At 31.9% G+C, this 72,089-nt stretch overlaps 2 long non-coding RNA genes and 1 pseudogene across 5 annotated transcripts; 2 read left to right on the top strand and 1 right to left on the bottom strand.

The window, feature by feature from the left end:
* The first annotated feature begins 2,928 nt into the window (after positions 1-2,928).
* Positions 2,929-46,816, top strand: LOC101252069 (transcription factor TCP11-like; annotated as a pseudogene).
* Positions 46,817-47,074: 258 nt separating this feature from the next.
* LOC104645363 (uncharacterized) lies at positions 47,075-51,807 on the top strand. 4 transcript variants are annotated; one of them, XR_003244130.2, is made up of 5 exons: positions 47,075-47,890; positions 48,641-48,688; positions 50,841-50,949; positions 51,124-51,202; positions 51,467-51,807. It is a non-coding gene; the product is annotated as an uncharacterized lncRNA (long non-coding RNA). The 4 variants fall into 4 exon arrangements; XR_011212122.1 differs by lacking the exons at positions 47,075-47,890; positions 48,641-48,688 and adding an exon at positions 49,740-50,275; XR_003244131.2 differs by lacking the exons at positions 47,075-47,890; positions 48,641-48,688 and adding an exon at positions 50,338-50,627.
* A 315-nt stretch (positions 51,808-52,122) lies between these two features.
* On the bottom strand, positions 52,123-56,001 carry LOC138339082 (uncharacterized). The gene is made up of 2 exons (XR_011212123.1): positions 55,909-56,001; positions 52,123-52,444 (listed from the first exon to the last, which is right to left on the bottom strand). It is a non-coding gene; the product is annotated as an uncharacterized lncRNA (long non-coding RNA).
* Positions 56,002-72,089: the final 16,088 nt, after the last annotated feature.

The following is a 72,089-nucleotide window of genomic DNA, read 5'->3' on the forward strand; positions in this document are numbered from 1 at the left end:
CAAATTTCTTTTGTCTTTCTCTCTTTCTCGTTTTATACATACACAAATTACACAATTGATTTGTATACAATACTTTCTTTTGTACATGTATAGTGAATCAAACAATTGGTTTCTTTGTATATGTATAGCAAACTATACATATTTATGTTTGCTATGGAGTGCAATTGTGCAAACATTGATATAACATACAAATAGGAATTTTGTGTTTGCTATATATGAAAGTTGTTCTTAACTATAATGCTAATACCATAGGCAAAAATAGAAGTCTAAGGGGTCGTTTGGTAAAGTGCATAAGAATAATGCAAAATTATGGAAGCATTATTTCTTATACAATGTTTGGTTGATGCATTAGAAATAACAAATCTTGCATAATTTCTATTAGAAAATATGTGTTTACAAATATACCCTTCACACTTCCTTTGCAACAAAGTTCTTTGCTAAAACATCAAAAAAAAAATATGTGCTAAAACACCATTAACTCTTCTTCGTCTATTTTTCAAAATTAATATTAAGTAGATGTACTATTGCGTTAAAATATTTTTATGAAAAGTTGGCAATAATTTTTTAATCAAATATATCGTTACAATAGTAAAATTGTATTAAATTATATTGAAATTAGATACTTTTTTATAAGGAAAAGATACTTAATAGGTCATAAAGTCTATTAAGACACCAAAAAATAAAAGACACCGAAAAACAAATCAAAATAAAAGCAAAAACTTATGACAACAAAGAAAATGAAAAGACTTTTTATGGATAGTTTTGTTATTTAATCTAATGCAAGTATTAAATGTTGTGTATTACTAATACTTAGAATTTCTTGGTATTAATACACAACCTAATACACAATAGAGTGTATAACTGATGCTTGCAATAGTTATACATAGCATGAAAAGTGTACCAAACAAGGTACTACTAATACACATCTAATGCATGCATTATATTTTCTAATACACTCTACCAAACGACCCCTAAGTATGATCATGAAGTCTATTAAGCAGGAAAGCGAGAGAGAACACTCAATTACCACCTAAACTTTTATCTTTATCAACAACTTTCAAACCCTATTTTCTAAGGTAATGTTTTACAAGATACAACATGTCATATCTAATTACATGCCCTCAATACTTCTTTGTCTTATCTCTCTATTTTTCTTGATGCTCACCATTGGCTATCTCTGACACTTCTCTAGTGGAGCAACTACACTTCTCCTCTATACATGTATAAATTATTTCAGGCTCGCTTTTCTCATCTTGTCCACTACGGTAGTCACTCTTACCTTCTTTATGATATCTTCATTCCTAATATTATCTCTCTTAGTATGTCCACACATTCATCTTAACATCCTCATATTATAGGGCAATGGAAATATCATAATATAGTGACTTTGTCTTTAAAGTGTAGTTTCGCACCTTACTCATCATGTTATTGTCACGCCCCGAGCCTACACCCTGGACGTGGCTGACACCAATGACCATTGTTGGCATTGAGAGACCCCTTGGTCTGACTTACTTAACTCAACGAAAGACTTAACTCAGTAAATAGCAAGAATCATTCACACAAGAATATCTTAAAATAAACTGTCTTGGCCAAAGCGACACTCAAGTCTCAAAATAAAAATATCTGAAATAAAGAAGACTCAACTGAACAATCTGACTATCTGTCTATGAAACCTTTAAAAGTACTATGATGAATGTTGGGAAAAACCCACAACATTCTATTAATGAAAATACTGGAAAGCAATAACAAGGATCCTCCTGAATGAAAGGAGGCTCACCAATTGACTCTGAGCTGCTCACTGGATCAATGGTGCGCCTAATGCTGATCCTAATTACCTGCGTCTGCATCATAATACGATCCAGGACAACTGACATCAGTACATTGAATGTACGAGTATGCAAGTTGGAATGCTAACAACACTTAAGCTTGAAATAGAGTAAGAACAAACACGTACCTTGACTCTGCTCAACTCATGGATAACTACTCAATTCAATATAATGCAATTTAAAAGTAATGCGCAATATAAAGAGAACAGTCTGGAACATGCTGAAACTTCTGAATGTATGCAAGATACAATTAACTCTAACATTTATTAAAAATACAAGTAAATTGATATATATAAGAATACAATAACTTTTTTGGGAGTTTCTCTAACTAACAACCATCACTTAAGAGTTATAGTGATGATAAAACGATCTACCTCTCGCTGCCAGTGCATCCTATATCTGACTAATGGTATAAAACCTGAACTGCCTAATGGATCCACTAGTTTACTATGAAAAGGGTTCATCTAAAAAGTATGAACCTTTTCTACTCATAGTGGATACATGATTTATGGGGGGCTGTGAGTTGTATGAACTCCTCCCCATATCGGTGCTCAATACTACTTCCAAATTATGCTGACTCTTATATTTAATAAAAACATACCGATTCTGTGGTTTTGAGATTGGTGCTCAAGATACTTAGCTCAAACATATCTTGGAAATCATAGTTCCCCTGCTTGCTTCTTTTAGAAAGCTATAGTTCTTTTCTGAAACCTCCTTGGAAATCAAAGTTTCCTTTCTTGTTAAATGTTAAAACATTTTAAGTCTCTTTGGAAATACTTATTCCTCATATACATTACAACAAAAGAAGTTCAAATTACTTTTTACTTAGCTTGAAACTTGAGCCTTAAAACAAAGTTAAAATGTTTAAATAAGACTCATGAAAACCTTTAAAAACTTTACATTGCTTACTTCTTGAATTTAGACTTCACTCTTAACTTCCTTGACTTTGATCTTAACTTTTCTTGAATTGTATAATGAATTCAAGGATCATGATCTCAAGTTTATGGATGATTTCATGATGCTAAGATGTACTTTAGAGTGTTGAAATCAACTAGGAATAAAGGTACATCACTTAGGAACTTGTACAAAAAGATAGGGAAAAATGAGATCTCCGGGTGATGCTGGTTCTCTAAGAGGCACGGGGCCCCAGAGCCTGACAGATAGAGACTATCCTAAGGGGCTCTGGATAGCGTGTTGGCCAGGCTCTGTTAGACAGAGGCTTCGCAGAGGGACTCTGGCAAACACGGTATTCCAGGGCTTGTCAGACGGGATTTTTGATTTTTTATCTCCGATTTTCAATTCTAAACCTTCTAAACTCCCATGGATCTCACCCAAACACTTATGATCACTAAAATCCTCAATACCCAATAGTTAGACTCGTAAAACAGTCCGAAAACATGAAATCAAACAACCAAAGGTATACTACAACTCGATCAATAAGAATTCAATGATTTTTTCATCAAAACTTCAATAGTCATCATTCATCTACTCTAATTCGTTGAATTAAACATATTGTTGTGTGGGTGGAAGAACCCTTAACAGAATGATCCTACATACCTTAAAAGAATCACCCCCGATGAAACTCACTAAGCGATCTTGGCGAAATCTTGGTTTTTTTTTATCTTTTCTCCTTCTTCTCTTCTCTTTCTCCCAAGCACTAAGCGTATTCAATATTCTAAAAACTGACTTAAGGCTTAATTTTACCCCTATCAAACCCTAAAAACAAATTAGGATATAGTAGGATGAAAAGACCACTTTACCCTTACTAAAATCCGCATTGAATTTTCCTCAATCCAACAACCCAACTTCCGATAGGCATATCTCCCTCATACGATATCGAAAATGTGTAAACTTGGTTGGTTAGAAAGATCCCTTTAAGGGATTTCCAACAATATAAAAAACTGGACCCAACTCATCCTGAGCTACAAGTTATGGCCGTTTGAAATTGACCAAAAACTTACTTTTACACTTGGAAATTTTCCAGATTTCTCCTATTCTTACCAAAAATAACTATTCTTAGTTTTTTTGTTTAATCCTAGTTATTTCGGTTTGCGATATATTATTATTATGACAATGTGTCTTCACCTATAACTTTAATCTTTTGATAATGTGATTTCTTGACTAAACAACACTTCATCTCATACAATATATTCACTCTAACCATTACTTTGTAGAACTTACATAACATTTTTTGCGATACCTTTTTATCATAGAAGACTCTGGATTGAGCCTCCATTTTGCGATCATGCACCAACACAATAGGTGACATTATTGATATCCTCATTACCATAAATTAAATAACCCAAATATACTCGCAACATCCTCTCTTCAACGGATGACCTGAGCATTAAGGCTTATTTCCGCGCCAATTCAATGCATAAAATCACTAAACTTACACTTCAAGTATTCAATTTTGACTGTGAATAATATTGTAAAAGATTATGAAGATTAAAATTCTACAATCTATAAAACATATTGACATAAAAAATGTTCATCAAGTGAAAAGTGAAATGATGTATCTTGATAAGTGTAATTTTATTTGACTTGCAGTCTAGACACTAGAAGATGTCATAAATTGAATGTTGTCACCTGAAAAAACTGATTTAAAAGAAATTCAAATTTTTGAAAACTTGTTTATAATCCTCATGTGGATTAAATGAAGAATATTTTATACTATTATGAAAGTTGATAACTTGAATTGGAACTATTAGTTTCAAAATATAATGAATTATTTGCTTAAAGAAGTTGAAGTGGAAACTTTTTGGATATTTTTGATCCTAAATAGATGATTTATAAAAAGAGAAAGCATTGAAACATAATTCACCAAATCTTTTTACATACATAAGCTCTCAAGAATGGTGATATCAACGTGCAACAAATTTGCTCGAGTAATCATATGATTGATTTATTCATCAAGTTTGTACTAATTATAACTTTTCAGGTTATGTTGCACACGCTTGGAATATAAAGATTCAAGTCATTGGATTTATGATCTCATTCAGGGGAGTTAATACCTGAAGTACTTTTTTTCTCTCGCAAGGTTTTGTCCCGTTGGATTTTTCTTGTAAGGTTTCTCATGAAACATTAAAAATGTGTATTATTAGACATGTGTATTCTTTTTTCTATTCTAGAAGTTTTTTGTGTAGATTTTTATCTAATAAGATTTGAACACAACATACAATCTATCAAATAGACATTCAAGGGGAATATTATAAATATATTTGAATGTGAATGTCTATTTATAGAGATTCCTTTGAGAGAAGTTAGGAATCCTAGTTGGAAACTAAATCAATTTTCTCCAATAAATAAAGAACTTTTCCTACATTGAAATGATTTTGTAGGTATACCTCAATTTCTAAATATTATTCAAGATGAATAAGAAGTTCCTCTCTTCTGTACTACTTTATTTTTTTTCATTTTATGTAGTTTTATAACTAATTATAATCGCATGTCTAAAGTTTTGCACTGTTAAATTTTACGAGTGTTTTGAAACAAGATGCAAAATTTTTTCTTAATTGTTTCTATTTTAGTGAGCGTACACTCGATTTTTGATATTCACATTGAAGCCTTGAAAGACACATTACAGAATCCATTCTAAGAATTTTATAAATAACGCTTCCAATAAAATTTAATTAATTTAAGAGTAAAATAATTTATCATTACACCACAACTCATATTAATATCTCAAAAAGAATTATTTGGATTCTTCTTTGACTATAATCCAAAAGCCTCTTAATTCTCTAATTGACTAGACCTTAATTAGTCATTATATGATTCTTAATATTTATAAGGAAAACTTACGTAAATATACCATATTAAGAAAATATTTATTATTTATAACAATAATAATTTTTTCACTAAATCACTTTTAATACATTTATAATACAATTTTAATACATATTACAAAGAACAAATTATTATTCACCTATAATACATGTTTTATTGATAGATAATACATTAATCATACGTTTTAATACACTTATAATTCAATATGTCAATTTCTTATCAAACAAACATAATAAATTTTTAAAAGAAGTTATAATACATATATATTGCATACATAATTCACTGTTAATGCATATTACAGATTTAACATAATATTAGTGTAGTCACTTAACATTTATTAAATATAAATTTATAAAGTTGTTCGGATTATATTAAATTAATGAATATATAGTCCAAATAAATATTTTGGATTAATATAATTGATTTAATTATTTTAATTCAATAAATATAAATTTAATTAAAACCCGCTTCATAAAGCCCATATGATATTTCACTTAAATCTGATTGGCCAAAGGGAATCCTGTTTCAATAGCAACTCCTTTATTCTAAAACTATAAATAGGGGTCTCATAATTCATAAAAAGATAACCAAAAAAAATTCTATACAAGAAGCTAGAGAAAGCTTGTGGATCAAAAGCCATAAATTTCTCCACAAGTTCAAGAATTCAAGTGTTCAAGTTCAAGATATGACGAAGTGAAGATCAAGTTCAAGAACAATCAAGATCAAGACCACCGAATTCAAGATCAAGCTCCAAGCCGTTGAATTCAACTAGAAAGTCAAGATCAAGATAAAGTTCAATTCAACTAGAAAGTCATAAATTTTTGAACTTGATCTTGACTTCTTCAAATCATGAACTTGAACAGTTAAATTCTTGAATTCTTGAACTTGTACAGGAATTTATGACTTTTGATCCACGAGCTTTCTCTCGCTTCTTGTTTAGAATTCTTGGTCCTCTTTTTTGAATTATGAGACCCTTATTTATATTTTAGAATAGATGAGTTGCGATTACAACAGGACTCTATTCGGCCAATCAGATTTAAGTGAAACATCATATGGGCTTTATGAACTGGACTTTAATTAAATTTATATTTATTGAATTCAAATAATCAAATCAATTATATTAAAAAACTTCTTTGGATTAATATATTCATTAATTTAATATAATCCGAACAACTTTATAAATTTATTTTAAATAAAAATTTTAAGTGACTATAAATGCTCCCTTTTTCAAGTATTATCGAGATATTTTATCTTTCAAAGACTAGGCTTAAGAATTTGAAGACTTCAACTTGAACACCTGGAGATTCTTAAGACTTTATCTTGAATCAATTTATTCATAAGGGTATGCCCCATTGAGTCACTAATATTCGCTGCAAGTCTGAAGTTTTATGAATGATTACTCATAGTTTTAACTCATACAACAGATCAAGTGGGAACATTTATTTTCTTGACACTCATGCAATTGAACATAAAATATGGTTCTAAGTGGCTACGTACCTCAATGAAGAGGACCAAGCCACAACGTAATTCTGGAGGAGTGAGTGATTTTTTTTGTTGTGCCGTACACAATTTATACTCTTGTGGTTTAAGAGTAACATGCAGCTTAGGCTCTTACCTTAAGAAGCATTTTAAATCAAAAATTTAGCTCAAATTTAAAGAGCTTTATGATATACAGTTTAGACTCATGTCTCAAGGATCCTTTTAACTCGATAATTTAACTTAAATTTGAATATTTAAGGGACATACAGTTTAAGCTCGTGTTTCAAGGAGCATTTCAACTTGAAGATTTAACTCAAACTTGAAGATTTAAGTGACATACAATTTAAGCTCGTGTTTCAACGAGCATTTCAACTTGAAGATTTAATTCTAACTTGAAGATTTAAGTGACATATAGTTTAAGTTCATATTTCAAGGAGCATTTTAACTTGAAGATTTAACTCAAACTTGAAGATTTAAGTGACATACGTTTAAGCTCGTGTTTCAAGGAGCATTTCAACTTGAAGATTTAACTCTAACTTAAAGATTTATGTGACATATAGTTTAAGCTCGTATTTCAAGGATCATTTCAACTTGAAGATGTAAGTCAAACTTTAAGATTTAAGTGATATATAGTTAAGCTCGTGTTTCAAGCAACTTGAAGATTTAAGTGATGCACAATTTAAGCTTGTATTTCAAGGAGCCTTTCAAATTGATATTTAAGTCAAACTTTAAGATTTAATTGACATACAATTTAAGCTCATGTTTCAAGGAGCATTATAACTTTCAATTTAAGCTCATGCGTTAAGGAGCATCTAGATATACATTGACTCTTCAAAGTCATCTTCGAATGCAGACTTGCCCCCATTTCGGAGTTCTATATCTTCATCTTCATGAGGTCCATAAACAGGAGATTGTTGATATTCTCATAAAGTCATGCTCAATTCCATTTCATGTGCACGAGTTTCTAACTCTTCGAATGTATTGGGCTTTAATCCTTTCAAAATATAGTGAAGACCCCGATTCATACCTTTGATACACATTTCAATGCTACAAATTTCACTAAGGCAATCTTTGCAGTTGAGGTTCAGACTTCTCCGGCGATTAATAAAGTCAACAACTAACTCATCTTCACCTTGACGAACCTTCATAAATTTCATCATACTAATGACACGTTTTGTGCTATAGAAGCAATTAAGGAACTCTTGGTCTATACGCTCCCAACTATCTATAGAGTTAGGTTCAAGATCTGTGTACCAATCAAAGGCATTTTCTCTGAGACATCGAATAAACTCTTTAATAAGATAATCATCATACGTCCCAGTAGCATTGTAAGTATCGATAAAGTGCGGTATATGTTGTTTGGAATTTCCATTGCCATCAACTTGTTTAAGCTTAGGAGGTATATAACCCTAAAACGTTTTAAAGTTATCAATCCTTTGTATATATGGCTTTGCATATATGGTAGAATATTTGGATGAAGAGTCAGATTTGTCTTCGATAGCCTCTATGATAAAGTTCTTTAACTTATCAATTGGAATCAAACCTTTCTGAGATATGAATCTCTTTGATCTTTGTTTGTTTTACGCATGACACTTCTTTGTCTTGAATTTTAGAAAGCTTCAGAGGTGATTGACTTGATCTTCTTTCAATCATGTTACCCGTCTTATTTGTTAGCTTGGAAAGTTTAGCATTTTCTTCGTGTGCACACTTTGTCAGGCCTTCAATTGCTTTAGTTAATCTTGCTAGTTGTTCTTTTCTAGTGGAAGACATTTTGATGTTCTTGATACTTGAAAAGTTGAGATGAGAGGTAGAGATGGTCCCACTGGGCGTGCCAGAATTTGTTTGCAACAAATTTTAAACATATGGAAAACAAACAAACCATATAAATAAAATATGAAGAAAACATGATTTTCTTGATAAATATTGTGGGTACAATTTTGTTGATCCCTTGATTCTACTCTCCTAAGATTTATCCATGATTCGAGGGCCGTTGGTGACGTATTTCTCGAACTAGGATGATTTAGATTTGACCTCTCTATATGAATAATCCATCAATTAATTGCAGATTATTCGAGATCTTGATCTCTTTATAGAATTTCCGAGATGCCTTTTAAGGGAATTTAGTACCCTTTATATAGGCATAAACTAGGGTTTATGGTTAAGTATCTTCCAAGAATTCTTATTTGAGTTGAACACAATTTGTAGAGTCCCAACTAGAATTGAGAGCATCTTATAAAGTCCCACAAAATTTTAATGTCTACAAATTTCCCCTGCTTCAAGGCTTGACGAAGTGTAGATTTGATGAAAAGCAAAGACGAGGCTTGAAGTACTCATTCTTCCACCTTTGCAGCTTCAGAGTTTCAAGCATCCAAGAATATTAAAATGTCTTCCACCATAGAAGAACAACTATCAAGCTTAACCAAAGCAATTGAAGGCCCGACAAAGTGCGCACACAAACAAGATGCTAAACTTTCGAAGCTAACAACTAAGATGGATAACATGATTGAAAAAAAATCAAGTCAATCACCTTTAAAGCTATCTAAAATTAAATATGAAGGAGAGTCTTGCGTAAAGCAAAAAAAGATAAAAAAGATTCATATCTCAGCTGCAGGTTTGTTTCCAATCGGTCAATTAAAAAACTTTATCGTAGAGGCCATCGAAGATAAATCTGAGTCTTCATTCAAATTTTATCCAATATATACAAAGCCATATACACAAAAAAAATTGATAACTTGAAATTTTTTTAGGGTTATCAACCTCCTAATCTTCAACAATTTGATAGCAAAGGAAATCCCAAATAATATATAGCGCACTTTATTGAGATTTGCAATGCTGCTGGACGTATGGTGATTATCTTGTTAAAGAGTTCATTCAATCACTCAGAGAAAATACCTTTGATTGGTACACAGATCTATAAATAGTTAAGAGCGATTAGATCAAGAGTTCCTTAATCATTTCTATAGCACGAGATGTGTCGTTAGTATGATCAAACTTACAAAGGACCGTCAAGGTGAAGATGAGTCAGTTGTTGACTTTATCAATCGCTGGAAAAGTCTAAGCCTCAATTGCAAAGATCACCTTAGTGAAATTTCTAGCATTGAAATGTGCATCGAAGGTATGAATTAAGGTCTTCACTACATTTTGCAAGGCTTAAAGCCTAATACATTCGACGAACTCGTGCACATGACATGGAATTAAGCATGACTTTAAGAGAAGACCAACAATCTACTGTCTATGGATCTCATGAAGGTGAAGATACAGAAGAACTCCAAAATGGAGGCAAATCTGCATCAAAAGATGACTGTGAAGAGTCAATGTATATCTAGACGCTCCTTAACGCATGAGCTTAACCTGCAAGATACAATGCTCCTTGAAACATGAGACTAAACTGTATGTCAATTAAATCTTCAAGTTGAAATGCTCCTTGAAAAACGAGCTTAAATTGTATGTCACCTAAATCTTAAAGTTTGACTTAAATCTTCAAGTTGAAATGCTCCTTGAAATATGAGCTTAAATTGTATCTTAAATCTTCAAGTTTGAGTTAGATCATCGAGTTGAAATGCTCCTTCAGAGACGAGCCTAAACTGTATATCATAAAACTCTTTAAATTTGAGTTAAATCTTTAAATTAAAATGCTTCTTGAAACACGAGCTTAAACGGTATGTCATTTAGATCTTCAGTTGAAATGCTCCTTGAAACACAAGCTTAAACTGTATCACTCAAAAATTTAAGTTTGAGTTAGATCATTGAGTTTAAATGCTCCTTCAGACACGAGTCTAAATTGTATATCATAAAACTCTTTAAATTTGAGCTAAATCTTCAAGTTAAAATGCTCCTTAAGGCACGAGCCTAAACTGTATATCTTAAAGCTCTTTAAATTTGAGTTAAATCTTTAAGTTAAAATGCTCTTTAAGGTACAAGCCTAAATTGCGTGTCACTCATGGACAACAAGAGTATAAACAGTGTACGACATAACAACAAAAAAATAAAAAAAATCACTTACTCCTCCATAATTACATTGTGACTTGATCCTTTTTATTGAGGTAAGTAGGCACTTAGAACTATATTCTAAGTTCAGTTGCATGAGTGTCAAGAAACCAAAAGTTCCCACTTGATCTGTTAGATGAGTTAAGGCTATGAGTACGTTTTCATAAAACTTCACACTTGCACCAAATGGTGGTGACTCAATGGGGGAAAATCCTTATGAATAAAATTATTTCAAGATGAAGTCTTCAAATCTCATAGTATGCAAGTTGAAGTCTTCAAATTCGTCAAGCTTAGTCTTTGAAAGATAAAATATCTCGACAAGACTTGAAAAAGGGGGCATTTATAGTCACTTAAAATTTATTAAATATAAATTTATAAAGTTGTTTGGATTATATTAAATTAATGAATATATTAGTTCAAATAAATACTATGATATTTAACTTAAATCTGATTGGCCGAACGGAGTCCTGTTTCAATCGCAACTCCTCTATTCTAAAGCTATTAATAGGGGTCTTATAGTTCAGGAAAAAAAAGGACCAAAAGAATTCTAAACAAGAGATTAGAGAAAGCTCGTGGATCAAAAATCATAAATTTCTCTACAAGTTCAAGAATTCAAGTGTTCAAGTTCAAGATTTGAAGAAGTCAAGATCAAGTTCAAGAACGATCAAGATCAAGACCACCAAATGGAAGATCAAGCTCCAAGTCCTTGAATTCAACTAGAAATTCAAGGTCAAGATAAAGTTCAAGTCAATATCAAGATAAAGTCCACGTATAAATTTCAAGTCTAAGATCAAGTTCAAGAACGATCAAAATCAAAACTATCGAATTCAAGATCAAGCTCCAAGACCTTGAATTCAACTAGAAAGTCAAGATTAAGATCAAGTCCAAATATAAGTTCAAGTTCAAGAAGAATCAAGATCAAGACCATCGGATTCAAGATCAAGCTCCAAACCCTTGAATTCAGCTAGAAAGTCAAGATCAAGATAAAGTTCAAGTCAAGATCAAGTTCAAGTCTAAGTCCAAGTCCAAGTCGAAGATTAAGTTCAAGAACAATCAAGATCAAGATCACCGGATTCAAGATCAAGCTTCAAGCCCTTGAATTCAACTTGAAAGTCAAGATCAAAATCAAGATAGAGATCAAGATCAAGATAAATCCCAAGTTCAAGATTAAACTTTAAATTCCTTTAAATTATATTTGAAAAGGCGAATTCAGAAAAATCATAGAGATTGTAACACTCGCACTTGAAATAATAAATCGATTGTTGCTATAATTTTTTATTCTTGATTATTGTTTTTTCGACGTGAATTTTACTATCTATAATTATTATAAATGATAATAATAAAAAATGTCGCTAAAATAAGTTATTATTTATTAAAAGATACCAATCGAAGTAATTTTTCCTATTCATAATGGCTGGACTGTTGCATATCTTTTTCATTTGTCTTGATGATTCTTTAATAATATTTCCTCTATTAATTTCTCAATTACTAAGAGACATTATGGCTACAAAAGGAACTTTGATTGGCTGATGTTGTGGCCAACAATTTGCTTATTGATCTTTCTTATACAAAAGGTCGAGCAAGCTTGGTGATACATTTATTGTTTTATTTATTTTAATTTATAGGGATAATGTTCAAGTACCCCCTCAACCTATGTTCGAAATCTCAGAGACACACTTATACTATACTAAGGTCCTATCACCTTTCTGAACTTATTTTATTAATAATTTTTTACCCCTGTTTAGCTTACGTGACACTATCTTGTGGGCCCAATGATGGTTGACTTTTTTTTCGAACTAGTGCCACGTAGGCTAAAAAGGGGAAGAAAATTACATATAAAATAAGTTCAGTGGGGTAATAGGACCTTAGTATAGTATAAGTGTGTCTCTGAGATTTCAGGCATAAGTTGAGGAGTACTTAGGTATTTTCCCTAATTTATATGATATTGATAAAATTAAGAAATTAATCAATTTTTTAGCGTTAATTATTTTTACAATACTTTTAATGTACTTTTCAAATAATGTTTGTGACACATGTGATATTTTTTTATTATTGTAATTTATCATATTTTTAACGTTATTTTTAAATTAATATATTTTATTCACTCTATCACAACTTATGTGACACATATGAAATTTGAAATTCAATCAAATATGTTTTTTTTTAAAATTATTTAAGTTGTTAATTATTGTGAATTATAATACTTTTAATTTAATACTATCTTCGTTCGATATTGTTTGTCATGGTTTTAGAGTCAAACTATAAAAATTTGATTAATATTTTAAGATGAATTTTTTCATCATATTAATATGCAAAAAATTGTAACTTATAGTACTTTTCATATAGTTTTAGAATATCTAATTTTTTTCTAAGATATTAAATTGATGTGATCTAATTTACCTTTGAAAATTAGTCAAATTGACTTTTGATAAGCACAACATGACAAACAATTCCGAACGGAGAGAATAATTTTTAAATAATATATGCTATTTTCTTTGTCCAAATTTACATGACACATGTGAATAATTTAAGTTTTAATTTTGTTACCATTAACTTAATTTTCAAATGATATATATAATTTCTTTTGTCCTAATTCATATGATATATGTGAAATTTTGAGAGTTAATCATATTTTAACATGTTTTTCAAATATTATAAATTGTTTATTATTATAATTTACGTTACTGGTAATGTATTTTTCAAATAAAATATTTTACTCTTAGTCCACTTATACCGTACAAGTGAAATTGAAAGTTGAACAAATCTTTAATATTTTAAGTTGTTTTTTAGTATTATTTTTGTAAAATATATGACATATAAAAATAAAAGAAAAATATATATATTAAAATGAATTGAATACTAAATATAAATGGAGAAAATTAAATGAGAAAGGCAAATCAATCAATTGACAAGCTGAGCCTAAGCACTTCAACATGAATAAAGATTTTGTCAAATATAATTAGTTCAAGTAATATTTAATAGACTTATGAATTCATGTCATTTGTGTTATAGAATAATTTATTATATATTCATTATAGTAATAAAAATGATAAAATTATCAACTTTTTTATTTTTTAAAACTATCAAATAAAGAAATTAAGCATACCCAAACTAGTATTTACAAAAAAAATAATTAAAATTGACGGGAATAAGCGAATTTCCTGAATTTTTACCCACCAAACTTCTTCGGATTAACTTCATACATGCTTTCTCCAAATTTTGAAGCAATCTTCAAAAATAGATCAAACTTAAAAACACCATTGATTTCTAATATAAAAATTCAACTGAAGAACATATAATACATTTTTTAAAAAAAATTAAAATTATTTGGAGGTTTTCAAATATTTATAAAAATATATTTTATCGTATCACAAATCACCTTAAATCTAAGAAGCTGAGTCGGTGGGTTGGTCCGGGTGGAGAGAAAAAAAAAAAGAATTGAACTGAAAAAATTCTATAGGTATAGATTTGATGAATCAAAAAGAATGTGAAATAAAGATACCAGTCAATAGAGAACCTTTTCTTTTTTACGATTATGAATGTTTTAGGGAATAGAAAAACTTGAAAAAAAAAATATTGGCCTTCTTTTTTTATTTTCAGTATTCTGCAACTTTCACATAGCTTTTGCCTATCTCGATAATGTTTTATTTGGGGAGGACACTATTAGCTCGAAAATAAATAGTAGTAAAAAGAATTCGTTTTGAACAATAGGTGTCTTTCACATCCAGCTATAACAATCAGTAATTTTTTAATTTCTAAATGGCAGTTCCAAAAAAACGCACTTCGACCTCAAAAAAGCGTATTCGTAAAAATATTTGGAAAAGGAAGGGGTATTGGGTAGCATTAAAGGCTTTTTCTCTTCAAAAGTGTCGAATTTTAAATTAATTTAATTTAAAAAATTCAATACAAGTAGAGGTTTGACAGGTAAAAAAGTCGGAAAGTCCGCATATTTTTGCCAATTTTATTTTTTCCTTGAAAGTATTAGGTAGAATACACTTAATTATTTTATTTGATATTTTATAAAATAAAAATAATTGACGACTTTATTATTTTATTTATTAAGATGAGTATATAATATAAATAGATCTTAATCATAAATTATTTTATGATATACATGACATGAATCTATAAAATCATTAAACATTACTTAACCTAATTATACTTGAGCAGATATTTATCCACTCAACATTCCGTCTTATATTATAGAAGTGAAGTCACAAACTCTCGACTCCTTTTCTTTTGGTAAAAGAGATATAAACATTAAGTTCTTTCTTCATATTTTATTGGTGTGTTGAGTTTTTTGCTTTAATTTTCTTTTGGTTAGATTTTGGCTTCTAATTTTATATTAAAAGAATTTTTTTTCAAAATATGAAATACATTTAAATAAAATATCTTTTAACATATTTCAATTTATAAAAAGTTACTTATAAAATTTATAATAAAATATTTTCTGTAATATTTCAACCGGTGATTCTCAATTGAGTTTTTCCTTAAACGGGTGCACTGATGAGGAAGTTGCTGAAAAATTTAATACAAATGATTAGGTTGATATATTCAACAAAAAAGGATATGATTAGGGGTGTCAAAAATGAACTCAAATATAGGTAATCCGTCAAAAATTTTAAAGGTCAGTCTCAAGACAATTTGAATTAATTTAAATTTCACTCATTCAAGCATTACCCATTTGATGAGAAATATCAATTCATGTTTTAAAACTTTATATTTAGATATATTTCTATATTTAAGATTGAATTATTATTTATTTTACATCTTTTAGAGTTTATCTATTCATTTGTTATTTTTTTAAAAAAAATTGAACTAAAATTCAATTGTGATTGTAAAAGTTAAATTATTGAGATTAATCGAGTCAAATTGGGCGGGTCAAGACCTAACCCATTTTTTAGTCATTTAAGCCCAAAGTAAACTTGAATGGGTCAAGACCTAACCCAACTTCTATTTCAATCTAATTTAATAATCTCAATTAAGTCCAACCCGTCTATTTGACACCCCTAAATCTGATAATTAAAGAGAAAAATTGTGTCCAAGAATTCAGGTTAATAAATATAAATTAAGGTTTAATTATACCAATAAATTAAATCAATTCATATATGTTAGATAATTTAATATTATTATATTAATAGATAACTTTTTAAAAAGAATTCCATGCGTTTAATCGCTAGTTTAAGAGTTTTTCGTAAAAAAGATAACCAAACATTAAAATTACGTAATATATATATATATATATATATATTTTTTTTTTTGAAATAAATATATTTTTAAATGGCGGGGGAGTGAAATGAGAAATGAAAAAAATAAGTAGTGGATTCAAAGTTTACGATTAGTTCAAAGTTCAAGCACCAAATATGTTGAATTAGTCAAAGTTTCTCCACCACATGTTCTTTGGATAATACCTTTGACGTGTACCCCTTTTTCTTTATTGATTTTACTTGCATTATTGTTGTGTTTTTAAAAAAAGTATAAACGTGGGTGCCACCAATTTTAGAGACTTGTATTTATTAGCATCACACACAATTTAACATGTAGCAAATTTTGGAATTATCAAGAGGCTAGAAGTAAGTATCATGTCAAGATGTCTGCTTTTAATAAAGGGTATTAGTGTAATAATTATACATGCTTCAAAAGAATCTAACCGTCATATTTCCTTTATTTTATTTTATGTGATCAATTTTTACGGTTCATCTCAAAAAATCTGCTTTACTATAATTAAATAAAATCTATCATAAGTTTTAAAAGTTTTTTTAAATAAAAAAATATTACATAGAATTAAAAAAAAGAAGCATAAAGTATGGCTGAATATTAATTAGTATTTTTGTTTTATATAAGAAATAATAATTGTCTTTTCATGATTCTTTAGATTATATATATTTCTTTTTTATCAAATGAATATGTGTTGGTCGACAGTAAATGAGATTGCATTTAAATTAGTGTAAAATATTAGTTTAAACGATAAATAATAAATTAGTGTATAATATTAACTTAAAAAGAAATAAAAAAAGAATGTAAAAATTTGGTAATATATTGTAAAATTTAAGAACAAAAGAAGCAAAACAGAAAGAAGAATATAAGACAATAGAGAAACAATATACATTCTTTTTTTTTCCCAAGAGTATCAACATTATTCTCAACACCACTATTTATAGGATTACATTAAGGAATACCAAAGGGTGTCATAAACATTATATTAGACCTTGAATATTACTATCTATTATGGAGGAAATAAAGTTAGGAGTTATGCTCATCCATTTGACCACATTATTAACAACATTACTACTCATAAAGAAGGGAATTAACCAAGGTGTCATGATCATCCGTTTAACCACCAAAATGATTTACAACACTCCCCCTTGGATGACCATTGATAAATAATATGTCTCGTTAAAACCTTAATAAGAAAAAATTTCGTGGAAAAAAATCTTAGTGAAAGACAAAAGAGTACACAAATCTTGTTCTATGCTTTATTTGCTGCCTCGTTAAAAATCTTGCCAGTAAACCCACTGGGATAAAACCTAGGCCAAGGGAAAAAGAGTGGCGTGTAGTTTAATCCCCCTGCATTAAACATCATTTAATTTCTTTGAGATGACGCATTTCAATCTTGGATACAAACTTTTCAAATGTTGAGGTTGGTAATGCTTTAGTGAACAAGTCCGCCAAATTATCAACTGAGCGAATTTGTTGAACATTTATTTTCACATTTCTTCTCAAGATCATGAGTGAAAAAGAATTTTGGTGAAATGTGTTTTCTTCTATGTCCTTTAATATATCCTCCCTTTATATGACCTATACATGCAACATTGTCTTCGTACAATATAATGTAGTTGAAATATCCTTTTTCATAGGAAAACCACACAATTCATAAATATGTCGAGTTATTGATCTCAACCAAACACACTCTTAACTTGCTTCATGGATGGTTGCATGATGCTTGCTTCATTGAACGTCAAGATATAGTTGTGCCTCCATATGTAAACAAATAGCCTATCAGAGACTGAGCTTTATGTCGATCAGACAAATATCCAGCATATGCATAACCAATCATTTCGGATTTAGATTTATTATAATAAAATAATCTCATATCAATGGTTCCTTCAAGATATCCGAGTATATGTTTGACTCCATTCCAATGTCTCTTTGTTGGGGCCGAGATGAATCTTGTCAATAAACTTACTGCAAAACAGATATTTGGTTGAGTATTATTGACAAGATATATTAGTGTCCCAATACCACTATGATATGGAGTTTCATCAACAAGTAGCTCTTCATCATTTTATTGAGATCGAAATGAATCTTTATGTATGTCAAGCGATTTCACAATCATCGGGGTACTCAATGAATGTGATTTGTCTATGTAAAATCTCTTTAAAACCTTTTCTGTGTATGTTGATTGATGTATAAATATTTCATTTTTCAAATGCTCAATCTGTAGGCCAAGACAATTTTGTCTTACCAAGATCTTTCATTTCAATTCTTTATTTAAACGCTCAACAACTTTTGAAAGTTCATTAGGAGTGCCAATGATATTTAAATCATCAACATACACAACTATTATAACAAAATCAGATTCAGACATTTTCTAAAATCACATGGACAAATACGGTCATTTTTGTACCCCTCCTTTAGCAAAAATTTGCTAAGACGATTGTACCACATCCGTCCTGATTGTTTTAATCCATATAAAGAATTCTGAAGCCTTATCAAACAATTTTCTTACAAATTTTTATATGCTTCAGACACATTGAATGTTTTAGGAACTTTCATGAAAATATTTTGGTCCAATGAGACATATAAATAGGTTGTGACAACATCCATTAGACGTATTTCAAGCTTTTCATGAATTGCCAGATTTATTAGATACCTGCAGGTAACTGCATCTACTACAGGAGAATATGTCTCCACATGTGAGACCTTTGCGAAAAATCTTGTGCCACAAGTCATGCCTTATATCTTACAACTTCACCTTTTTCATTTTATTTTTGCACAAAAATCATTTGTATCACACTGGCTTGACACCTTCAGTTGTTCGGACCATTTGTCCAAAAATTTCACGTTTTTTCAAGTGAAGTCAATTCTGCTTGAATTGCCTCATTCCATTTTGTTCAATATTTCTCTATCGGCATTCATTGACAGATTTTGATTCAAAATCCTCACCATGTTGTATTATTTCAACGACAACATTATAGATAAAAATATTGTCCACTACAATATTATTTAGATTTCATTTTTTTCTCATCGGGACATAACTTATTGAGGTTTTTTCATTCTCATTATTTTCAATTATTTGAACCTGCTCTGTGGTCTTGTCATTTGCTATGTCCCAGAGCTCTTTTTGAGCAATTTCCTCCATGATATAAACTTCATGATCATTTACTCCTTTTCTTATTCGAGAATTTTTATCCTTTGAACCAATTGGCCTATCACATTTTAAACATGGTTTAGACTCATTTACTTTAATAATTTATTTTATTGGCACATCAACTCAAACTAGAGCATTTGCAGCTGTAATATAAGATTTAGTAACCCTTCGAAGTTAGTAAATGCATGTGACAGTTAATTTGCAACATTTTGTAGATAAACCATCTTTTTAACCCCTTGCTCACATTGATTTGTTCGAGGATCCAAATGAGATAGAGATATTGAATTTCAATCTATCTCCTTTTTCAATTGTTTATGTTCTCCCCCTAATGTTGAGTATACTGATTCATCAAAATGACAATCAATAGATCTTGCAGTAAATATATCTCCTTAATAGAATTTAAATATTTAATAATAGAACAAGATTCATACCCAACATACACTCCTAACCTTCTTAGGAGACCCATCTTTGTGCGTAGCACTGAGGCAATTGGAACGTATACCGCACACCCAAAAATTCTAAGATGGAAAATATTTGGCTCATGACCAAAAACCAACTGTAATGAAAAGAATTCATGATAACTAGTTGGCCTTATGTGCACCAATGCTGCTGCATGCAAAATAGTATGCCCTCATATTGAAACAGACAAGTTTTTTCTCATTAAGAGTGGTCTATCTATTAATTGGAGACGCTTAATCAAAGATTTCGCTAGGCCATTTTGAGTATGAACATGAGCAACTGGATGTTCATTTTTTTATCCCCGTGGACAAACAATAATCATTAAAGGCATGCAATGTAAACTCACCAACATTATCAAGACGAATTGTCTTTATTGGATAATCCGGAAATTGTGCTCTTAATCTTATAATTTGATCTAACAACCTCGTGAAAGTCTTATTGCGAGTTGATAATAAGCACACACGTGACCATCTTGTTGATTTATCTATCAAGTCCATATAATATTTAAAATGACCCAAATGAAGGATGAATTGACCCATATACATCACCTTGTATACGTTTCAAAACTGCTGGGGATTCAATCCCAACCTTAGCTACTGATGGTTTAATAGCTAACTTTCCTTGAGAACAGGCAACACAAGAGAATTTATTTATTGAAGAATCTTTTGATTATTCAAAGTATGCCCATATGAATTCTCAATAATTTTGCGCATCATATTATAATCGGATGACCCAACCGGTCATGACAAATGATAAAATCATTAAAATTAGTAAACTCTTGTTTACTATGACATGTGATTCAACCATACTAATACTTGTTGGTACAATCTAAAAGAAAATGCGGGTAATTTTTCATGCACATATTTTCCCCCAATTTTACTATAGTAATATAAAGGTATTCAATCTTTCCTTCATTGTAGTCTCAACATGATAGCAATTTTGGCGAATAACCTTGAAACTTAATAAGTTTCTTTAAGACCTACTACAATACAATGCATTTTCAATATTTATTATCGTTTCCCAAGGTAGTACTAAGGCCGCTCTTTCAGATCCGTCAATTATTTTTTTCACTATCAGATATTGTATTAACATAAGTCTTTTTCATAATCAAATTAGAGAAATATTTTCTTTCTCTTAAAATAATATTAGTTGTAGCACTATCAAGAAGACACAGTTCTCCATTACTCATATTGAACTAATTGAGAATTGGGGAATTTTATTTATATTCATAAAATAAAAGTACATCATAAGAAATATGAAAAAACAACTTTGTAAGAAAAGAAAATTACTTATTTTTCCGAATATAAAAATAACATAAGAAAAAACATAACAATTAAAAGCACATAAATGAAGAAACATAATTATTTTTCCCCAATCAAATGATCAAAAAAAAGTTTCGGTCTCTAAAGAAGTCTTTAACTTTCAAATGAGTAATATTATCAAGGTCATCAAAATCATCATCTTTTACAGCCAAATTTGCTTCAATATTGTCATCATATTTTTGTGAAGACCCTGCCGCGACATCATTTTTACAAGTTAAGTGTGACTCCACCCGAGCATTAGAAGAATATGCATCATTTTTATTTTCTTTTCTTTTCAAGGAATCTTGATAAAGCCTAACAAAATGATCAGTTGCTTAACATTCATTCTTCCAATGCCCTTTCATGCCACAACGATGACAATTGCCTCTTGAAGGATTGCTTTGAGAATCCATATTGTACTCCTTTTTGTGGCGACCATCACCATGACGATTTATATCATCCTCTATCATTTCTATGTCCACACACATTATTTTGACCTTGATTTTTTTTTATTTTGTCTTCTTTTAGACTGGTCATATGCTTCAACCTTTACTTCTGGTAACAGAGCAGTTCATGTAGGACAAGCCTCATGATTTTTCAATAAAAGAGTATTATGTTGTTCAGCCACAAAAAAGCATGAGATCAACTCAAAATACTTTTTAAATTCCCTTTCACGGCATCGTTGTTGTAGTACCAAATTTGAGGCATGAAAAGTTGTGAGAGTTTTTTTCCTACATGTCCTCATCATTTATATATTTCCTACATAATTTCAATTGGTAGTATTTTTGTATACATCAGAATTATATTCACATATAGTTTTAAAATTCTGTAACTATAAGTGAATTCATCCAGCCCTTGGCAATATCGTTGCCTTAAGGTGGTAATACATTTCCTTCAAATCAATCCATAATTCAAGTGGATCTTTCATCGTAAGGTATTCAAACTTCAGTCCTTCATCCAGATGATGAGGAAGGAAAATCATTGTTGTTGCATTGTCCTGACTCGACGTTGTATTACCATTTGCAATGGTGGCACCAAGACCTTTAGCGTCAAGGTGAATTTCAGCGTCGAGTATCCATGACAAGTAACTATTTTTAGAAATATAAAGTGCCACGAACTCCAGCTTTGATAAATTCGATATGATAAAATTGTCATAGAAAATAATTAAGTTAGAGTAAAATAGACAATGAATAAATATCTAACTAGCAAAACTTTTTTTTCCATCAAAGTAAAATTAGCATACAATCTAAATTAATATTGTGTCTCACAAGTAGCACATAACTTTTAGTAAAATTGTTAGATAAAGTTTTTTCATTATAAAATAATCAATAATATAGATAATTCACTTTTTCCAATGAGAACAAAAATCCTAAAATTTGTAGTTCATTCATTTTTTTTCTCAAAACAATGACCTTCATCTTCTCTGTGCAAAATTGATAAATGGTTAGTTTTTTTTTCTTCTCATTCATTTATAAATAAAATACAAATTAGAAAAAAGTATAACCACAATTTAATAATTTCAACATTAGATTATAAATGAATCCTCACAAGAAATTTTGTTCAACCTTGAGACTTCGTGTTGATAACGTGTTGTAAAACTTAAGAACAAAAGAAAAAGAGAAGAAGAATATAAGATAATAGAGGAACAATATAAGCTATTTTTCATTCTTTCAAGTGTATCAACGTTATTCTCAACACCACTATTTATAGGATTACATTGAGGAATACCAAAGGGTGTCATAAACATTACATTAAACCTTGAGAATTACTACCTGTTGTGGAGGAAATAAAGTTGGAAGTTATGTTCTTCCATTTGACCACATTATCAACAATATTACTACTCATAAAGAAGGGAATTAACTAAGGATTTATGGTCATCCATTTAACCACCAAAATAATTCAAAAAATAATAAACTTTAAAGATAGAATCATCGATAAAATTGAATAAATGACAAATTTAAATTTTGTTATTACTTGTTTTAACAAATTTTTTAATTTTTCAAAGTTTTAACTCTAATACTAACAACATCTAACATAGTTAATTTTATTAAAAGATAGAGGCAAACAATAAATAAAGAGCAAACACATAAATTCACTACTTTAGGTCTTAATTACTAGAATTTTTAATAGTTTCAAATATTATTTTCTAGATCATAATTCGTCTTTTGGATACATGTACCCTTACTCGCCAAATAAATGTATTTGTCGGACGTCCTTTGGATACCTATATAATTACTCGCCAGATACATATATCTGGTAGCAGTGGTGGAGCCAGAACTCTTAATAAGTGGGTTTAAAATTCATAGGAATAGACACACGGAGTAGTCGAAGGGGGTCGACATCTACTATATATACATAAAATATTATTTTAACCATGTATATAAATAGTATAATTTTCCGTTGAAGGGGGTTCAGATGAACCCCTTCTACCAAGATGGCTCCGCCCTTGTCTCGTAGGGTTGTACATCGAGTTGGTTCGAGTTTTTCAAATATCAAACCAAATCATTCATGTAAAATTTTTAAACTTAAACCAAATCAAACTAATAAAATTTAGATTTTTTTTGGGATTTTCAACCTCGGATCGGTACGAGTTTTTCAAATACCAAACCAAATATATAAATCAAACCAAACTAATAAACTTCATATTTTTCTAGATTTTTTTTGAATATTTTGGATAAAGATTGCATACAAACATATCATTAACTTGTGCTCCAAATATTTTTTAGGCCCAAAACGGGAACAAAAAAGATGAAAAGAACTGAAGTTGAGGCCTGAGCATCGACAAGTATACTTGGCGATCAACCGAAAGGATTCATTTCAAACTTTGTTCCAGCAAGCGAAGGCATGAGGGAAGTGGATCAAAAGACGATGAAAAGTAGTAGTCGATGCTTCACTGATAAGTTCTACGAAGTAGAATTATTCCCCCCAATGATCCAGAACACATAGATACTGAAGGCAAAGCACAAACGACGATGATCTAGAAGAAGGGCGAATTATCGAATCACTCGACGTTCTCGACTAACATTGCCGAATGGATTCGCCAGCACAAATACTGAAGTCAAGAATACAATTATCTAAGGTGTTCGTTTAAAAACAACACAAAATATGAGATGAGTATTGATGACACAAAAATATTCAATAGAAAATAATAATGAAATCATCATATAAAATAAATATTATAAAGTCATAATGAATATAATCATATTTTAAAAGTACTAAATCATGTTAAAATAAGTTTAATAAGTATTATTTACATTATTAAATATTTAAGGAAAATTAAAATTAAAATATGTATTTTAATTGTCTAAATTAATGTAAAACTAAAGAACAAATATTCAATATTATTGTCATTCTTAGTGTTGAATTGATTTTCTTTTTGCATTAGTATTTATTTGATTTTGATTTAAGCTTTATTATAATTATGAACATACAGGAACTATAATCTTTGTTGGACCATTCCGAATTCTAAGTTCTAAACTTAAAATAATATATTAAAATATAAAAACTATGAAATAACATATGAAATATTTTAAAATGATATCAAACTAAATATTTTTGTAAGCAACTTACAAAAATGACTACATTTATAGGGTTATTGAAGTTCAATAGCTATAAATATGTTATTTACTAGAAATGACTACACTTGATGTCAATTTATAGCTGCATGTTTGTATTAAATATTATTTTATTTTATTGTTATTATTATTATTTATACAATGCACTAAATAAGGTATGATATGTTACCATAACTTCCAAGTACCAACCATTTATTATGTTCCTAAATAACTAAAATTTCCATTATTAAATTATCAACTAATAATTACATATTTTATGCAAATATGATTGACTCACATAATACAAAATGTTGTATTGATATTCCTAAATACAATATATTCACTAAATACTAATCATAAAGGTATTCATTAAATTTTTAATATAAAAGTTTATTCATGTCTTTTCTCGTTGTATTTTTATAGATATTTTTATTTTTAATTTATTTATACACTAATACAGTTGTAATTACAATAACTAAATAAGAAAAATGTATTACTTATACAATTAACATATCAATACTTTGAATTCAAATTGGTGTTTCTATTTATAAAACTTAAAGTATTAATATATCAAGGATACAAATATTTATAAAAATTTAATGTATTAATACATCAAACAAGGTAATGTAATACAATTTTAGAATATGAATACAACAATTTGAAAAATGGATATACTATTGTTAACCGAAAAATGAATACACCAGCATACTATAATATGAATACACTGTTGTTAAATAACAAAATGAAAAAAACAATATAATACTTGAGGTTTGAGGTTAACTTAGGTATTTATTTATAAAAATTTAGTATTGGTGTATCCAACTATACTTGTATTTCCTAATCATATTGGATAAATTACTTGTGTATCCAAATATGTTTGTATTCACAATCACTATTTTATTAATATTACAATACAATTATCTATTTATATAAGTATTATTAAAAATAAACATTTGAAATTTGATTGAACCACAAATATAAGTATAATGAATTGAACCACAAAAATCATACAAAAGGATCTTGAATTGGAAGGAATTGGAGGGGGGGGGGGGGGATACAAAAAAATCTGTAATGTAAGGATATTCATGAAATAGAAGATATGAATACATAATTTATTATGAGTTTAGTAATAATTTTCTTATTTATTATTTATTTATATTAAATATAAAAAAAAGATTATTAATATACACTTAAATTTGTTATTTATTGTATAGTTATAGTCATATAACATAAAAAATAAAATAAACTATAGTTATATTATTTAAATGTATATAGAAGTTTGTCATATTATGTAGTTTTTCCTATTTTTTATGTTTAAAATAAATTTTAAAATTACGTATGTAATGTCGGGTTTTTTTTTAGTTAAAATCAAATCAAATCAAATCAAATATAGTTTATTATTTTTTTCAATACCAAATCAAGTCAAACCAAACCACTAGTCGAGTTTTTTTAATTTGCGTTTTGCTTCAATTTTGTACCCCTCTAATATCTGAAAGTTTGAATATTCGAGATACATATTTTATTAGTTTTGAGTTAAATGTGTGTAACTGCTCTCCTTAATTAAAGGAGTCATTGAGGTTTAATTAACAACTCTAACATATCTAGAGATTCCTTACTGTATAACTTTAACAAATCTTTCTAAAATAATAAAATCATAAAACCAAACAATTTCTCTAATCGTAAACACCATCTTCTTGGCATTAATCTTTTTTTTTCTTCCTTGCGGTTGTGAGTTTTTTCAACAATGACCAATATCATTATATTACTTTCTATGCCAGATTTTGTCCTTTGGATACACACATTATTACTCATCAGATACATGTATCCATCAGTTTAAGTATTGGAGATACATATACACTATCAAATTAATTAATGCTTTATATTTTATATACAGGAAAAGGAAGAGTCGATTTGAATAATCGAGATACGTGTTTACAATACCAAATTGATTAATGCTTAATATATTGGATACACCAAAAGAAAGATCTCTATACAAAATACATTACAATAATGTAATAATAGTAATAACCTTTATATATAATGATGATTATCAAAGAATCAATTTTAATAGTTGAAAAGGAAAACGTGATTTGAGAGGATGAAGGAAGAAATGATGGAGCTAAGTGGGGTGATGACTATGGTTGGACAAGGTGATTGGCATAGAGATATGACTAGAGAGAGAAAATATATGATAGTTGATGTATGTCTACTGTCTAGTACTCTAGTTAGTAATTTTTTCATAAATAAATTAAGGCTTAGGTTATGGATAATTCCTTAAAGTTGTCCGTATAATTTACTTAGACATCTTAATTAGGATTTGTACCTACTGGACCCCTCTACTAATTCGAATTTGAACCTTTTGAATACTTTTGTGACAATCAACTAAAACTATGAAATGTGTGTAATACACTCGCGATGATGCGGAAAATTGACAAATCAATTACGTACATGTGGCATTTTTATGGAAAAAAAAAGAAAAAATTGAAGTGTTGTCATCACTTTGAAATCCTATTCTTCACCGTAGCCCCCTCCTCTACCATAATTGTCATCACCTTGAAATTCTCTTAACCCACTATTCTATTTTCAGATCTGTTTTTTTTTAAGTTGAAAATAACAAATTGCATATACATAAAAATTAGTGAATACATGAACCTACAAAACATAACCATTTATAATTTTAGATATCAATTAAATCATTGACTAAATAATCATCTAAGCAAATTCATTTTTTTTTAATTTTAAATCTAATTTGTTATATATATTTTCGATAAGAAAAAAATGGAAGAAGAAATAAAGTAGTCATTGTATGAGTCTATAGTTTTTCCCGTAAATAAGATCACAATATCAAATAAATTTTAAAAAAATGGAGAAGAAAATTCTAATGGTGTTTTCATAGTTGAATATGATAGAGGTTAGGGGGAAGGAGGAAGAGGAGGCAGGAGAAAAGAAAAGGGTGGAAGGTGTTGGTGGCAACATCATCGGCGGAGATGGTATTGGTTTTGGAAGAAATGACTAAGGAAGAAGGAAGAAGGAAGAAGGAAGAAGAAGAAATTTTTTAAAAAAATAATCAAGAATACGTTCTAACACGCTGAATGGATGTGTATTACACTTTTCTTGCCATGTCTGCGAAAAGTGTCAAATAGGTACTTATTCTAAAAAATAGAAATGTTCAATAGATACCAGTCCTAGTTGAAGTGTCTAAATGAATTATGCAGACAACTTTAAGAGATCGAATATGACTTTAGCGATAAATTAATAATATGTTGAAGATAATATGTACATGCCATAAATTTAGGAGTGCATAAGTGTTGGAATATTGCATTCCAAAAATTTCTCTCAATTAATTTGTTTTGCCCTAATAAATCTGAAAATTTTATTTTTCTTACTTCTTTGTATTGCCATTTTTTAAGTATTGTTTTTCGTGGTAGATGATTTAAAGTGCTAGGTATGTTCTTTTAGTATATATATTGATTTCTTTCTTCTTCTTTTTTCTCTGGAATAATCATAATATTTTTTTTAACAAAGTAAATATATTGAAAATTAAAACATGGTATTGCATGTTAATTACAGTATCGTATATAATTGATATTATGTGAATGAAAATTGTTTGTATATAATATTAATGAAAATAGTTTCTCTAAGTATATATATAGTATGCAATAGATATTAAAATAGTTTTTTATGTAATGTAGGATTAAGGAATACTAATCCTAATAGGACTAGGATTAGTACACAGTAAATACTAATATTATTTTATACTATTTATTTAATACTATCTGTTATTAACCCCCCTCAAGCTGAGCTGAGCGGAAGCGAACGGAAGCTTGGAACTGAGGTAATCGTGCTGTCGGCTCGGGAGAGGCTTGGTGAGAATATCATCCGATTGTTCTTCAGTGGGTACATACTGCACAGTCATGGTGCTGGCCTGAACTTCATCGCAAACAAAGAGACAATCGGTATCAACATGCTTCATTCTGGTGTGTAGGACGGAATTCTTGGCCACACATATGGTTGATTTGTTGTCACAATAGAGAGCAGGAACAGTGTGAGTGGCGCGGAGTTCGCGAAGAATATACGTGACCCACATGGTCTCAGCAGCAAGAAGAGCAAGGGCGCGGTATTCAACTTCAGTCGAGGACCGAGAGACCTTGGGTTGTTTTTTGGTACACCAGGAGATCAGGTTAGGCGCCAAAAAACGAGAAACCCCGATGTAGATTTTCTGTCATTTTTATCATTCGCCCAATCTGAATCTGAGAAACCCCGAAGCTCCAAGTCCCCGGGTCGAATGAGTAAACCACGACCAAGAGTGCCAAAAATGTACCTGAGAATGCGTTTTAGACAATAGTAATCATGTTCACTTGATTGATGCATGCGCTGAGCAACTCGGTTGACAACAAACTGGATGTCAGGACGGATAATGGCCAGATACTGTAGAGCCCCAATGAGGCTGCGAAAGTGGGTGATATAGGCAAAGGGGGTGTCGGCTCCATTCGTAGACGAAGAGACTGCCATCGATGTTGGTTGACTAGTGCATTTCTCCAGTCCAGCTTTCTGCAACAGATCTCGAGCATATTTGGACTGATGAAGAAACAAGCTGCTGCCTGTCCGAGAAACCTCCATTCCCAAAAAATACGAGCCAAGGTCCTTCATTTTGAAGGTAGTATGCATAGCTCGAGTGACATCCTAAATGAGAGCTGCAGTAGAGCCTGTGATAATGATATCATCTACATAGACAAGAAGAATGACTGTACCGTGTGCTGAATGTCGAGTAAACAGACTCGTGTCGTGTACGCAACACGTGAAGCCGAGTCCTTGGAGGAACGTTTTCAGACGTGTGTACCAAGCACGGGGGAGTTTGCTTGAGCCCATACAGAGACTTCTGGAGTTTGCAAACATGTTGAGGTAAGCGGGGATCAACATAGCCTGGTGGTTGCGTTATGTAGATAGTTTCATCAAGTATGCCATGAAGAAAAGCATTGGAAACATCCAACTGATTGATGAGCCAATTGTTGGGCACGACGAGTGACAGTACCAGGCGAATGGTTTCCTGCCGAATAACAGGACTGAATGTCTCGGAGTAATCAAGCCCATACTCCTGATTGTAGCCTTTAGCAACCAAACGATCCTTGTACCTGGAAATACTGCCATCTGCATTGTGTTTAATTTTGTACACCCATTTACATCCCACTGGGTGCCGCCCATTGGGCTAGGTACAAGAACCCAAGTTTTCTGATCAGTCAAAGCCTTAAACTCGTCATCCATAGCATGACGCCAATAAGCATTTTTTGAGGCAACAGAGTAGGTTGTTGGTTCATTATCGGGAAGGGGTGTATTTGGTAGTATAGTAGCCTGAAAGGTTTTGGGTTTAAAGATACCTTCTTTGCCACGGGTTAACATGGGATGAGTATTGGGGGGTGGCACGGGCGGTGGTGTTTCGGGGGTGGCCGGGAAGGACCCAAAACGGATCGGGCTGGAGATGTTGTGGGTATGGGGTGGTTCGGGTTGGTTGTGAGTGTGGGTGGTGGTTGCGGGTGTATTGTGGGTGACGGTCGAAGGAGTGATGAGGGGTGGTTGGATAGTGGGTGGAGGTGTGGGGGAAGGTGGTGAGGGACCCTGTGAGTATGTTGGAAAAAGGGGAAGGACGCCAATGAATGATGTATTTGTGGAGGAGGAAATAGACTCGTAGGGAAACTCATTTTCGATAAATTTGACATGACGAGATATGTAGACTTTATGAGTTTGTGGGTCAAGACAGTGATAACCCTTGGAGGTAGGATGATAGCCCAAAAAAATACAAGGACGGGATCGGGGTTGTAATGTGTGAGTAATATGAGGGCGTAGCCAAGGGTAGGCAAGACACCCAAAGACTCGGAGGTTGGTATAATCGGGAAGTTCTTGGAAAAGGAGTTGACAGGGTGATTTGTTGGAGAAGGTGTGACTGGCATTCTGTTAATGAGGTAGTTTGCGGTGGCTAGAGCTTCTACCCAAAAGGAGACACGGAGATGAGATTGATGTAGAAGAGTAACCACTGTTTCAATGAGATGGCGATGCTTACGCTCAGCCACCCCGTTCTGTTCGAGAGTGTATGGACACGAGGTTTGATGTATAATTCCCAGGGATTGCAGAAACTGGCTAAAGATGTTATTTACATATTCCTTTCCATTGTCACTTCGAAAAAGTTTAACATGAGAATTGAATTGTGTTTTGACCATTTTTTCAAAAGTGACAAAGGTGGTGTATGCCTGTGATTTGTGTTTTAGTGGGTACAACCAAGTGTATTTTGTAAAATCATCCACAAAACAAATATAATAGCGAAAACCAGCAAATGAAGGAACAACAGTAGGACCCCATAGGTCAGAATGAATAAGTTGAAAAGGTGCAGTTGTACGCTTCGCAGATAAAGTAAAAGGTAATTTATGAGATTTAGCAATTGAACAGGACTCACAATTGTTTACATGAATGGAAGAAAAACCTAATTGAGACATTAAAGAATTTATTATTTGAGTAGACGGGTGACCCAGACGACTGTGCCACAACAGACTGTGGCCATCAGCCGAAAGAGCCACCGGAGCCACAGGAACGCTTTCTGAAACTGGGTGGGCAGACGAACTTGTGCCAGGAAGAACGTACAGACCATGCTCACAGGGGCCCTGAAAAATCACCATCTTGGTAGTACTGTCTAGGATCTGAAAATAATTAGAGGTGAACAAGAGTGAGCAATTATTGTCTTTTGTGAATTGGTGAACTGAAAGGAGATTGGTTTTAATAAAAGGGACGTGGGTAAGGTTACTTAGGTGAAAGATAGCGGTGTGGATTTTAATGGTACCCGTGCAGTGTGAGAAATATTAAGGGACTCACCGTTGCCAACAGTAATACCATTGGAGCCATGATATGGATTTGGAGCGTTAAGCTTGGATAGATCAGAAGTAACGTGCATGTTGGCCCCAGTATCCAACAGCCATTCAGAGGAAGAGCCGGCTTGAGATGCATAATTGGCACGATTATCACTATTTCGGCTCTCCTCATACCGAAACCAGCAACGAACAGCGGTGTGTCCTATTTTCTGACAGATTTGACAAGTTGGACGATCCCGTTCGTAAGTGCCCTGCCCGCCGCTGCCGAAGGAGTGCAGCATGTTGTTGTTGCCGTGCTGCTGACCGTCGTACGGCGGACGACTGCCCTGCCGACCGCCGCGCCCGCGGCCTCCGCTGTTTCTGCCGTAGCCGCCGCGGCTCCCCTGCCGGCCGCCACCACGCCCCCCGCGATAGTTCTGGCTTGCGGTGAGGGCGGTGGCTGGCTCCATAACAGCGGCTTCTCAGAGAAGAAGTTTGCTCTCCAGATCCACGTTGATTTCTTTACTTTTTAGCCACGAGGAGAGAATAGCCAGGTCAACGGGCGTTGGACTGATGCGAACCGCCTGTTCAATGGAGGAGTAAGCTGATGGGAGCCCCCAAACGACGCACATGATAAGATCTTTTTCGGGAATGATTTCGTTCACGGTGTCGAGGTCTGTGATGATGGTGGAGACCTCGTCTAAATACTCCGCCATAGTTTTCGTGCCTTTGGTGATTGTGTGGAGACGATCACGCAATTGAAAAATATGAAAGTGGGAAATTGATTCGTAGCGTGTTGCGAGGGCCGTCCATAGGGCTGAAGCAGTTGTGTAGGATCGAACGTGTTTCTGAACCGTGGGAGAGATGACCGCAATCAAACATGATCGGATCTGGCTATCAACGGCTGTCCAGGCGGCATGGGCCGGATTGGTTTTTTCTTATTTGTCCATGGCGGTGATGACTGCCGGCGGCGGTTCTGTGCTTCCATTGACGTATTTGAGAAGGTAATTGGCCTCAAGGGCTGTAAGAACGGTGGTTTTCCACGTAGGATAATTTATGTCTGATAATTTTTTGGGAATCAGGGCATGAAGATGCCTGAGAAGGAGTTTAACGCGAGAAGGAAGTGAATCGAGAGGATCCACCTCGGTTGTCATGGCTGCCGCTGCCCAAGAGAAGAGAGGGAACGATTGGTGCCCTAAAGAGAGAAAAAAAACCTAGAGAAAAGAAGATCTAGGTTTTCTGGCTCTTGATACCATGAAGGAATGTTGATTGTATTGAAGTGTTAAGGGAATACATGGGAGATATATATAGGAGATATAAGAAGGAGTACTAATCCTAATAGGACTAGAATTGAGGAGTACTAATCCTAATAGGACTAGGATTAGTACATAGTAAATACTAATATTATTTTATACTATTTATTTAATACTATCTGTTATTAGTTAATGGAAAGCGTTTCACTAGTTTATTCATTAAGTTCGAATGTATATGTTAATGAAAACTGCTTCACTAGTTTATTCATTAAGTGTATACTTTTGGTATATAAATTGATAACAAATGATGAATTATACTTGAATCAATTTGGATATAATATTATACACTTTGAAGAAGGGTTAGAAATATTTTTAGTATAGACTTCAAACATTATACAAACATAAAGAAAGTTACCTATTTTAATACCTACTGGATTTAGTAGTATAGTCACAAATTAAAACTTATATATAATATTAATGAGATTAATTTACAAAGGATATATTATATACGGTAGAGTATATAATTGGTATTTAAATAGGTTTCTTACTCATTAATAAATTATACACGAAGTGTATAAATTTGACATATGAATCGGTAATAAGTGGTGAATCAAACTCAACCAAATGGGAGCTAATTATATACCTTTAAAAAGGTGTTGAATCTATATTAATATAGATTTCACATATTTCACTAAAATCATAAGTAAAGGTATAAAAATGCACCTTTAATAGATAGATTATTTACGGCAGGATAGATACTTGGTAATAAAACAATTTTTTTAAATAAATCATTAATAAACTATACACAGCGTATAAATTTGATATATAAATTGGTAATAAGTGGTGAATCGAGCTTAATCAATTGGAAGCTACTTTTATACCTTTTAAGAAAGGGTTAGGAACCTACATTAATATACATTTCACACATTTCACTAAACTCATAAGAAAAGTAATAAGAATGTACCTTTAAAATACCTACTTCACACTAACATTTACCAACAATGATTCATAACGATATATAAAATCAGTTTTATTATAATGAAATAATGAGAAAGCACTTTAATACCTACTTCATATTCACATCTACCAATAACAAAAGAAAAGTCCATTCCCATACTGTTATGATCCTGTTTATGGATCTCGTTGTGGGACGCTTCAATATGAAATCTGGAGTTTTCTTCTTACGACCTACGGTGTTGGTTCGTTAAGAAGAAGTTGTAATCTCTTGAGTTAAAGTACTTGAAAATTGAAACTACTTTTTTGTTTTCATTTCCTAAGACAAACAGACAATTTAAATACATAACGGGAATGAAAAATTATACTATTACTGGAAAATAACTACTACTATAAGGAAATAACTACTGCTAAAAAGAAAAAACTAATGTTATAACTATTGGATGACTAAAGAGTGATAACATTGCTCTCTTCTTTCAAATCGCACTTGTCTTCAAGAGCTAAGTGCGGAAATCAGTATTTCCCTTCTTTCCAACAAACTCTTCCTCATCATCTGTAAAGTCAATCCATAATAATTTCTTGCATTGATGACCTCGGATGAATGGTTCATCATAATTGAAATAAAGTCCTTTAAGACGCCTTTCCTCCATTTCAGATCTCGTTAGCTTCTTCACAAATTTGGCATGATGTTAAGGTGAGAAATATGTTGTCTTGGATTTGCAAGCCTCAAACGATTGCGAATAAACGAATTGTTTCTTGCGTTCATAAAGTCGAGATAAACTCATCGATGTAGCCAAATCTGGAAGATTATGCAACTCAACCTCAATTGCTATATAATCAGTTGATCATTGATATAAAGTTTTATTTTGCGACTGAGTGAGTGTGTCACCCGCGAGATTAATTACTCAAACTTTTCTTGGTAATTTGTCACAGACCTGATCTAACATAACTTATACAATGCTCCCAATTTCTGACTTCTAATTGGTGGCCCAAAGTGAAGGCTACATTGACGTTTCTATTCATCCCAAGATGGTTGAGACAGATCTATCTTTATCAAAGTTTTGCATTTCCTTCTAAATGAAAAGAAGCAAGTGCAACCTTTTCTTCTTCTGGAGTTTATTGGTGTCGAAAGAAATGTTCACATCTGTTCAACTATCCCAAAAAGTCCTCTTGGCTATCAAATCATAGAAAATCCAACTTTGTATGTCGAGAAATGATGAACCTTCCTCCTACTTCTGAACCTGACCCTCCAACCACTTTATTTTCCCCCTTCCAACCGCGATTCTGACTTGCATTTTCATTTGAATCATAATTGACCATAGATATCTCTAAATCCTTTGCGAGTGCATCCAACGAGCATTTATTGCTTTTCGTCTGTCTAAATTGGTTGCACGTTCTTCGTGGAACAAGTTTACCAATTGTGCTAGTTGATGTTGAATTTGGTCTCCTAACTCCCGTCTCTGATACCAAGTTGTTATGGTCCCCGATTATGGATCTCGTTATAGGACATTGCAATGTGAAATCTGAAGTTTTATTTTTACGACCTATGTTGTTGATTTGTTAATAGAGAATATGCAATCTCTTGAGTTTAAGTACTCAAAACCTAAAATTACCTTTTTATTTTCATTTCCTAAGACAACAAATAATTTAAATACAATACTTAAAAGATAACTACCCCTAGAAACTCGGACATGACTTCCTAACATAATTGAAATGAAAATCTGTACTAGTACTGAAAAATAACTACTACTAAAAGGAAAGAACTGCTGATAAAAAGAAATAACTAATCATGTAACTATTGGATGACTAAAGAGTGATAACACATACCTATTTTTTCATACACATGAATATATATGAAGTTCATTTATAATATCTATGACAAAGATTGCATACAAAATGTATATCACTTAATAATACTATAAAATATGACATATAAGTTCCAAATAATAAAAATCACCAAAAAAATTGAAAAAAAAGACAATAAGCTGTTAATACATTTTGAACAACTTTTTCTTTAGACTTCGAATCCTTCTAATTGTTCTTTACATCCGCACTAGGCTTGGACTTTTTTGCTTATGAAAACTCACCCTTCACAAATTTTAGAATAGAAATAAGCATATAGATTCCTAGTTAAAATAGAAATAGGAATAGAAATCCTAGTTGAAAAGAATTTCAATGTAGGGTGTGCTTGGTAGGAAGGAAAACATTTTTCAATTTTCTCATGTTTTGTTAGGTGAAATGTTTTGGAAAATGTTTTCTAAATCAACCTATTTTCCTCAAATTTAAGGAAAATGACTTCCCTTCAAAACTTATGGAAAATATTTTTCAAAACTCTCTTCCAACCTCCCCTACTCGTCCCACTCTACCCACCCTACCAGCCCGCAATCCACCCCCTACACCCCTAAAAAAATTGAAGTTTATTTTTAAAAAAAAATATATTCAACTTAAAAAATTCATTTTTTCACCCCTACCCTCGATCCTCTTACCCACCCCCTACCGCCACATCCCAAAAAATAATAATTTGAGTTTATTTTTATAAACGTATTTTCAACTTCAAAAATTCAGTTTTTGCCCCTACCCTCGCCCCCCCCCCCTCCCCCCCCCCCCCCCCAAAAAAAAATAAATTAAGTTTATTTTTAAAAAATATTTTAAACTTAAAAATTCCATTTTTCACCCCTACCCTCGACCCCCACCCCACTACTACCTCCTACCAGCCCCCCCCCCCAAAAGAAAAATAAATAAATAAATAAATATTATTTTTAAAGAGAAAATCAACTTCAAATTTTAATTTTTTCACCCCTACCCTCGTACCCCTCCATCCCCACCCCCACCCCCACCCGCAATACGAAAAAAATTTAATTTTTGTTTTTTTTAAAAAAAATTCAACTTCAAAAATCATTTTCTACTCTAGTAAAAGATAAAAGATATTTCCAGAAACACTTTTCATTCAAAAACCAAACACTAAAATATTTTTTTGAAAAATATTTTCTACTCACCAACCAAACATTAGAAAATAAGTCAAATATCTACTTGTTTTCCAGGAAAACATTTTCTTTCATACCAAACACACCCGTAGTGTCTATAAATAGGGTCTCAATATTATAGTTTAGATAAGCTTCCAAAACCTTATTTAAGAAATTAGCCTCAATTCATCACAATTTTCCAATAATTCAATCACCATAATCATAATATAGTGAATTATACAATAACATAGTCAATCCAAACAACCCTAATCGTTGGCAATCGTTGATGGACTGCCTCCATCCGCAATTCACTGTTAAGTTGAGGGGTAAAGTTGTAAATTCACCCCACGTTAAAATAAGAGTATTGGAGGTTACCAAAGGGTATTTTGTATATTTTTAATATGTTTATAAGCCTAAAACACTTAGAAGATTTCATTCTTCAAATCAGAACTCAAATTCCCTTAGAAGTTCTCTAGAATTCCGTTGGAGCCAAAACTCAAGGAAAGGGCTTGGATTGGAGAATTGAGTGGAGGCTCTTCATCAATGAATAATTAGCTTCATTGAGGTATTGTTTTTTATCCTTTAAACTCTATTCATCAAGGAGCCCAACTTTTAAGGATGTTTTCTAAAGTTTTCAAAGTTGAATTGTCCAATATCATGATCTATGCATGGGTTCTTGCATTAAAGGTTTTTAAGCATTGATTATTGATGGAATTTTTATTAATTAGATGATTTTAAATCAATTAACCTATTAACCCATGTAATTGATTAACCCTAGTTTTTGACTACTTTATGGTTTAAGTAATATTGATCTAATGCTTATGAATTCTAGTGTAGTTTTCTATGGGCTATCTTTTGATGTAATAATTATATTAAATTGATATCTAGGTTGTCTTAGATTGATGAATATTTATTGAATTGACCTAGTTTCATTGAATATGATAGTTTTTATATTGAATTGATGTTCATGGTCATTGGTAAGGGTCTTATGGTATTGAATTGGATGATTTAGCATCGTATTGAGGTGTTGAGGATTGAGTGGTGTTACGCTGCCCTATTTCCCTTTATTTTTTTTTATTATAGACTTCTATTACATTGTGATTGGTATGGTCCACTTATGGTGGTGGTGTTATGTGTTTTACTTGCAATTTATGTGGCCTTGTCGCCGTTACTTTATGTATTATGATGACTATGGCGTTGTCGTGAAATACTTGAAGTAATGTGGTTATTTTTGAAGTTGATTATGTGAAGTATGATAATATCGACCTATATGATAAATAATGTGAAAGTATATGTGATTTTCCTTTATTGATGTTGTTAGGTGATCATGTTAGACTATGACTATGGCTTTGTGTATATATTCTAAGGGTTGATGTATGCTTATTCCTAATTGACTATATGAGTCTATGATGGTCATATTGATGATGATATGATATTGTATAGGATGACTTAAAGAGGATAGGCCTAACCCATCGGTAGCCCCTTAAACTTGGCACAAACTTTCACTTAGACACCTTAACTGATCAATATTCATAATAGACACCTCAAGTAGGAAATTATTGTCATTTAAACACTTTTTGCTTACATGGCTTAGTGAGTCTAATACACTCGTTGATCGCGCTTGAAAAACCTATTTTGTTGACTTTTACTTTTTTTTTCTTCTTTCCCACCTTCAACCACCATTTCTGAAACTCAAACATCCAACTATGGTGAATCAAATTATTTACCATAAACAATTGAAAAATGATGAGAATCTTTTTAGAAATATACCCATTTTAAGATTTACTTAGTAAATTAATTCATGAGATTCTTTCCCTAAATAATTAAAATTTTATATAGAAGTAATTTTTTTGTAATATGCTCATATGTTTTTGTATAAGAAAATACCTTTGGAGTTGGGTTTGGGTTGTGAGGGGGCTGGGGGGAGGGGGGGAGATCTGGAAAATCGACTGGAGGAGGGGGGGGGGGGGAGAATGGGGTGTGTACTGCAAAATGGATGGGGTGTTTGGAGAAGAAGGTTGTGTTTGGAGAAGAAGGTTGTGGGGGTGGGAGTATATTGACTTACTTGTTTAAAAAAGTTATTTGGGCATAAATTCACATGTCATTAATTCGGTCTATTTTTTATTTTTGCTCAAAATTTATTATTTAAGGATTGTTTTTGACACAAATGACAAATGTCACAGTTTAATTTGTCATTTTACACGTCATTCGCGAGTGTAATACACATACCTCATATATTTTTGTTGATTGAAATAAAATGTCAAAATAACACAGCGATACCGTATATGAAGTGTCTAAAATAGACATCGTTCAGTTGAGGTGTCTGACTTAAACTTCGTGCTAAGTTTAAGGGGACACCGATGGGTTAGGCCAAGAGGATATGATTATGTCAATATGTTTCTAGAATGACACGTAATAAGTGTTAAAGTGAAGTACATTGTGTCTTGTCTTAGTTGACTTATGTCCCTTACTTGATGCATGTTTGAATGTGAATATTTGATGTCTTGACTTACGATGCTAAAGCCTCTTAGTATTGTATGTGTGAATGACATGAGACCTTAAATGATGTTAAGAGGGTCGTTTATGTGAAACATTGAACCTAGTGGTAAGGTTATGAATGTTAAAGTCGAAAGTCGTAATGGTATCATTCAAGTAAAGTAATGATAGACTTAAGGTTGATTGGTTGGAATGACATTATATAAAACCTTAGGAAAGTCATGATGAGCTTCTTGTCGCCATTGTAAGGTAGCCCTAGAGGACTTCTTTTGTAGGGTAAATGTGATTGGGTTATGAACTTTTGATATGGAACCCCTTTATATGAACCTTAAGTGTAAATTACTCCATGAGAACAAAGGCTAGCACCGAGTGAGTATGGTAAGGGAAGTAGTTCTAGCTAAAGAATGAAACTAGATTACAAAGCATGTCCTTCATATTCCTTAACTGTGTGCCTACATGGGATGTGTCTAAGTTCTATCATTGGCAAGTAGAACACCCTCATCGTAGTAGGTTAGAACTTTGGATTCCGTGTTTTTCTATCATGGTCTATGTTGGTTATTGCCTATTCTCACCATATGGGATACCTACTAGCATTAGAGAAGTTTTATGAAGTTTAAGTGGTGGTATGAGACGCTATCTAGGTATTGTCCAAGAGCATTATTTGAATGTCTTTATGTGAGGTATGAGTCTTAAATGAACCAATGGATGTAATGACTTTAGTAAGAAAGTATGTTAAATGAATAAGTACTTATCTAGAGTAGTTAAGGGTTGTCTAGTTAAAGTGTGAATGGGGCATAGGAATGGTCACTTGTTATCGTACATTTATAAGTCTTAAGAATGACTCTAGTTAGGGAAAATGATTGAATATGTAGACATGATCTAAACTTAGGTAGTCTTAAGGATTACTTAAGTAATCTTGAAGAGGTCAATCATGGACGTTATCTTCTTGATTTACTTAAGTAAGTCTTTTGATATCCTTTGGAAAGAAAATGTCATATTAGCTATATGTTGTTGTGTTAAGTGAGAATGATTCTATCCTAGGTAGTCTATAGGATCTCTTAAGTGTGTGTGTAAGGGATTGTATGGGCGGTCTCTTCACAACTCACTCAAGTGAGACGTAGAATCACCTTTGGTAGAAGAATCTCATGTTGATGTGTATGGTGTCTTGTAAGTGTGCATGTGTCTTATTCTAGTAGTCTTGAGAATCATTTACGCATGCCTAGATAGGTTGTATGGGCGGTCTCTCTTTGTGTTGCTTAAGTGAGTCTTAGGATAGCTTTTGGTGGGGAAAATTATATGTTAAAAGGTGTTTAAGATGAAGTGAAGAGGTTTCATTGTAGTAGTGAATAACTTCAATGTATAGTGAATTAAACTCACTGTAAGGTTGCTCTTAAAAATGCTATAACTTGACTAAGTGATTTCTTATGTGTTTCTAAGTTGATAAATGTTATTCTTATGATTATATTATGATGTTTAAATGAAAAGATGCATATTTCCAATAAAAGTTTGTTTTCATGATTTTCATGCATTATGTCATACTTAGTACATGTGGTTGTACTAATTCATGCTTTTATCTGTCTTTATAGTGGTTGGTAGGTGAGGAGCATTTGGGAAGCAAGACTTGGATCGTAGCATTCATTGTATGGGAGAAGATGTAGGTCTCCCATTGGGTGGTTTGATGCATTTGAGGTTAGACCTTGGGGTACTGATCTTTTGAGGAAATCGTTAGATAAAGTGAAATGCATTCAAGAAAAGCTTTTAGCGGCTCAAAGTAGGCAGAAAGAATATGCAGATCGAAAGGTTAGAGACATGGAGTTTATGGAGGGCGAGCAAGTTTTGCTGAAGGTTTCACCCATGAAAGGGGTGATGCGGTTTAGTAAGCGAGGTAAGCTTAGTCCGAGGTATATTGGTCCATTTAAAGTTCTGAAGCGCGTGGGGGAGGTAGCTTATGAATTAGCCTTACCCCCAGGACTGTCAGGAGTGCATCCGGTATTTCATGTGTCTATGTTAAAAAGATACCATGGGGATGGAAACTACATCATTCGTTGGGATTCAGTTCTTCTTGATGAGAATTTGTCTTATGAGGAGGAGCCTGTTGCCATTTTAGATAGAGAAGTCTGCAAGTTGAGATCAAGGGAGATTGCATCCATCAAAGTTCAATGGAAGAACCGACCAGTTGAAGAGTCCACTTGGGAGAAGGAGCTGATATGCAAGAAAGATACCCACACCTGTTTACAGATTCAGGTACTCCCTTTTCGTCCTTGTTTTTCTTCTTGTGATCGTTCGGGGACGAACGATGGGTAAATTGGTATCTATTGTAACGACCTGTTTAGTCGTTTTGAGCAGTAGAGTTTATTTCTGGTAATAACTGCCTGAGTCGACGGATCCCACGACGGACCGTCATGGGCACGACGGACCGTCGAGGGTGTCTCGTTCCAAAACACTTAGACTCTGGAAAAATTGGGTACTGAGAACAACTCTCTGAACTTCGCGACGGAAGAGCAGGACGGACCGTCGTAGGCACGACGGACCGTCACAGACTGTTTAATGAATTGAGTCTCTGAATTTTGTGATGGAAGCAGCAGGACGGACCGTCGCAGGCACGACGGACCATCACAGGCTGCGTATACCTGACTGGGTCAGATTTCTGTTAAAAGTTTTAAGGGGCGTTTTGGACTATTCTTGTTTATAATTATAAAGTTAGTGGTTGAATGTTAATAATTCAATTAATTGGGGGTTAAAGCAGATAACCTTGAATTAATTTGTGGGTTACTTTGGTCATCTTTTATACTTAATTATATGGTAATTAGGATAAAAGAAAAAGAGTTTGAATAAGGAAAAATCAGAAAAAGAGAAAGAGAGGGAGAACGATCGAGAGAAGAGAGAAACGAAGAGGAAAGCAAAGGTTTTGGGGGATAGCTTTCTTGATCGCGAATTCTTCAGTGGAGGTAGGTTATGGTTTTTATGCTATTTCATAGTAAACTCTTAATAGCGAATGATATGTATTGGGTAGTATTGTAAACCCTTATATATGCTTAATTGTGTGCTTGCATGATGTGATTATATAATTATGATAAAATAAGCATGATGAGGATGTTGAATCTTAAATCTTAAAACCTCTTTGTTAATGATGATGCCTTGGTATAAAAGAAGGCTTGATGAACTAAAAGAATGAGGTTAATGGATCGGGTGTCACGAAACGACACGTAGTATTAGGGGATCGGGTGTCACGAACCGACACATAGTATTAGGGGATCGGGTGTCACGAACCGACACGTAGTATTAGGGGATCGGGTGTCACGAACCGACACGTAGTGTTAGGGGATCGGGTGTCACAAATCGACACGTAGTATTAGGGGATCGGGTGTCACGAATCGACACATAGTATTAGGGGATCGGGTGTCACGAACCGACACGTAGTATTAGGGGATCGGAGTGTCACGTTTCGACACCAGGATAGTAAAGAGAATGAATCTTGAAATATGTTAATATACTCAATTTAATGAACCTATGTCCCAAATGAGTATGGTATGAAGGCTTGAGTCCTCATGGGTGTACTTGGCGTTATTTATCAATGATTCTCGTACTTGTGTTGCTACCTGTTGAGTATTGTAGTTGATTTTATGATATTATCTGATATATATTGCTTTCTATTTTGAGTTGGCCGATGATATCTACTCAGTACTTGTGTTTTGTACTGATCCCTACTTGTATGTTTTCTTTTTGTTAATTGTGGAGTGCAACAAACGTACCGTCGTCTTCAACTCAACCGCAACTCTAGCCAGCCTTCATCACGTCAGATTTCAGGGTGAGCTATTGTTCTAGCTTGGACTGGATCTTCTTCTTCACGTCTTGATGCCTTGAAGTTCTGGCATGGACTACCTGTTTAGTTATTTTAGCTTCTTAAATACTCTTAGACTTAGTAATTCGAGGATAGATGTTCTTGTGATGATGACTTCCAGATTTTGGGGATAATGATGTATTTTGAGTTTTAGAAGTTAGTTATTGATTTCGTTAATGAGTTTTAACTCTTCCACATTATTTTTCTGTTTATTATGTTTGAAATGTTGGGGTTTAGATTGGTTGGTTCGCTCACATAGTAGGATAAGTGTGGGTGCCACTCGCAGCTCGTTTTGGGTCGTGACATTATGTTTTCCTAATCATTCATAAATTCTCAAAATAATCGTAACATACATCACAAATTAATATTACATAATAATAACATGTCATTCAAAGAACTTCATATCATAGGAATTAATTCTCGTACAAGCATTCAATTTAAATCATGCGAGAATTTAGAGTTACCTCTTGTGAATATTGATACCACAAAACAACTGTTATGATCTATTGATTTTCAAAGTTAATAACCAATATTAACTCTAAGGAGCCACGAACTTGGAACCACAAGCAAAACCTTTAACTCTAGATCTTAATTCTCAAAAGAAAAACTCATTTTTCTTCTCTTTGCTTTTTTTTTTTTCTCTTTGTATTTTAATCTGTATTTTTTATCTGTATTGAGCGTGCACTTTTATAATAGTATTAGGTTGTGGTTATAGGGTTAAATTAAAGGAATGTGATGGAGAAATTTATTTGAAAATTTTAGAATTGAAATAAAAGAGGTAAATAAATAACTAAATAAATAAATAAATATTAATAATAATTATTTTATATGAATAAAGCAAAAACAAAACGAACAAAAAAATAAGAAGATTAAAAGGTATGGTTTGGACAAAAATAAAAATCGTGCAATGTGGGAGGAAAAAGAATTAAATAGGAAGAGAATTTTTAGGAAAAATAGCTATGAGAGTTTGAGGTTAATTACGATAAGTTAACACAATTTGAAATTTTTAGAATTTTTTTTTACTATTTTTCATAATATATTATTATCATTATTATTATTTTAAATTAGTTAAAAATTGAAGGATTAAAATAAATGCATTTAACTCAAAAACTTTTTTTTATTAAAATTTAGAAATAAAGTGAGCTTATAATTTGTTATAATTTAAATTATTATTATTATTATTATTCATGTATTAAAATATAACCCTACTAAAATAATTTAAATATTGAAATTGATGTACAATTTATATTTAGCCAAAAAAAATAAGTGTTCACACTTATAATTTTTGCTCATCTCTATCTAATCTTTTTGAAGAAAAATACGATAGTAGCAACTAACAAAAAGAATTCCCTTTTGCATTTTAACAATTGACTAATTGAAACTAAATATGCTGAAATATGAATATTATTTTTTAGAAGGTTGGAGTCCAGAAATGATCCAACGTACAGTAGCGATTTTAATTTTTTCTAAAAAAAAAATTAGTTTATAACGAATAATAAATTTCATAAGTTAGTAAAATATTTAAAATGAACAATTTATCATTTTAAAAAAAAAATAAGTTTAAAAACAAAATATGTATTTCAATAAAAATTTAATTAAAAAATATTTATATTAGTTTGTTGACTTTCTATCTAAAATATCAATATATAATTGAGAATTTTTTTTAAAAAAATTGCAAAAGTTAAGTGAATTTTGAGTTATAAAACAAAATTTAGTGATCAATTTAAGTTGAGTAACTTTCTAATTTACCATTTTAAGGTTGAGTAACCATCTGACATCTTATCACTACATACTCTGACTGATTTGACTTTTTCTCTTTTTCCTTCACTAAAGATATGAATTTTTCATTTCATCGTTTTTATCAAAAATGAAAAATATCAAATACTTAATTTGAAGAAAAAGTCATTAACGTCACTCATCTTTGTGAGAAAACAAATAAATATAGTATTCGTTTGTCATTAATTACTTGTTCATTATGACATATTAAGAAAGAACAAAAAATTTAACCTATTATACCTCCACTTTATTACTTTGAAATAGATATAACTTTTTGAAAATTGTAAATTTTGAATTCATCAATTTCATAACAAATAGTGATGAAATAATAGATTTACTGTATTATTTATTAATTTATTAATAGATATGACATCTTATAAATGGAGAAGTAATTAGAAATAGATCCGATAATAATTTATTTTGCCCAAACTTGGAACTATTAAAGCATGTATAATAATCATGCTCTGTCCATACGTTAGTTGTTAAATATGTCTACGGAGCAATTTAAATGGACTAACATTCTAAGTTATCTTATATCTGTATGACGCACGATATTACGAATCTTTACTATATCTATATATGAAAATTTTATAGGTAATGTTAAATGTCTGTTCACTTATGTATGCTATCGATCTTCTCAATTGCCATCGTCTTTTTTTTTTACCTGATTTTTTATTTTATTTGTTTTCTCTTTTTTATGGTTAAAAGTTCAAGAGAAATATTAGGCGTTTTTTAGTATTATTTTTTATTTAATGAGGTTTTGATTATTTTTATTTTCTAATTAATTGAATAGTTTAGAAATTGTTAGAAAAGTAATTTAATTTATGTTCTTCATATATATATATATATATATATATAACTCTTATATTAGAAAATGCTTGTTTCAACATGCCTGTTTCATTGCTTTCAAGGGCATTTTTGTCTTTTCAGTTCTAAATGTAATTACGTGTCTTTTTCATGTGTCATAAATTTTGTCTTTTCAGTTCCCGGTGAAAACGTGTCTTCCTCCTATGTTATATCACTTCATTATACTCCACCGTCTGTGCACTCTTCTTCAACATTCTTCAGGTTAATGTTAACTCAGAAACAAATGGCAAAACTGCGCTCGCGGTCGTTCCGACGAAGAAGAAGAATGAGTTATCCGTTTCATCTAGCAAAGACAGGCATACAAAAGTCAATGGTAGAGGACGGCGCGTAAGGATGCTGGCGTTATGCGCGGCGCGTGTTTTTCAATTGACGAAGGAGCTAGGTCATAGGACTGACGGAGAAACGATAGAGTGGCTTCTCCGTAACGCTGAACCAGCAATCATCGCTGCTACAGGAACAGGTACGGTTCCGGCGACTTAAGTCACTACGACGTCGGAGAACATACCGTTGTCTCAGTCACAACCGTCGGTTTTAGCTCCATTAACACGAGCTACGCCTGTTTCTGGATTTCCGGTAGGTGGTGGATTTTTCTCTATGACTCCACAATCGCAGCCAAATTGCCGGCTTGATTTATGCCAACCGTCGTTAGAATTTTCCGGCAATGCGTATCGGCATATGCCGTTCACGGCGTTGCTTTTACAGCCGGTGACCGCCGATGACGGCGAAGAGAAAGTCGCCGAAGAAGATGAGAAACAGTAGAGATATGGATAAGTTTTAGGGCCCGTTTGGATGGGCTTAATAAAAGCAGCTTTAAAAAAGTACTTTTAAAAGTGCTGAAACTTATTTTTAAAATAAGCAGTTATGCGTTTGGATAAAAGTGCTGAAGTTGTTATGTCAAACGTGAAAAGGTAAAAATGGAAGAAAGAAATGTTAGGGTTATATGGGTAATTTGGAGATTGTATACAAATATTAAGCACAAAAAAGATAAAAATGTGGTCAACTTAAAACAGCTTATAAGCTAAAAAAAAAAAGCACCCCTACCCCAGCTTTTAACTTTTGGCTTAACATAAGTTTTTTTTAACTTAAAATAAGCTGTTTTGAGTATTGTCAAACAACTAAATAAGTCAAAAACCAGCTTTTAAGTCAGTTTGACCAGCTTTTAAGCTGAGCCAAACAGGCTCTTAATCCTTATCTTTTTGTGCTATAGACTAATCACAACTTTTTTTGGACTAAATGTGTCAGTTACTAGACTTTTGTAGGTCCTTTTTTGCTAATATCTAAAAGATTGGAAAAAGGATAAAAAAAGGGTACAACTTTTTGGGTTTGGGGTGAATTTAGTAAAAATAGGTTAATTTAGGGGTTAAATGTTAAATTTTATATATATATTTTATTAGTAGTAACTCTCTTTTTGTATTTGTAAAAATAAGTATTGTTCTTCAACAAAAACGTATTGGAATTAGTTGTTATTAATTTTATCTTCTGTTGACAAAATTTACTTGGGTGTCTTCAAATTTGCTTCTTTCTTTATTTGAGTTTCTTGTTGATGTTCGATTTTTCGACCGCAAAAAATTGAATCAATGGTGTTGATTATTCTTGAAATTTATGTTATTTTAATTTTTGCTTCAGGCTGCGCCATTAATAGCAGAAGTGGTTATAGTTCCTGCTCCATATGTTTGAAGATATGAAGTTCAGGCATGACAATCATTCAAGGTCAGACCTCCCACTGCGAGAATGCGCAAAAGGTAATAGTAAGGTTTGCATATACTACACCCTCCATAGGCACCACCTGTGTAGAGGGTATAGTATACACATGTTTCAACTCTTATACAACAATATTACTGCTTTGAATCTTTCTCATGCCTTCTTGAACCTGTTAGATTTGCACCACATTTTTCCACATTCATGACTATGGTTAATGCTATCATTTGTTGGTGTTTGTATAATACAATTATATTTGATATATAAGAACAATATCACGAGTTCCTTTTTGGATTTCATTATACTGACATCAATATCTTCAACGAGCAAAGCACTGAAGCAAATAGAGTGAGGGAAGCACATAGGAAGGTGATGGTAACTAACCATCGAGATGAAGGACATAATTACTACCTTGCTTCAAAGTGAGAGAGTGGAAGAAACTTCTTGTGAGTATTGCAAACTTAACCTTACATGTTGTCGTTTCTTACGTTATTGATTGTTCTAATACTCAGAGATGTTTCTCTTGATAGTCCCTTTCTCTCGAACTTTTGTAAGAGCTGTTTACTGTCATTTCTTCTTTGAAATCTTATCTCATTTGCATGGAGTGTTGTTTGTTATGTAGGAAAAGAGTGTATTGAAACCAATTGTTGTGCTCTTTCTCTGTTGATCCCTCTTTACATGGAATGAATTAATAATAAAGTGCTCCGTGAAACATAAAATATGAAGACAAGTAGAAAGAGCAAGATGAAGAGACTTACTTGTACTTTCGGCATCCTTTATAAAATTTTAGACATTTATCCCTCAATGTTTCAGTATCTTTCTCAAAATCTTGGATCGATTCAGCCAAGTAAAAACTTAAGGACTCACACTTCTGGTCAGAGAAAAGTAAGAATAGATTAGCATATTTCTTAGCCATGGAAAAGGCTTCCAAACTTCTATTGCAGAAGACACATCAAACTGCTACTATTACTTCTATAGTATGCACGACTCATTTTACTTAAAGGTGCTCACATGCTATTTTTCACATAGAATCCAATCCAATCTATCCCCTGTATAATACATTGCATTTGAACCTTGGACAATCTTTTTTCATGCTGGTAACAAGGAAAACAAGTGTGCTATTAGTGTAACAGATTATTTGATAGGTACAAATTGCAAAAAATACTAAATTCATTCTACAATTATTTTGCGTGCAGGGTGAAGTTAACGATTTGCAGTTATTACAATCAAGGCTTCAGCTACAGGTATGTTCTTTTTTCATCCGTCGTTGTGATTTCTTTCTCTCTCATTCCTCATTTTATCTCCTTCGATAGTAGCTGTCCATCCACTCTGTTCTGTTCCATTTTGATTGGTAGAAGATTTGGGTGTGTCTGAAGAGTTCAAGGATAGAAAGTTGTTTTCTTGTTACTGATAATGAGAAAAATAACTAGAAAAATAACAGAAAAATGTCTATCATAGACAAAGTAAGAAACTATTGGTAGCTGGTATAAGTGAAATTATGATCTTACACTTAATGTTGATTAGGCATTTCTTGATTTTTGAATGGGCTGAAATTCCACAAATTATTGGTTTATTGTTCATACTAGAGATAATGATAGTATTATCACAATCTAATACATACCTCTCATGTGTCTTATTCTATTTTAGTGTCTAATATATATATATATATATATATATATATATATGTATGTGTATATATATATATATATATATATATATATATACACACACACACACACACACCATAGACTTGCCAGTGAACCTGGCTTGTTACCTTCTGATTCCCCTGGTTTTAGGTAAATGTTATTCTGAAATTTCCCTAATAACATCACTAAAATGTTGATGTCATTAAGTTTTATATAAGAGTGTTTGGTTTAACTATTTGCCGTTTAAGATGGAGGATAGTCTTGTTTAGATTCTCAGACTTTGTTGAGTTAACACATTAATTTATGTTTGAACCAATTGATGATACCTCTTTAATATTAACGATAAAAATATTTTTGAGTCAAACTATAAAAGAAAGACATTTTCATTAATTTCACATAATTTAAGGACATTTTAATCCTTTTCCGTTTAAACAATCTCATCATTATTTGATTTTTCTGTTTATAGTACTCTCTCATTACAATCATATTTATATCAAAACTTTATTATTATATTTACAATAAAATATTAAGATAGTATAAGATAAAATTAATTAATGAAGATAAGTATGATATGAAAATGAGAAAAAATTAACAACGTTGGGCCCGTGTTTACACGGATATTAGTGCTTTGAATCTTTCTCATGCCTCCTTGAACTTGTTACATTTGCACCACATTTTTTCAAATTCATGACTATGGTCAATGCTATCATTTGTTGGTGTTTGTATAATACAATTATATTTGATATATAAGAACAATATCACGAGTAGTCTTTCTCTTTCGTTTTCCTTTCTGGATTTCATTATACTGACATCGATATCTTCAATACTTTTTCTCCACTGTTCCATTTTTCATTAAAGCTTACACTTTACTTGTGCTTTGCACTTAAAGCCCCAAGTCCCAATAGACCTTAGAGAATTTTTATGCTTTTCGCTTTTGATATCACTGTGGTAGGCTGAAAAAAGGCAATAGAGCATGTAGTGCTTCCTGATAAAAATAAAAGTAATTTTTTTTAGAAAATGTACTACTTTACTGGAGGGGATGGGTGTTGTTGATCTCAGGTATTTCACAAACAGTTTGCCCACCTGGTACAACTACAAGTGTACAGGCCCATGTTGTGCATTGCTAGAATCCAACGTGTGTGTCGAAGTAAATCCCTCTTAAGGTGGTTCTTTGTGACAATGAAGGTGAGAAGTGGGATGTTGGACCATTGGAGGAGGATTAGTGTAAATGGAGACCAGAAGGCTGTGAAACATGGAGTGTCCCCTCCCCCCCCCCCCCCCCCCGCTGTAGAGATATGATGTATACATTGTCATTTCTTTGTTGACTCCTTTTACTTGTATATAGGAGAAAATTATGTTATGTTTGACCATCCACTGTTAAAGATTGATTTTACTTGAACCTCTATATGTGACAGCTAACTGCATATGAATCACATATATTGAAAGTTAAAAGTGAAGATTGTAGTTGCTTGATGCAAAGCAATTTCTAGCGAAGGGATTCTCTTCGTCTTTGTTTTGATTGATGAACTTTTTGACGGTAGTTCATGAATGATTGTATCAGTTCCTTCCTTCATTGCCTCATTCTCGGATTCATCATAGAATGTTTCCCTTTATAATAAAGAATCTATACAAAAGAGATCCATTTATATTTCTTTGTTCTGAGTGGTTCTTTTCTCCGACTATTTATTTGTCTTCTATTTTTTTCCACACCAATGAAGATGGCCTTAACGTTTTTTTTTGTTCCCTGTAGATATCAGTGAACTAAATCTACCTGAAACATGTAGCATATCATTCCCTAACGGAAAAGATGACCTCATGAACTTTGAAGTCACCATTCGTCCTGATGAAGGATATTATGTGTAAGTAGTTCTGCTGAAACTATTCTCTCTCTTTAATGAAGTATATTCCTGAAAAAAGTTTACTTCGACTTGGATATGCCTTTCTGCTTTCGTATTTTTATGGAAAATTGGTGCACTTGAAGTTAGCTTTCCTCGCTGCTGATAACGTACATTGTATTATTTGTTCGTATTCAGGGGTGGAACTTTTGTCTTCTCTTTCAGCATTTCTTCTATTTATCCTCCTGAGGCTCCAAAGGTCAAGTGCAAGACTAAGGTGGGTAATGGTTTATAGCTTTTTTCCTTTCGATTCTCTTTCAATTTCTTGAAGAATGAATTTAGATTCCAATTGTTTTATCATTAGCTCTGGAAACTCGGATTTTGCAGGTTTACCACCCGAATATTGACTTAACTAATATTGCCATGGGTTATTTTGCTCTGAAACTCAATTTTCTGGCTCAATTTGAAATTGATATCTTTAAAGTTTTTTTTGAATTATTGTTTGGATTTGTTGTTGATGTTCAGTTTTACTTTTGCTTAGGAGACCATAAGAAATTGGAAATGGATAATCTGCTTACTATTTTGACTCCCACGGTTTCAACTCAACTATGAATTGTATATGTCAAGGTTCGGATAAAAGAAAGGATCATGATGAAGTTTCTCCAATAAATGATGGATTTTTGGGTTTTTGATTCTTTCGGACAAAACGTTATAGAACTGCGGTATATGGTTATCTAAATAGAAGAGTTGATGTTGTGCCTTCAACTGGCATGAGTTTGTGGCTGTAGCAGTACTTAATCCTAAGAAAAGTGAAGCTTCTCTTACACTTTTAATTTTTTTATTCATTAGTTTAAAGGAAACTAATGACTTTAATTTCAACTATTGTCTGGCGTGTCAAAATTTTATTTGCTTAGACTTTTAATTTTTTTATTGAACAAGTTGGAATGCAATCTCAAGAGGAAGTAGTTGATGAAGCTTCAAAGCCTCAATATATTATTCAACATAATGTAATATATATTGCTTAACCGATTTCAAATTCGAGCTTTGACTATTGAAAAATCTTTGCTAAGGTTCTTACTCACCGCGCCACCGCTTCACCCTACTTCATTGTCATGCCTGAGTAAGGATCGCTTTCCTCAAGGGCCTTATGCCGTGTGAATTTACACAACATTATTCGAGAAGACTGGAAACATGTGCTCAACATCAACAATAATCTATGGCTTGTATCATTTGTGTTATCGTATTCTGCTCTTACAGAAGGTTGTTTGTACATGAATCAACCATCATTGCCACAACTCGGACAAGCTAATTAAAGTATGTGAATTCACAATTCTAAATTTATTATCCGTGACTTTTGAACAATGTCTTAAGCCAACTTACTAGTTTACTTAAGGGTTCTATTGGTGTTGACTGTAAAAACATAGACTTTTTTCTAAAACAACTTGTACACATTTTGAGTTTCTTCTTTTCTTGCTGCTGCTCCCATCGCTGAAAGATCCACTGAATTGTTTAGGTAGTACTACAGTTCATAAAGAGTGGAGAATAAATGCACGCACTTAGTTGCATAAATAAATATTCCACTTTAAATCTAAAATCATTTTTCCTCTTCTGCAGGTACATTTTCTAGGTACTAACACTGAAAAGAAACTAAAATGTAGCAGTATGTAAATAGTATAGGATGTAAACATCCTATGTAAATGTAGCCACAACTACAAACAAATGATTGACAACCATTTATATAAAGTTTGTTTGCGTAATCAACTCGCAAAAATTTAGCCCATAAAAGTCATTCATAGTCCATAGATACGTACATGCGCAAATTAACTCGCAAAAATTTTTGTTGGGCCCGTGCTTACGCGGGACATCACTGCCTAGTATATATATATATTTCAACAACTCACTTACATGAACTAGACGGATTATTTGATTTAAAATATATATCGGCATCATTGTTTATAATATATATAGGCATAAGTAACTAGTGGATTTGTGGATTTTTAGAATCACTTTTTATTTTCTTCCCTAATTAAACTAGCACCTAATATCCATAGTCAACTTGTTAGATTAAATCTTTTACATGAGGCAAAGCAACTCTCAAAGAAAATATGGAACTAAGTATATAATCGAGGGAAATGGTGTTAGGCTGCAATATTTATTCTTCATTTACTCTCTGTAATCTAAAATACTCTGAATTATTAATATATATACCCACCGCCGTGAAAGTTTACTCACAGGGTGTTACCACGAAATTTTGGTTTCTCTTTTTCTCTCTCTAGATATCTCATCTCTTTCTCTTGAAAGTTCTTGTGTTCTTAATTCATCAAGTGTGTGTGTGAATTTGATCATAACAAATGGATCAAAAGAAAAAAGATTTAAAATATCCTCTATCTATTTTTTGGTCTAAAAGTTATTCTTCCATCACCTTTTTGAATCACTAATTACCTTAAAACTAACAATTCTCTCTTTATTCTTTATTTTTAAAAAGTATTTATTATTTGTCATCCTCCTATTGGACAATATAAAAAGTTCATCTCAATCAGATTATTTATCCAAATCATAGCAATAGACTTCTTCTAGACCCCAATTTTTTTATAAAAAATATTATGATTTTTTTATCCAACTCCTCTCTATTTCCTCAATATTTTATTTGGATTTGAAGACTTATGACAAAAGAAAAAATCAACGAATAATATTTAATTAATTAAATCAAGATTATTAACATGATATAGATGATTAATATTTTATAAAAAATTATTATGTCATACTCATAACAATATATTATTTTATCTACAAGTACATTACACACATTTTTCTCTATTTTCCTACTTAAATTTTCCCTATAGCTACGACCATCCATCTGTTTTTTTAATAAGTTAATGTTTTAAATAAAATTGTATGTGGGACTTTTTCTTTAAAAAGTAGTTATCACAAATTATCAAAAAAATTAAGATAACAATTTTTCTATTTATTTATTTTTCTAAAAAGGAAGATAAATATTGTGGCACTATTAATATTTTCATAATATATTAATTATTTAAAACAAACTTTTTTTTAATTTTTTTTAGATAAAATACAAAAATTACTAGATTTTTTAAAAAAAAATTTAAGATCTTGAAGCTGTATATATATTGTTGATTTAAATAAGTTGTGGGGAAATAATTAATAGAGATGAGATTTTTGTTTAATCTAATAAAAAAATAACAAATAATAAATACTTTTAAAACATAAAATAAAAATTAGTTACTAGTTATAAAGGTATAAGCTCGTAAAAAAGGTGAATGAAAGGGTATAAGTGAGCCAAAAAGGTGAATGGAATGGTATATGCGAACCAAAAAGGTGATGAAAGAGTATTTTAAAATCAAAACATGAATGAAAAATATTTTTAGACCTTTTCTTATTATTCAAGGGTAATTTTGACCCTTTTCTGTGTAATCAATACAATAATTGTTCTTAAAAAATCTTATTGTTTTTGTCCTTGGGCTGCTAATTATTTGAGTCCGAAGTCTAAAGGGTAAAAAAATTTACTAAAGATTCCAAAAGGGTATATCATTTTTTTTAAAACCAAAAGGGCAAAATCACTATTGACACAACGATTTTATTTTTCGTTAAGTCTCAAATCGCTGACCTACCAGAGTTTTTGTTGATATTTTTTTTCTTTTTTAAAAAAAGAATGACATTTTTTTGGAATATCGCTACCTCTGTAGGGATATCTGTGAAAATATTTTTTCTTTCTTTTTTAAAATATGGCCTTGGTAGCTATTAAAGTAAATACTTTTTTCATAAATAAAGATGTCAATTATTTTATAAAAATTATTTAATGTTGGTGATTTTTTTTTTTGAAAATAATTAAAATCAGCGTTTTATTAAAAAAAGTTTTTTCTTTTTAATTAAACAAATAACTTCTAGTAAATTTATGTTTTTAAAAATATCGTTGCCTACTATTTTCTAAAAGAAGTCGTATTATATGTTGAAGATTTTTCTTCTCAGTTTTTGATCAAATAAATTGCATTACAATTTTTAGTAAAGATTTCACTAAGTGATTAAAAAAATCCATTTTTTTAAGTAGCGATATTAACAAAAATAAATTCAATAAAAATGCTGCAGTTACAACGATTTTATTTTATAAAAATTAAGAAAACGCTGCCCACGCAGCGATCTTCTTTGGAATTTTTTTTGCCGACATTGCTGATAGGCCAGCGATTTTGAATGTTGAGTGAAAACAAAATCGCAACGTCAATAGCGATTTTACCTTTTTAGTTATTTTTTTTATATAACCCTTTAGAATTTTTGACAATTTCTTTTGCCCTTTAAGGCTTCGGGCTCCTAATTATTTCCTCATCAGGATTTTCTTATCTAAGTATATTTTTGAAGTGAAAACTTGATAATTTGAATTTTTGAACATGAATTAATTTTATTTGAAAGAAATTTAAGTTTGGTGAGTGAGCGAGTAAAATGTCATTTCAAAATATTTGAAAAATTATATCAAAATTTCATCACCAAAACAAATATCTGATGAGAAATAACCAAATTATATAGTACTAACAAGTTTAATTGCCCTCGAATAACCAATGCATTAATACAAAATGATTTTCTTAAAAATATTTTGTTGAGATAAATAAATATATTAAGTTTTCGTAATAACGTCCAACAATATTATATATATAAATAAATATGAAGGGTGTACAATAGAAAAGCTAAATCCAAATAAAAAATCGATCACATAACTTTTTTTTTTGTAATTTTTATAATAAAGGACTATCAAGGTATATTTTTCTCAATTGGGAAGAGAAGCTTCATGCTCATTCATTTCAGGGTACAATAGAGTCCATAATTCTAGAGACAAGTTATTTTAACCATATTTAAGCTGGTAAGTCTTGTACGTAGACTTATAATTCCAAAAGTATATAAAATCCATTAATTTGAAAAAATAGTTAAGTGGAGTGCAAGATCGAGTAAATTACAGAGAAAGGATGAGGAGCTTACTTGCAACTTGCAAGGAACTTGGAGATGGAGTCTAACATTCTATGTTGTTCACTTGGAAGAGATGATTTAATATTGATTGTTATACTATTGAGTACTGGGCAATACCTATCCTTTTATATTTATACTAGTTACAACAGCTTGTGCATATGTTATTTTTCGTTCTTAATTTATGTGATATAAATAAAATTTGAAAAGTTAATTAATTATTAAATATGATTTTTGATATATATATATATATATATATTTAAAGTTGTTAATTAACATAATTTTAATTTTTTTTATGTGATATACACATAATTTGAAAATTCAATCATTTTTAATATGATTTTTAGATATTTAAGGTCATTAATTATTGTAATTTATAGTATTTATTTAAAATGTAACTTTCAATAATATATGTAGTCTCTTTATCAATTTATGTGATAGTGATAGATTTTTTATGTATTGTAAAAATTAAAATTGGAGAAGATTTGAGTTGACTGAAGTAAAAATAAATAAATAAATATGTATATTATTAATTATTATAATTTATAGTAATATATTTGTGTAATTAAAAATATAAACTAAAAATGTTAGGACAAATAAATCAAAACCATAGAATAAATATGTGAATAAGAGTTATTTAAGTGGACCCTTCTTTTTATTACAAAAATAATGCTAGTGTAGAAACTTTACTCTTGTTGAAGCACACAGGAGGACAATCAGAAGCTCTTCTCTCTTAATATATATATACCCTCGTAAATGATATTTTCCGTCGAAATAGTAATATATATATATATATATATATATATATATCTATATATATATATATATATCTATATCTATATATATATATATAGATATAGTATTCTTGCTTATTTCGATGAATTAATGTCTTGTTCATGTATTTTAGGGGTGTTACATTATCTACCTCTTAAAAACATTCGTTCCATAATATCGATCTGAACACCAAATTAAGTTAGAAACTCCAAACCAACAATCCACAATGCAAGAACATAAAAAATATGCACAACTAACCGATGTACCATTTATAACTTGCACTATTCTAAAGGAGGAATCTTCAAGTTCAATCAAAACATAACAATGCAACATAAGAAAGTAGGAACTATAATTTTTTATCTTGCACTCAAAGCAAATATCTTGTTCTCGATCGAATCTTTCCAAATACCAAATTACATCACACAATTCTTTCCATTTATGAAAAAATAGAGAATTCATTTTTCTTTTTCACCTTAATGTTTTTTTATCATGAGATTATGATATATATATATATATATATATATATATATATATATATATATATATCAATGTATTAGAAATATGTTCTTTTCTATTATTGTTATTGTCATATCGTTAAATATTTTTTTTTTTTTATTTTTATTTGTCACATTTAAATTTGATATATTTATTTTAAAAATGTTTGATATAACTATTTTACCGTAATCTCTATTAAGTGATGTTTATGGTATTACGTCTTGCAAATGTTTGGTAAAAATTTAACTAATATTAAAGATAAAACATGGTAAGAAGTAATTATTCTTTTCTTTTTTATATTATAAAAATGACATGTAAGATTAAACAATCCCTCTATACTTTTTCTTTTCTATGTTAAGGCGTTTGGGACGATACGTCTTTTTGACTATAATTTTCCCAACTTTTCTTTTAAAATATTTCAAACCACTATAAGCTATAAAAATATGTAAATTTTATTTGAGAATATTTGATGAATCTAGAATGAAAATTAAATATTTTAATCGTCGTGCTGTAAATTCATTCACTTGAATTAGAATGTAAGAAATAGTAAAATTATAATCATTAAATAACCTATGAGGAAGTCGTTGGATAAAGAAAAAGGTATTTCACAAGATATTGTCTTAAGTATGGGCAAATTATTGGTGCATGTTTGTGTTATCATTGAAAGGCAAGAGTTAGAGGTTGCCACGTGATGGTTAGCTCTTTTTTTCTTTTTCTTATTTCGATCCATTGCTACATTTGTATATTTTAAAGTATCAGGATTTTGATAAAGGTTCAGAAGATGTAGCAATACTAGAAGTTTGCTTAATCATGGAAAATATAAAAGTTATCATCTTAGGTTTAATTTTTATACATTAATTAAGTCTTACACTATCCTATTATTTATTAGTTACTAGGCACAATTCAAAATTTATGTTCATAACCAAGCTTGAGTTATTTCTTTCTAATGAACTTAGTTTAGTTTGAAGATTACAAATATAACATTTAAAACTATTTTTTACCACACGCTCATACACACAATATGTATTTCGTGATTTTTATCATTTGTTGTTTTTTCTTTTTTAATTTTTTTTCTTGAAAGTGATTGGTTACGGAAGGAGGTAGACCTAATCATCCCACTATATTTTACAGACAAAAACTTAAATACTAAAAAAGAGAAGGGAGACATTGTTTTATCAGAGTCATGACTTTGGGCGTGTTAAGATCATGTTTTTAACATTTAGATAAGCTATGACTCCAGCATAAAAAAGAGCACATTAATCCCGGAGCTGTGGATGATTGAGACAACTAGCTCTAAGATCTTTTTCGTAGTTTCCGTTAGGTTTGGCCCATTACCTTGAGTTAGGCCGAACGTGTACACCTTTTGTCATGAAGATGGTTAAATTAGTTAATCCTTCAGTTAGTTAGTTAGTTTGTTATTTTTCAGTTAGTTAGATTCTTATTCTGTTACAACTTAGCTGTATAAATGAACAAAGATCAGCTCAATGAAAGTTAGTTTTTTCATTCTGCAAAACACAGTTTTCACTTCTGTTCTTCTTCTCCAGAAATTGTTCTTCTTCTCCAGAAATTCAGAGCTCCTCCCATGGAGTTCTTATGAAATACTGATCATTTCTACATGGTATTAGAGCCTTGGGTTCTTCTTCTGTGTTGATTATCAATCTGATATTTCCAATTTTTTTTAGATCTCACTTGTTCTTCTTCTTGCTGGTTATTGATTCATGGCGATTGGTACAGATAAACCAACTTTGACTGCTGAAACTCAACAACCACAGATTCATGATTCCAATAATGCTCTCTATGTGCATCCTTCAGAGAATGCTGGATCATCAATGACTCCAGTCGTGTTTGATGGTGTTGGATATCGTTCATGGCGACGGGGAATTCTTAGAGCACGTTTGGTGAAAAATAAAACAGGATTCATCAATGGCAAGATTAAGAAACCAGCTCCTACTTCGCCTATGTATGATCAATGGGAGCGCTGTAACAATATGGTAAACCTCCTAAATTCTTAATTCTCTTTCAAAGGATCTAGCTGATATCCTACAATATTTAAATAGTGCAAAGGAGTTATGGGATGAATTAGAAGATCGATATGATTAAGCAAATGGTGCGAAATTGTATCAAATTCAACAGGAACTTAGTAGTCTTACTCAAGGGAACCTTGATGTTACAGGTATTACACCAACATCAAGAGGTTATGGGAGGAATTAGCTACTTTGGATACCACACAGTGCACTTGTTTATGTACTTGTGGGGGTAAGAATAAGCTGCACAAGGCAGAACAAGATAGACGACTTATTCAATTCTTAATGGGCCTAAATGAAGTCTACACAATTGTGCGAGAAAGCATTTTGATGATGAATCCTCTACCCACCATGGCACAGACTTTCTCCATCTTAGTTCAGGAAGAAAAACAAAGAGAAATCAAACCACATTCTCGAGTTCATCTGGATTCCACATCACTGAGTGCATCTACAAACAGCAGCTCAGATTCTAGGCAATCTAATGCAGGCAAAAACACTAACACTTTCAGAATAAGTTTTGTTCCAAGTAGAAGAGGGGGTAAAGGTGTGTACAAGCAAAATAATCCTACCAACAATTCATCTTCTGATTACTATACAAGTAGGTTCATCTAGTAATTCAGGAAATTCATTCAGAACATATCCATCAAAATCCTATAAGTCAAATTTGTTTTGTGACTATTGTAAGAAATCAGGACACATTGAAGAAAAATGTTATAGGTTACATGGTTTTCCTCAAGATTTCAAGTTTACTAAGGGGAGAAATTTAGGATTTGCAGCAAATGTTCATGGTAATTCAGGAAGTACAGCTTCTGAGAAGTATGAAGAACAAGGGAACAATTTGACTTATAGCTTTACATATGATCAGTATAATCAGTTGCTTAGTTTGTTGGGAAACATTCATGTTCATGGAGAAGCCACAAGTGATGGACACAAAAATTCTGCAGATGGATTTACACATGAACAAGGAGCTGTGAACCGTGCAAGTATCTTAGCTTGTCATTCCTCTATAAGTGATTTTGGTAAAATGTCCTGTAAATGTGTTGTATCACCTGCTGCCTCATGGATTATAGACTCAGGAGCCACAAACCACATGACATATAAGAAAGCCTTACTTACTAAAATCAGACCCTTGGCCTATCCATTCTTAGTTACACTACCAAATGGATATAAAGTGAAAGTGACTGAAATTGGTGATGCCTATCTAAATTCAACATTGACTCTATATCAAGTGCTATTTGTACCTAGTTTTAAATTCAATTTAATTTCTGTTCAGTGTCTGACTTCACAACTCAAAGCTATCATTAGTTTCACCAATTCATCATGTATTATGCAGGGCCCTTCGCTGAAGATCCCTCTGGAGATTGGTAGTGCAAAGGATGGCCTACACTTCACTTGTTCAAGGTGTCCAAACTGCAGGAATTCATCTGGTTCTTCCTCACTTGCTTCAGTTCCATCTTCTTCTTCTTCATATCCTGTATCACATAAGCCTTTCACTTGTATTTGTTCTGTAAAATCTCTTCATAAAAATAATAAAGACATTTGTTGGACTCCACAACAATCTGTTAGTAATTTGTGTCCTGTTAGTTTTCACAAATCATGTATGTCTCATGGAAATGTGGATCATTTGTGGCATGCAAGGCTAGGCCATGTATCTTTTGGAAAAATGAAGGCTATCTCTACTATACCTGTTTCCTTTGCCCCAAAACAACCTTTTACTTGCATTATTTGTCCAATGGCAAGATAAGCAAGAATTCCTTTTCCTACCAAAAAGACAATACAATCCACAAGAGTTTTTGAATTGCTTTACATTGATCTGTCGGGACCATATAATACACCAACACATACAAATCAAAAATACTTCTTAACCATGGTTGATGATTTTAGTAGATCAACATGGACTCAATTGCCCAGTTGCAAAAGCAATTCACTACAAACCATAAAATCCTTGATTTGCCTAATAGAAAACCAATTCAAAACCACAGTAAAATCCATCAGAACTAATAATGGTTTAGAATTCACAAATAAAGAAACCTCTGATTTTCTCCAGAATAAAGGAATCATTCATCAAAGAACCTGTCCTTACACACCACAACAAAATGGTGTTATAGAAAGAAAACATAAGTATTTTCTTGAAACTGCCAGAGCTTTGTTATACCACTCAAAACTTCATTTACAATATTGGGGGGAATGTGTCCTTACTTAAACATACTTGATCAATAGACTTCCTTCCATAATCTTAAACAACAAAACACCTTTTGAAATACTGTATGACAAGTAACCTTCATACTCACACCTCAGGTCATTTGGATGTTTATGTTTTCCCACCCTCAAAACACATAAAGACAAGTTTGAACCAAGATCAACCCCTCACCTTTTCATTGGATATCCTTTCAACACAAAAGGTTACAAGGTTCTCGACTTGGAGTCTAAAAAGATACACATTTCTAGAGATGTCACATTTCATGAGAATATATTTCCTTTTGCTGATGTGTTTCCTGATTCTAAATTCAGTTCTGTCTTGAAAAATCTGAGAAATAATTTTACAATGTTGAATATGTTGGATAAGGATATCACCAAGGAAGTCACTAACACTGATTATTCTGTTTCTTCACCCTTTGTACTTGATAATATTGTTGGAGATAACATTCAAACCCCTATTGTTTCACCAACAAAATGCACACTGAACCAACCACTACCCAAACTGTTTCTGCTCCTACAGTACCAACTGAAACACAAAATGAACCAGTTCTTAGGAGATCAACTAGGACACACACTGTTCCAAAATATCTAAGTGAATATGCTTAAAAATTGCCTTCATCACATTCATGCCTTTCAACCCCTACTCCACACACCAGTCATCATAATTCTAACCATATTTACCTCACCTCTTTTTGCCCGGATAGTCAGCAACTAATGCAACACATTTCTCATGACATTGAACCATTTTCTTATGAGGAGGCATCCTTGGATCCTGCATAGCAAGCAGCCATGACATCAGAATTTAAAGCCTTATATGATAATAACACCTGGGATTTAGTATCACTACCTGCAGGAAAGAAACCAATAGGTTGCAGGTGGGTTTACAAGATCAAGCACAGAGCTGATGGTACAGTGGAGAGGTTTAAAGCAAGATTAGTTGTCAAAGGTTATACACAACAAGCAGGTGTTGATTATAATGAGACTTTCTGACCTGTGGTAAAGATGACCACTGTAAGGACCTTAATTGGTATGGCTGTCAAGAAAGGTTGGAATTTATTTCAACTAGATGTTAACAATGCCTTTCTTCATGGTGATGTACATGAAGAGGTCTATATGCAACTACCACAAGGCCTTCTAGTTGATTATAGAAGAATGGTATGTAAGTTGAGAAAGTCTCTATATGGATTAAAACAGGCCAACAAACAGTGGTATGAAAAATTAGCCACAACACTTTGCTCAAGAGGATATTCACACTCTGACATTGACTATTCTCTCTTCCACAGAAAAGTTGGAATATCTGTAGTTTTTGTAGCTATATATGTTGATGACATTATTTTGACAGGAACAGATTTGGCAGAAATTTAGTCTTTAAAGGCACATCTACATGATCAGTTCAAGATGAAAGTTTTGTGAAAATTGCATTATTTTCCAGGCCTAGAAATTCTATACAAGGACAATGGTGTTTTAATTTCTCAGAAGAAGTTTTCTACTGATTTTATCAAGGAGTTTGGTTGCTCAAACTATAGCACAACATCATCACCACTTGATCCCTCTGTGAAATTGAGTTCAACTGAAGGAACACTGCTTACTGATCCAACTTACTATAGAAAGTTGGTAGGAAAATTGAATTTTCTTATAAATACAAGAATAGACATCACATATAGTGTTCAACATCTCAGCCAATTTTTGCAGGCACCTAGAGAACCACATCTTAAGGCAGCCTTTCATGTATTGAGATACTTGAATAATGACTTGAGCCAAGGGATTTTCATGACCAAACATGCAGATTGTACAATTACTGCATATTGTGACTCTGACTGGGCAGCATGTTCTGATTCTAGGGAATCTTTAAGTGGATATATAGAGTTTCTAGGGGATAGTCCTATCGGCTGGAAATCAAAGAAACAGACAACAATATCTTTGTCATCAGCGGAAGCAGAATACAGAGCAATCAAGAAGGTAGTTGGAGAATTGGTTTGGTTGGAAAGATTATTGGGTGAGCTTACTGAGTCTTGTAAGTTACCTATCTCAGTTTTCTGTGATAGCCAGGCAGCAATCCATATAGCAAAGAACCCAGTATTCCATGAACGCACCAAACACATTGAGGTTGATTGCTATTTCGTGAGAAACAAATTGCAAGAAGGGCTCATTACTCTTCATCATGTCTCCACTTCAGAACAAATGGCTGATATTCTAACCAAAGCTTTGAATGGACCTAGTCATTCTAATATCTTGCGCAAGTTGTCAGTAACTACATCACTGCCAACTTGTGGGGGGTGTTAAGATCATGTATTTAACATTCTGTTAAATTAGTTAATCCTTCAGTTAGTTAGTTAGTTTGTTATTTTTCAGTTAGTTAGATTCTTATTCTGTTACAACTTAGCTGTATAAATGTACAAAGATCAGCTCAATGAAATTTTTTTCATTCTGCAAAACACAGTTTTCACTTTTGTTCTTCTTCTCCAGAAATTCAGAGCTCCTTCCATGGAGTTCTTATGAAATACTGATCATTTCTACAGGGCGCATGCCACTAACTTTATACTAATACTTTTTTTTTGTGTAAAGTAAAAGATTGAAAAGAAAAATGTGGGCACTCCAATATTAATTGATCATATTAATTAGGAGAAGAGGATATGCTGGTTATGTGATGGAATTTATGCACTTCACAAGTTCCATTTTGGCTTCTTCTTATAACATATCAATAACTTTAAATTTATCATAGATATTATATTTAGACATTTAAATTACGATTTTAATTAATTAAATATTTAAATACATGATAAAAATATTCATTTGCCAGATGGTTAGGTCTCATTGCCTATTGACATTTAGCAAAATTGCACTTGTCTAATCAAAATCTTGGTGTTAATATTAGTTTATTGGCTAGCTAAATAAAATGAAGACACTTAATTTATATGGTACGATATTAATTATTATAAAAGAAACTTGTGTACGCTTACAAAAAGTAGACCACACACATATTTGGTTAGGTATACGTCCTTACATATATGTTGTGTAATCATGTTTTGGCATGGGGCTTTGCTTAGACATCAAATGGTTTTGACTTGACTGGCCTATTAAAAAGATAATTATTGATTTTATCAAAATATTCATATTACATGATGTTTAGTATTAAGTCATAAAAAATGATTTTAAAAACAAGTATTGAATGTTGAGGATATAAATATAACTGTTTTTATACGTCAAAACTGACAAATAAAAATAAAAATATATTTTAATAAAAAATAACAAGTAAATATGAACGAAGAAAGTAATTTGCATGCGACTACACAAAATAAATTAGTGGTGTCTGTGTTTTAGAGTTATCAAACATAGACGAAATTTACGTGTAACTACCAATTATATGACTTCAAATTTATTTAAACCATTCTACCTTTTTAATTTATTTTTGTGCTAAATAAAATAAAACAGAAAAGGAAAGGGAGAATATTGGCACTTTATCACTGCTAGGAAAAAAACAAGTTAGAGTTAGATGTGGAAAATAATATTTTATTATCTGTACTCTTGCCTTAAACTTATTCTTCATATTTGATGTGACATCAATAATAAGACAAAAGTTTCTGATGACTTCACATGCCATTAAATTTTTTCATATCAAACGAACGTGAAAATCAATCTGTTGGGTACAGCTCGAGTGATTTTTTCCAAATTTTTCTTTTTTCTTTTGAACAAGTTCAGTGGAGGTAAGCACATGCTGACTCAACGAGAAATAATTGAATAAATATTTAATTATACAAAATTAGAGAACTTATTCGCGCTTCACGCAATTGTATAAAATAATAAGATATTAATTATTTTTTCGTCTATCTTTACTTGTCCATTATATTAAAAAGTAAAATAAATGTCAAACAGTACATTTTTAATTTAAAAAGCAATGAATTATTTATATATTTATGTCTATTTCACCTTAATATTATATACTTTTTTATATTTAATACATTATCTAAAGCTCAAAATATATATGAAATGTAAATATAATATTACCCTATTATTTATTATTTCTTATGGCGTTTGTTTAATAGTGGATAACTATCATAGAATTTAACTCATCTTTTTATAATCGCCAAAAACTTGAAATTGTTTAAACTCCCTCTAACTTCTGAAATATGATACTTGCACACTGGGTGGTTCACTTCATCAAGTTTCGCCGCAAATCAATTAGTGACATTTGTTTAGACACTTTAGGAGGAACAATGACATTAATTTTATATAATTTGGACACAAAATACTTTGTTAGTAGTTTACCAGACTTCCAACAAAGCATAAGTTATTATTTTGACAAAAAAGCATATGAAGTACAAAATAAAAGAAAAATCACATAAAGGAAATGTAAAAAAGTGCAATAATCTTTACGATCTTAATCATTAAAAATAGAAGGGAAAATGTCACGCCTAGAGTCTGTACCCTGGGCGTGGCCAACACTCAATAACCATTGTTGGCCTCGAGCGGACCTTGGCCTTACTTACTTAACTCAGCGGAAGACAACAATCAATAACTTAATGATCAAAAAATTGAACTAAACTGAATAATAAGATAATTGAGAATGTTTTAAAGATTTAGAACATTCAACTTGGCCAAAATGGCAACCCAAGTCTTTAATATAAGAAAGATAATGCAAAGACCACAGAACTACTAACTGTCTATAAGAAACCTCTAAAATGGTAGATATGGATGTTAGGAAAAACACCAGAACATCCCATTGAACTAACTATAAAGCAATAAAATATGTCTTCAGGAATACAAGGAGGCTCACCAATTGACTCTAGATTACTCAACTGGATCAATGGTGCATTGGATGTTGATCCTTGTTACTTGCATTTGCATCATGATACGATGTAGGTCAACTGGCGTCAGTACATTGAATGTACGGTATGAGAGTTGGAATGCTAAAATAATTTAAGCTTGAAAAGAGTAAGAAGGAACACTTACCTTGGCTCTGCTCAACTCATGAGCAACATAATTCAATATAATTGACTCATTTCAATATAAAACAATTTAAAAAAAAGTGCAATATAAAGGGAGTTGTTTAAAAATATGTTGTAAAGTCTGAACGTATCCAACAATACAATCAACTCTGAGATGTATGTAAAAACACAAATTATTTGATGTATATGTACAAATACATTTCTATTCTGTGGGAGTTTCTCTAACCGACAACCATCACTTAAGAGGTATAGTGATGATACATCGATCTGCCTCACGCTACCATCACATCTTATACTCGGCTAAAGGTATAAGACCTAAATTGCCTAATGGATCCACTAGTCTACTTTCAAAAGGATTAATGTAAAAAGTATGAACCTTTTCTATGGACCCACTAGTCTACATGTTTTTATAGAGATGTGAGTTATCTAAACTCATACTCGTCCCCAATTCGGTGCTTGATACTACTCCCAAAATATACTGACTGTTATGTTATTAAAACATACTACTTCTGTGATTTGAAATTAGTGCTCAAATACTTAGTTCAGATCCAATCTTGGAAATCTCATTTTCCCTATTTGTTTCATTTAGAAAGCTATTAATCTTTTCTGAAAACTAGCCCGAAGTCTCTTGGAAATCTGAGTCTCCAATCTTTTTAAATATGAGAAACATTTTATACTTCTTTGGGAAGATTTTTATATGAGTCTCCAATCTTTTTAAATAAAAGACTTCACTTTATTCTGAACCAAACTCAAACTTAAGTAGTTAGATGGTTTTTGAGATAATATTTTATTAGAGATGTTTCCGCTATTATGATACACCTTTTGGTTTACGTTCAAAGAAATTTTTTAATTCCTTACATTTATACATGATGTTATGTAACGAAGTCAAGTGTCTTGTACAAGACCTTCGAGAGGTCGAGTACGCCGTGTTGCGACCCAAGGGTTTCCCTAACTTCTAGGTGTACTTGCGGGTCATGAAAATAGGTGTCTTCTTCCTCGAAAAGGACTTAGACTATCCCTTAGCATTTATCATTACATGTCATAGGTCAAAAATGCATAAAACTTAAAACTTTTACATACCGAAGTATACTTAGACTTCTTACATATCATATAAAGAGTTTACATAGACTTCTCATTTAGCATAGGCAAATCATATACGAGTGTAATATCTTGTCTCACATATAAACCACCTTATAGTATTACAAAGTTGGGCATAATCCCATACACAAGTACAATGTGCCATTATAGGATTACAACAATAGTATCTATAAGTAAGGAAAGAAACAAATGTATTTAGACATAACAATCCTATTAAGATAGAAAATGGCACCATCCTCGAACATTAAGCACTCACCAAAAACTTGGTAAAGATGTCCAAGTCTTCTTTCAAATGGCCTCAAGGCACTTCAACAGACCGAACCTACATTTTTGTAGAATCATAAAGAATATGTGTTAGTACAACCACTTGTACTAAGTATGAATATATGCAAATAAACCATTTGAAGACATGCACAAAAAGGGACCAATTCTTTAGAAACATACTAAGTTATTTTCAAAGCCTGAATGCACAGACAAGAGCATATACAAGTCAAGGATCACAACAACATAAGACATGTCCATAAAGAAGGACAACATCATCAAAAGTCAATTTAACATTTCATGTTCATTAGTTCATATCATCAACATACATGACCATTACCAACAATCTCATCCCAAGCCTACAAGTGTGATGCTCATGTGAAACCCCATAACCCCACATAATCAAGTAAACAAGAAAAAGAACCATAAGTAATGTTTCCTTCATATACATACAATCATATGTAGTCATCATCATATAGAGAAACTTATACAAATACCATGTTCATCAATGTAACCAATATCATGTAAGAGCCATATCACAAAAGATAAACATATATACATTTCATGATATTATTAGTGCATAATAACACAAGAACAACCTCCTAGGACTCCCCTCAAGGCCAACTAGTACAATGTATAGGTAGAGTCCCATAACTCTACCTATACTAAGTAGAACCCCTTAAGTCACCCTAGTTAGTGTCCTTCTTCATTACATCATTCATTCATTTTAATTTTGGGAACAATCACCATAACCTACAATAGACCATGTGAGCTAAACATGGAATCAAATTTCATGAAACCCTATACCGAACGAAGGTGCTCTACTTCCCAAGGTAGAATCAAAACATGAACATAGCATTCTAGATGGATCCACTAGCTAGTATTCCTATGGAGACAACATAGTTAAGGAACTAGGAGATATGCTAGAAACCCTCTTTATGCACATTTGCATTGTAGTCTCCATCTCATGAGAACAATTGCGAACCTACCTTCTCACATTGGGAAGGGACACCTCTCATATCTAGTTCGCTAGGTGCTAAGCTAAAGTCCTTTTTTGAAATGTTTTTAGGTCATTCTTTATCATCACTCTTAATAAAGCCCATAGGAGACTAAACCCTTGTATAATCATATCATTATCTCATTAGGTATAGGATGAGAACCTCCTTTCATCACCAACCATCATTAGTGAGATCATCACATCATAATCATATCATAATAAGGCACTGAATAGAGTCACATTGAAAATTGCATGATCACACCCCTATCAAGATCTCACTATCCATCATACTCATAACATGGCATCATAATCATCATACCGTCATCTTCTTAATATATTGATATAATCTTACTCCAGTTGAATATCATCATCAAGAATAAACCATCATTATTGAAGTAAAGAAATCATAATCACAAGAAGTCTTACCAATAGCTTCCAGAACCTCATTTAAGAAATTAGTCTCAATTCATCACAATTTTCCAATAATTCAATCACCATCATCATTATATAGTGAATTATACTATAACATAGTCAATCCCAACAACACCTAATCATTTACAAGTCCAATTCATAACTAGGGTTAGGGAAAAGGGTTCATTTTAATATTATCTTCAAGAACTAGATAAAAACCTCAATCAAATCATGTTACATAACAGTCCATGAAGAAAACATACCATCAACACAAATATATCAACCCATAACCTCATCATCTTCAAGCAATTTATCAACCAAGATCTAAGATTTGGGGAAATTGGGGAAAGGACATGGATCACACAAAATTCCAATTAATCAAAATCAATTACTCAATAATATACACTTAATTGTACATAGGTAATCATATTCGTCATAATCAATCATCAATTTCAAGTTTAGAAGAAAACCCATTTGTAGAGAAAAACCCTTGAAATTGGGTGATTTAGAAATCAACTTTGAATGGACCTCTTGGGGAAAGGAATCCCAAGACTGAAGAATACATACCTTTATGAAGTCTTACTCCATGAATTTGAAGAAAATTTGAGAACTTGGCCTTTTTCTCCAAGCTTCCAATGCTCTTCAATGGTGGTTGAGTAGAGAGAGAATTTAGAAAGAAGTGAGAGTGATTTGGGGAATTTATATGGGTGGTTAATAATGAGTTAAAACTGACCCTAAATAAATATATAGTCATCCCCTAAATTATCCAAAATACCCCTCACTTAATCGGGTGTTTTTGTCAAGTCAAATTGACTTTAAAAAATGCGAACGGATCTGGGAAGTGGTTGCACATCGCGGGGGCACTTATAATTTTTTTTAAAATCCGGTTTGAGGTAGTGAGCCTCGTGAAATACCCACATCACGAGGTAATTTTGGACTATCGAGTGATTTCTGCGCGACGCGCCGCAACCATTAAAAAGGGCCTACCCTGCAGGCTGCTTTGGCAACCTCCTCGCCAACATTTGGGTCCTCCTCAAGGACCCTTCGGGTGGTCCTTGGGGAATTGTAAGTGGATGTTTGGAATATATAAACATTATTTTACCTATTTAAAACTTTTTACAAGTCTTAGACTTGATATGACACTCCCCAAGCCTTCACAAATCATAGGGACGTCTACTAGTTCAATTTTGCTAGTTTCCGGATGTCTTGGTCTTTCTTTGACGTTTTGGATATAATACTTCCTACTTAGTTTCAATACATTAATTTAGTCTTAGAAAAATTATTTTAAATCTTAATTCATCATGTGAGTCTCTAGACTAGTCATGAACTTTCGGAGGTTACATAGTGTTCATCTTCTTTCTTCCATTTGTGTTTTTAACCTTCCGGAAACTTCTCCATAACTTAGATAGACCATGTGAGCTAAAAGGGAATCCGGTGTCAACCCCTCACACATAAAAGGAGGGTATCTTACTTGCCAAGGTAGGTCATATACATTCATATTGAATCTAGGTGGATCCACTTGCTAAGGTTCTTATGCAGGGAACATAGTAAGGAACAAGGAGGTTGATACTAGAAACCCTCTTCATGCTAATTGGCATGTAGTTTATGTCACATCTCGGGAGCACCCCCTAGACGTAAGCGGTGGCAGCGTCCTCGGAGAGGACTAAGACTAGCCTCTTAGCTTACATCATTACATTCATAGTTTAAAAATGCGGAATATTTAAAACTTTTATTTTATCTATCGTGAGTTTTACATAGACCTCTCGCATACACATAACATATTCATATTGAGTATACATAGACCCTTCGTATACGAAGATTATGTACTATCCTACTTTTATTTCATATACATATATATATATATATATATATATATAACATATAACGTAGTCAAAGGAATGTCTCATCTAATAACCATCTAAACCAGAGTATAACAATTCGGCATATCCCATACATCAATACAACAAAGCCACATATAGGCTATACAATCTTTAGTACTCAAATTAAAAGGAAAGAACTAGAAGTCTTATAACTAGAACAACATCAAAAGCTTTATAGTGGCATTGCCCTTGGAAAGTGAGGAACTACCCAACTTGGAGAGTGAGGATTCCAAGTCTTCCTTCAAACTCGTCTCAATCCCTTCAAAGACCGCACCTAAAATGTTGGGGGAAAAGGGAGAAAATGTGTTAGCACATCATATGTACTAAGTATAGGATAATATGCACATATAATATAAAAGCATGCTGAAAAGGACATTTCATTAAAACATGCTATTTTACTTAAAAATCCTTATGCACATTCAATAACCAATACAAGTCAATAATACCTATTTATTAAGTCAATACCATATACTTCCGCAAGACCAACAACCTTAAGTCTAAGCAAGCCATATGCATATCAAGATACTTGATCCCATAATTAAATACAACTCTATCATCAAGTCACAACATCAACAAGCATGAATAAAAGTTCATCACATATTAACAAAGCAAGACCATTACTCATGACTCTCTTTAAGTCGACTTGTGCAATAACTAAGCAAAGTCACATAACCTTACTTAATTATGTGAACCTATAAAGAACCATAATCAATTTCCAACTTCACATATCACATTATTAAGATACATAACATAATACTTTAACAATGTATACCAAACATATATTCACAAGTGGGTTCAACATCATATAGTTCCGTCAACATCTAAGATCATAATATACATATCATTTACATTCATAAGTATATTCATACATAAAAACAACCTCCTAAGTATCCCTTCAAGGCAAACTAGTACAAGTCATAGGTAGAGTCCCATACCCCTACCTAAGTTATGTCTAACCTCTTAAGTCACCCTAGTTAGTTTGTGCTTCATTACTTTATTTTAATTTAGGGAACACTTGCCTTAAACCAATATAGACCACAAGAGCTAAGTGTGGAATCCGGTGTTGTAAAACCTTACAATGATGGAGGGTGGTCTACCGGCCAAAGTAGAA

The sequence above is a fragment of the Solanum lycopersicum genome, chromosome 10 (assembly GCF_036512215.1).
Source record: "Solanum lycopersicum chromosome 10, SLM_r2.1".
NCBI classification, from domain to species: domain Eukaryota; kingdom Viridiplantae; phylum Streptophyta; class Magnoliopsida; order Solanales; family Solanaceae; genus Solanum; species Solanum lycopersicum.